General features: G+C 32.0%; 1 protein-coding gene and 1 long non-coding RNA gene across 13 annotated transcripts; both read right to left on the minus strand.

Annotated features, from left to right (window-relative positions):
- Positions 1-6,887: 6,887 nt before the first annotated feature.
- LOC134260087 (uncharacterized) lies at positions 6,888-8,090 on the minus strand. 2 transcript variants are annotated; one of them, XR_009990471.1, is made up of 3 exons: positions 7,987-8,090; positions 7,747-7,836; positions 6,888-7,142 (listed from the first exon to the last, which is right to left on the minus strand). It is a non-coding gene; the product is annotated as an uncharacterized LOC134260087 (long non-coding RNA). The 2 variants fall into 2 exon arrangements; XR_009990472.1 differs by lacking the exon at positions 7,987-8,090 and adding an exon at positions 7,933-7,954.
- An 8,874-nt stretch (positions 8,091-16,964) lies between these two features.
- LOC134260099 (galaxin-like) lies at positions 16,965-47,081 on the minus strand. Of its 11 annotated transcripts, none has more exons than XM_062742679.1 (6): positions 46,789-46,869; positions 46,611-46,687; positions 40,989-41,088; positions 39,524-39,809; positions 34,858-34,956; positions 16,965-17,392 (listed from the first exon to the last, which is right to left on the minus strand). In XM_062742679.1, exons 3-6 carry the CDS (start codon positions 41,065-41,067, stop codon positions 17,329-17,331), a joined length of 528 nt encoding a protein of 175 aa, XP_062598663.1. In that variant the 5' UTR covers positions 41,068-41,088; positions 46,611-46,687; positions 46,789-46,869; the 3' UTR covers positions 16,965-17,328. The 11 variants fall into 11 exon arrangements, 9 of the variants coding, with proteins under 9 accessions (XP_062598663.1, XP_062598662.1, XP_062598661.1 ...); XM_062742678.1 differs by lacking the exons at positions 16,965-17,392; positions 46,789-46,869 and adding exons at positions 31,586-32,265; positions 46,968-47,002; XM_062742677.1 differs by lacking the exons at positions 16,965-17,392; positions 46,789-46,869 and adding exons at positions 31,586-32,265; positions 46,883-46,921.
- Between the last annotated feature and the right edge of the window lie 25,008 nt (positions 47,082-72,089).

Raw genomic sequence — 72,089 nt, forward strand, 5'->3', positions numbered from 1 at the left:
ATTTAACAATAAAACATTTAAATCCAACATCAAAAGCCTTATAAATTGAATAAGTTGTATCTTTTTAAGGACTATTTTAAAAATTGTTTAATGTTTCCAGTACTCGATACAGTATTTTATAAGTATGACATTTTTTTCATATGAAGAAATATTTAGAAGAAAGATAAGTCCCCATCACAGATATATTTTTTCTTACAACCACATACAACATTGTACCCGTTACATTGTGATTTTCTGACTTAGGAAGCATCGCTCCATGATGTTCTCTTACATGATTTAAATAGGTATGATATTAAGTATTGTTTTCATATGCACCTCATATATTAAATTTAATGTTGAAATAATAAATTTTTACTCTGAAAAGCTACAAGATGTGTCACCTGACGCCTTATCTGATGATGAATCCATCAGTCTACCTACTGATTCTAATCCACCCACCTTACCATTCATTCCAAAAGCAATATCCACGATTCCAGCGTCGTATGTCGAGCCACCTGATATACCCGACAATAGCAGAAACGATGACCAAGTAGAACCTCAGAGTGACCAACACATTCCTCATGACCAGCAACAGGACACTGAAGTCACCGGAGTTGAAAAATCGCCTTCATTAGCCAGACCACAACGGCAGCACGTCCTGCCTCAGAAATACTCAGACTTTGTGATTTACTGACATTCGTTTTATGCTATACTGTATATGTATGTGTAGCTTTGTTTCGAACATGGGGCAGAATAATCCCCACACCTGATGGCAGTCTACCCAGTGAAGGTGTTGTTTAATATTACACACAGTTAGTTTAATATCCTTTTGCCAGTTAAAAAAAAAGAATTTAGACAAAAATTGTCAGTAAAAAAAAGGAAAAAGAAAGAAAAATGGTAGCGCCAGGCATTGGCACTCTCCGGAATTATTATTTCCACCCTTGTAATATTGTTATGTGCATTCTTGTTGTTTCCGGTTGCATTATTAAAGTGCGCGCTTTGTACCTCCACATGTGCTGTGATTTCTCACAACTTATACCTTACTCTGACTGGCGCTATCTATTCTCTGTGTTCAATTTCTTCATATCATGATCTGCACATAAAAATCATTTCTGAAAAAGTAATCAGCACTTCATACTTCAAACTATTTTCCATGTGGCTCAAATGTTTTCGTTGTTTATGAAAATCAATTTTACAAATTCAAAATTTTCTGAGGTGAAATTTATAGCAGAGGGTCGATACCCCTTAAAGGAAAACATACCGTATATCACTTTATGAAAAAAAATTATACATTGTAAACGGTTAATATTCAATTCCCTATCATTAGTTAATTGTGTTACAATAAATTTTCACCAAAATACATTTTATCATTGAATGTGTAAAATTCCTATATTTACCATCCTTAATTTTTTTTGTTAGTTATTATAGTTAGTAATCATATACAGTATGACCATATCGTTATATTTTTTCATCAGTATATACTTCGTAATTTTCTATATTTGGGCCAATTGAATTTCATTATATGACCATATCAGCGAATACAATATTAGAAATTGTTGTCAGGCGTTTTTCTAACTAGTTGTAAAGAACAAACGCAAAGTAGTTTGAACTTGATTGGTGTTCTCCCTGGAGATGAAGAGTTCTACTAAGTGAAAAAGGTCCGTGTGAAAAAGGTCCGTGTATATATATATATATATATATATATATATATATATATATATATATATATATATATATATATATATATATATATATATATATATATATGGATTGCACACATATGCTAAAACAAATTTGGATGAAAAGATAATTGGAATTAACGTTTAGTAATTTTTTGCATATTTTTCTTTGAACGATGAAAAACTGTGATATTTAATTAAAACCCTTAGTAACGCATGCTGATTTTTTGGTCAAGATCATGTAAGGGTAATATGTTTTGAAATTAAGAATATGTTGCAAATTTATCAGTAGGTAAGGTACCTTTGCATATGCCCTTATGCCATTATGTACATATGGAAATGTCTAAAAGTTTATCGGTTTACCCGACTACTGCTTCTGATCTCCACAGTTTATATTGATTTTAATTCATTTTCATGTATATCTTAAAAAGTAGCAGCATAGATCTGCTAGATGAGTTCAGGTATTTCAGCCGGAGTTGAAACTACAAACATTATACAAATCGTTGAAGCATATTTTGTGTAAAAACATGAACCACTCCGACATTTCTGGAAATCATTCCGATTCTGTTCAGGATAATGGTGCCATCTTAATTTTGACCGTACAGATACTGCCTGACTATAGGATCCAGATTCCTTTTGGAATGATTATGATGGTTGAGAATGCTGTTTCAATCTTTTTGCTGTATGTCAGTAAACGCATGTGCTTCCAAATTCGAATCATGTCTCTCAATTTAGCTTTGTCTGATCTTTTGACGGGATTTTTCCTTTGCATACCTTACAACTGGGTTAACGAGCTGTATCAATGTAATATTAAGAAGTATCCAACTGTTCTCTGTTACATCGTATCACTGTTCGTCATTACCATGATGAATGTCGACCGTTGCTGTGTCTTCGTTTTGGCAATGCGATATTACTCTTTTATAACGAAGAAAATGATAATAAAAATGTCCGTTGCTTTATGGGTAATAGCAATGTTCATAACTTATGGCATATTGTTCGATTGGGATGAAAAATATGGCCTGTCTTGCTTAATAGTACGCTTAGCTATGTTGAAGAGAAATGCGGTGACATATACTTGCAGATTTTTACTTTTACTCCTTCTGGTTTTTAACCTCGTTATCTTTTTATATCTGATATTTCAGTTTCAAAGGTTGGTGCATTCACACAGAAAACTTTCTGCCCATTCTACAATAGTTGGGAGGACACAAGGGCGTATCTTCAAAAAAATGTCCACCATCATTGGTGTGTTCTTGATGACAACTTCCCCTTTATTGATCTTAATAACTTTTCCGTTCGATTTCGACTTAATAAATTTCAAACGAACATTCAAAATAGTGTCAATTATTGTGGTTTGTAACAGCATTTGTAATCCTGTTTTCTACGTTTGGAGATTCAGTGAGCCTCGTTTTCATTTAATGAGAGTAATGTGTTTCTGTAGTAAAAAACAACGGTGGAAAATGAAACAAAAGTATAATCATAAAAATGCATCTTACGTCATAGATATCAAGAAAAAATCAAATGATGGAAACGTTTCGTTGAAAGTACATTCTTTACCCACTGAGCATGCCCAGTAAAACCACAAATTAACGATGATATTAAATGACTTTTGGACCACTTGTCTATATGCACATAAAAGTTTGTGTTATTGATGTGTTATCATTTCTAAACCTTGACGTTGGGTATAAAAAACCAAGGCATGTGGACGTTAAATAAAGAACAAAGTTGAAATTGTCTGATGAAGTCAAAGGAACATTAAGGGAATTCCAGTTTCCATTTTGTTGAGTACCCTTAGAAAGAGGTGCATAGAGATCCGGGTCAGCGGGACTAAATTTGATCTTATGTGCATGGAATCTTTTAATGTACAGTGAAACCTGTCTAAACTTACTTGCATAGGGTCATGGTGTCGGATTGCACAGTGTATAAACATGGAAAATAGTGAAAATTAGAAAGAATTTTAACGTCTTAATTCATAGTTTGGCGGATTGCAAAGGTCTGGGATTAAACAATACATAGAAAATTATACCATAACCCTTCTCCGAAAAGACACAAAATCAAAGAAATGCCCCCTTCATAAAATAAATGATAACGAAATAACAGAATGGATATTTTGAATTTATGTACAGATAAAGTTATTTATGTAATTTAGAGAAATGATCGTTATTCATAATCTAGACTTTGCAGGATTTCTGTAAATGTCATGTCAGTAAAGGATTTTTTTTAAAGAACACTAAACAAAGAACAGACTTGAAATGGCCTTACATGTAGTCATTGAATTCCTGCACCCGATTTGATGAGAACCCCGAAACAAGGAATAATCGGGTAAAAGATCAAAGAGATCGGCAGGGCTTACCTCAATATTATGTGAATGGAATGTTTTATACATCAAACATTATATTATAACCCCCTCTCCAACACAAGCACAAAACTCCAAAACAGACTGTCCCTACATAAAATAATGATAAAAAGATATATAGAATGAATATTTTGAATTCATGTGCATATGACGTCATTTATGTAATTCTGTATCTTAAACCTTTGATTTTATATCATTTTTAAAAGTGTGTGGTACCTAAATAATTTTTCATGATACCATTTGCAAATATTACCATATTTTTTTCACCATTGAAAATTATATCTAATGAACTTCCTTATAGCTCTATGTACAATAATATTTTATCTTATATGTTTCTTGTTGACTGTTGATCACCTTACATGCGATGAATATTTTTATGAACAAATACTTTGCTCGCCTAGGGGTAATTCCGTTTTAATTTTTTTTCTCTAATGTCAGATCGAGTATGGACAAGATAGGGTAAGACGCCTTTTTGGTCCTTGGTTTTGGTTGTCTTTTAGAATGATGCAACAGTTGAAGGTCAGAAAATAAGTCGATTTAAGATTTTTCTCATTTTCATGCAATTTTTAATCAATTTTACAGAAAATTTTCTCTCCGAAAACATAGAGCACAAGCTTGCCTATCAACCAAATATACATATTTCATACACTAGGATCAGATGCATCTTGTGTGGAAAAATCTCAGGTAGGGAAGCTTGTGCTCTATGTTTTCCAAAGTGAAGGGTACTGAGTATCTCAAATTTGACGAAATTCCACCAGAGTAATTCGGTAAATCGTTCTAGTTCTGCGCCCTCTAGTGGTCTCTGCGTATGCTTTGAATAAAAAATCGATGCTGGTTTTCAAACATCAATTTAACGAACTATCACATTTTTAACTGTGATCAGTTATTTCAACATCAAACAATGGGCCAGATTCAGCGGCTATCATACCTTCTCCTTTCGACACCTAAGATTTACATACAGTCATCAATATGCATGGTGCACGTATTGAAAAAAAATCTGTATTGTTATTCTGTTTTTCTTTTTTGTTGTTTGTATGAAATGTACACATTGATAAAACCTTCCATCGTTTGCTTCAATTGTGATTGTGCGCTTCCAGCTGACATTAAAACGTCTCAAAAAGATACAAGTATATGGAAGCTTGTCTTATGATTAGAATGTGCATAGTGATGTTGTTTAATTAATAAAGATTTAAAAATATGTCATAATTTTGTATGGTTTCGTGGAGATAAGCATGATTAAGATATTAATGATATCCATTGCCACTGAAGACAGAAGAACACATTAAACTTATTTTACACACAATGTTCGCATGTAAATCGCATAAAAGAGAAAGCTTTTCAGAAGATACGTTTTAGAGATTTTGTTAGATCTGTGAGTGATTGAGCCCTCTCAGAGTTAGAAAATAATTTTTTTCACAATTTTTTCTCTACCCTAAATTTAAATCTTAAATTGATTTTGAGATTGAAGTTTTAAAATTAAGAAAACAGAGATATGTTGTATATATTGTTATTTGGTAATTCGTTTTCAAGGATTAGGAGTGACATTAAATGACATAACAACAAAGCAGTGGCATTTGGTTGAACAGTAACGTGCGGATCTTTGGCGAGGTTCTAATTATATATTGAAAGGAAAGAGAAACGCAGGGTAGCATATTATTCGATATTTTTTGACTGCATGATAGAAAAATATGACAATTGGTCAGCAGAGAATGTAATTTAGTATGCACCAAAATCAGTTTCAAATCAAATCTATGTTCAAGTCACATATTAAAAGATTGAGGGGCAATATGAAAACCATCTATCCTTCTGTGTTCAATAAACCAGAAGTGAAAAATAATAAATTAGTGATCACATGATCAGTACGTACCGGTTCGTGCCGACAATGCAGGTAACAACATTGTCTTCGTTTGTAAGGCTCATTATATAAATTGCAGTCTAGAAGAACTTGGATTCAATTCTACAAGTGGTAAACAGACAGGTGATTTTGAAAACTTTCTTCCTTAGAAAGGGAAGTATGGGTATTAGTAAGATTACCACTTAGTTCTTATCAGTCAGGTTTCTGCAATATTTGATTAAAAATAGAGAAAAAATATAAATATGACAGTGGAAATTCGGACTGTAATAATTATCACGTTTATGGCCCAAACTCTACTCATTTCTTTATATGCAGCAACTCTGTTACATTGCAATAATATTTCATTATTTAAGAGTTTTGTTGCTTGTTTTATTTTGATAATCAAGAAAAAAATGGTCATAGTGTGAAAATTTGAGGTATTTCCCTAGAAATACTCAGGGGCCCCTAGCATGAAAACGAGGCCATTGACCTAGTTATTTGAAATTGAAATTTAACACAAGAATCAAAGGTGTACAATGTGAAATAGGTGGTTTTTCGTTTTTATCAGTGGAATTTTTAGTCATCTGAGTAAAGGTATACCTTAAATATCAGAGATGGGATCAGGTACCATAGGGGTAATAATAATCCCCTGTCGAGAGCTTAATCTTTATATGAAAGGTCAAACATAAAAGTCGGTACATTATTAGGTAATGCAGAACAAAAAGTAGGAAAAAATTAAGTTTTGTTTACATCAATTTAAACGCATTTTTGCGTAATTATTATTTATTCACAGACTTTCAATTACTTTGATCAATTAATAGGCACTGTCAGACGGGTAAATAAACCGTTCGATTTCGTTACACCCGATTGCACACTGGCCGACATGTATTACTCCTTGTGTGGTCTTAGATATTTTGTGTTTATTCCTTGTTTTTATGTGCATTTTCTATTTGTAAATTATGTATTAACCTGTATTTTTCCTGATACTTTTCTCCTGTTCTTGAAAAAATACGTTAACTTTGATAATTTCATCGCCAAAATTTTATTTTAAATGGCCATCACATTTAACAGATTTGTCCATTGCAGCACCTATCAAAGTTAGGGTAGTATGATTTAGTTCCACAACACTTGTAACCCCTGCCGTAGGTAGGGGTATTGACAACTCCATTACAGCAGGTGGCCAGATGAGGGTAGAAGGCTTTGGTTCCACAGCAGTCTTTTCCCCTCCCATACTTATTGATGACACCATTGCAGCAAATATCAAAATTGGGGTTAAAAGATTTACTTCCACATTTATCTGTAAAAAAAGTATTGTGCAGAACAAAATTATTAACGAAATAATGAAGCAAAACATTACACAAAATAGCAAACATTCCTAATAATTATTATTATTGAATGAATTCCAATTTCACATGATTTACTCAGTAGAAGAACGTATCATAAATTCAATGTGCAGTAAAATTTAAACGTCACAAGCATAATATTAAATGTAATTTTTTGTTTTCAATATTTTTCTTGACTGTTGCATACTACTATACAGGTTTTGTTTATATATTCTTTGTTATTCATATCAATTAACCACTTTTGATTCAACCTGAATAAGAATAATGATACAGGGATTGGAACCAATATCAAAACACCGAAACTGCTTCATTTCATGTAAAATTATTTACGACACTAAAAGTTTTTTTCCTATAAAACCTTCCACATTTCCTCCGAAATTGCGTTTTGACTTAATTATTAATGTACAAAAAAAATAAAGTTTTAATTTTCTTTTTTTAAGTTTTCATGTTACACAAAGCTTTTCCCCATTTTTCCATGCCCAAAACAATTTTGTACGCCAAGTGCCCTTTTACAAATGATTAAATATATACGTTTTACTATTTATACAAAATACAAACCCCGCATTAAGAAAGTTTCAGCTACTGGTAGGCATAGAAAAGAAACAAATGTCAAATACGAAATCATTCTGCTCGAGTCCAGATCAAATCCTACAGAAAAAAGGAAAATTTGCTTTGTAATTATATAATAGTTGAACTATTTTATCATTTAAAATTGTACAAATTACTTTACATTCAATGCTCTACATGTTTATTATTCTCGTCCTCATCAAAATACAAATACATGTATAAAATCTCTACCTTAGATGTATTGGTTGCTAGTCTAGATCTGACTTCCTCAAACATAGAAGAATGTTAAGCTTTTATAACAACAAATAAATTTAAATCATGAAACCTGTTTGACTGAATGAATCATCACCATTTTTCATAATTAAGGTCTTCCGTCTTCACGGAAGACCTTATAGTGATTCTACTGTTTCTTCTTATTATTATATTTCCGTACATCTAATTTTGTGCACGCGATTTCTCGAAGACTTTTGAATGGATTTTCATGAAATTTGCAGGTATAATGTGTTATTATCTGAAGTTATTTTATCCGAGAGATTTTTTGGAAATTCCTTTCTGGTGCCAAGTTACGGACAATTTCTGATTTTTAAATGATATTTTGTCCAGGGTTAATCTCAAGAACGGTAAAAGATATCACTGTAAAACTTTCAGGGATTATAGATCGTGATAAGTACTATCCAGGACGCGATGTTTTGTTCGTCGTCTCTACTTCCGGTCGTTACCAGATGCAAATTTAAAAAGTCGAATTTTTTTAACTTGTTTTTTTTTCAATATTTTTGAATTATTTTAGTATGGTGAATAGAAACTTTTTCAATTAGGCTGAATATATAATTTGTTTTTAAATTGATAAATCCAAACTCGAGATATTAACAATCAAAAATTTAAAGCGGTACCAAAATGGCGGCGGTCTTTGTCAACTCCGACATTTCGCAATAGGGGTTTACAAAGGCAGCCGAGCGTTTGCTTGAACGAAAGTAACATAAGGAGCAATGAAATTTGAAGGAAAACTTGTATTGTCACGACATAGGTACGTTGCAATTCTGTGTCAAACTACATTTGTAATTCAAGACCTCCTTACACGTCTTCTTTAATTGGTTTTAGTTGTTTCTCAAAGTAGAAATAGAAAAGAATTAATGTGCAAATGAAGTACAATACCTACTTTCTTTTGTTTAGCATCACGGAAACACATAGCTTAAATCGTACATGTAGTTATAAGTAATAGTTTTTCAAGATACAATATGTATAGTAAGTACAAAACGAGACGTTCCATAATAATAGATAAATTTTTCTAAGAGTTTGTCATTGAAATATTGCTACTTAAACATTTTTACTCACAAAAAATTGAGGTACCTTACCAGGCATTTCTGAGAGATACCAGGGGTAGTTTTTCTTATATAATCCTTTGGGGAAGAAAAATAATTTCCGAATTTCAAATTTTTAAGTGTTTGGATGTTTTAAAAACGTTTAGAAACTGCTTTAGAAATCATAATGTTATTAAAATTTTGAACATTTTTCATACATTTCGAAGATGTACAAAACAGATTTTGAGGAACGTCTCGTCTGACCTTCATAGAAAAGACAACTGATACAATAAGAATTTTTTTTTAAAGACAATTCTTTTTAAAAGACCGTTTAATTGACTTCATATAAACAATTTTTTTTTCTCAAGTTATTGAACATAATTGAATCTTATTCCTTGACCCTCGTAGGGCGATCGAGGCATTTTTTCGGTGAAACACGCCACCTTTTTCATGAAACTGTAGGTAATCGGAATCATCCACTTTCGTGATTAACAGGAAAATTATATATAAAAAAAAATTAACCATCTCACCTATTTAATAGAACATTCCAAGTGAAAGGCGCTAAGATTTACTCGTGGCGTCTGGCGCGAAATTATGAATAGTGACCCTCCTTTCATAATTCGAAGACAGATTAACTGTTGCAGAATTACATGTACATATAAGTGAATTTAGAGAATTTGTTCAAATAGCGTAATCGATAAGCGTATCAGATTTTCACGCTAGTGACCCGTTTCAATTATGAGTATGTCCAAAAAATGTTTAATAGATTTTCAGCTCGATTTTAGGGTTATTTTTCGGAATCAGACGGAAGACCTCTCGTTGCTCGCAACGAGATCGTTTCTAGTAACATAGATTTTTGGTTTCTCGGTCAAATTGCGCAATTTGTGTCATTCTTTGTAATACACCACTCATTCTCGGCTGTTACACTGAACGATGAAACATAATATATTATGCAATTTCTCTCATTTCAACTTTCAGAATTGAAAACAAGTTATGATATCCCTGTCATTTTTGCTTCAGGACTAATTCCAGAATTTGGTATATAGATACAAGTCATCAATATTATCACTACACATTCTGGACGGTAACTGTAGCAATGCGAATCTGGCAGGCTATCGTCATCCTAATTTTATGATGACTTTTGTATTTTGAAATATCGAATTTGATTTCAAGTTCTAATGTAACAGTTATGCTATTAAAATTTTAAATCATAATGAATGAAAAATCAGGAGCACTACAAAACAACCCTACAACCCTCGAAAACGCGGACCTGTGTTAAGTTGGTATGAAAAGTAATAGGGATTTTTAAGAGTTTTTTTGTTTTTGTTTTGTATTTGTTTTGTTTGTTTTTATTTTTGGTTGTTGTTGTTGTTTTTTTTTTTTTGCTTTTCAACAAAGAACTTTATTTGGTATTAACCAATATTTGCCCCCCTAATCAAACTTTGACGGAGAAATATTTTATTACGTTCTTAAACAGGGGGAGATATGCTGACTTCAAAACACTGAATATTTTTATAAGCAATGACGTCATATGTTTGAAATGACCTCATGAAAATGGCGTAAATGTTAATTTCCATGATTTTTACAGAAAAATATATATATTACGTCGATATTTTGAGTAAAAGTCACAGAGCGCAGGTCTGATCAGTGTCAATATTTTGATATAATGTGTAGAATGATAATATCAATGAAATATGCAAATATTTTTCTTGAACAAACTTGCTCTCTATAAATTTTAAAGCTAAAATTTTGTCCATTTTTTCCTCATTCTAAAAAAAAATATATAAAATCGGACTGATTGTGACGTTATAAAAACCAAAATTGTCAATAAACTACTTTGAAACTTTAATATGTTCTGTTCATTTATATTTCTTATACAATTTATAGAGTTCAGCACATTTAAAGCAAGAATTTTTCAAAATTTAACTGTTGTGGGGGCAAAGATATACAATATACCAAATATAGTTATTTCTGTCAACCCCCCCCCCCCCCAATACATTTTCACTTTTGTGCAAGTCTAGTTTTTTTTAGCTTTAATTTCTAAGTTGTATTTTTTCAACTGGGGTGGACATCCCTGGAAAAAAATCCTGGATCCGTGCCTGATCAATCGACAGTTCAAAAACTTACTACTTTTCAAAGTTATATACAACCTTTCCGCAAGATGATTTAAAGTTTTTTTTATTTCTGCTTTTTCCATTAAAATGGAACAGGTAAATTTACTTACCTTTTAATTGGTCATTTGCAAAATTATTTTGTTAAAAATTAGTCTGATTGTACACACAAGTACTCTGAAATTGACATCAAAAAGGTGCTTGAGTTTCTGATTGACAATACTTATGTGCTTTTTGAAGAACAGGTCTTCCAACAATGTATTGGAATCCCCATGGGTACCAATTGTGCTTTTTTATTTGTAGACCTATATTGCATTAACATTTGATATGAAGGAGACTTTGTCCAAAATTCTATACTTTAAAAGAAGAAAACAATGGCTGTGGCCTTCAATTCGACATTTAGTTATATCGACGACGTATTGTCAATGTGCAATGGTTATTTCCATTATGTCGATTCGATATGCTTCAGCGAACTTGAAATAAATGATACCACAGAGTTTCACAAATCCGTGTCATATTTGCATATTTTATAAGAGAAAGATGTTAATTATAAATACTTAAACTTTTCATCTTCCCTTACTTATGCAACAATAAACCTTCAACACCTGCATACTGGGTTTCTATCTCTCAGTATATTCGATACGCAAGAGCATGATCTACGTATGTACAATTTCTAAAACGATGTAAATTATTGACAGAAAAGTTATCATTTCTTAAGTTCTTTGGACAATACAACGATCTTGTCAGAAAAAACAATATATCATTAAGTGACATGCTGCTTTCATTCAAATTAAATGACAATTATATACATACTGAATTGTAAACGGATTTCGATCATAACAAGGACCACACGGCGTGAATGGCAGTTCGGCAGGGGATGCTAGCTCCTCCATAGCACCCGATCCCATCTCTGTTTCAGGTGTCTGTGTTTACTTCGCTCTAATGCTCCAAAATGTTAAAATATATACATGAATTCATTTTTTAACTACTCACGCAAACTGCTGAACACATAAAATAAGATTAGTAAGAATGTGTGTTTGTAGTAAAAGTAAAAATTATTGCAAATGAAATATTTTGCTCTTTCCATACATGTAATTTGTGAACTGATGCTTTATAATCCAATGTAAGTTCTTTTGATAGTTAAGTTTTACTTAATATCATTGAAGTTCTTATCAATATAACAATTAAATTTTGCTCTTCGTCAATTCTTATTTAAATTAAAATATGCTTTTATATTTCCCATGTTTTGTAAAGTATTTTTTACTAAATATTCTTTTTTTTTAACCAACATTTTATGCCCATGAAAAGAATATAGGTCATTTGAAACTCTCAAGGATTTGAGAGATCAAACTCCCGCCATTTTAAGAAAAAATAAATGTATCATAACATACACTTATTTCAAGAATATTATGCTTTTCTCCCAATCTTTCAATTTAAATCTCTGATAAGTGTTTGCATTGGAAAATACGGGAACAAGTTATAAATGTCAATTGATGTTGAGATTCCATATAAGAGAGAATCGAAAAGGACTGAAATGATCGTTAATAGAAGAATGAAAAAACAAAATTTAGACGGTAAATGTACCGGTTGTCGGAATGCAAAGGAATCATAGACCAAGAACAATATATGATCAAAGTAAAAAAAGTTGCATCCTGTAAACGTACTAAAATTATTTGGATTCAGAAAACAGTAACAATATTATCACAGATAATTCAATTTATGCCGCTATGAGAAATACATTTTACACCTTAGGATAATTCCGCATATCTCTGCGCAGTCTGCAGGATATGCGCCTTTAACGCAGCGCAATTATCAAATAACCTTTCATTGCGAAATCGCAAACTTTGATTTTCTTGACAGAGTAACCCAATCAAAATCCTTGATTTTGTTGCGCCATATTTGTTAGCCTGGTAGTGCCTTGGAAAAAAAAAATCGACAAAACCGCATATCTGTGTTTGGTTATTTTTCACTGCACTATCAGGATGATATTTCTCATAGGAGGCATAAATATCATTGAGTCAAATACTGACTGACGTTTTTCAAACTGATTGTTGGTCCATTATTTATGTACGGAATCGTGTCACCTGTCAGCAGGGAACACTAACTCCTCCATTGCACCTGGTCCCACCTCTTATGTTAAGGAGGACCGCCGTGTTTGCTCTACTCCTATTTATTGTTGTCTAGACTTTTGATCTTGAATACTTTTCGTCTTCTCCATATGTTTCATCGAAATCAATTTATTTTGTGTACTATATTAAATATTTGCAAAGACATTGGTATGTCAGAAATTAAATCACCCATGCCTTTTCTTTAAGAAGAATAACCAGAATATTTAATATATAAAATCTTAAATTGAGTACAAAATACACCATACATCCTGTTCGATTTTACCATTTTCCACCGCTTGTTTGACTGATGTTATGTTTATTTTTCATATAGATTTGGATTAAACAGCAAAAATTTGATGGAACAAGCATATCAACTACTTGGGTGAAAGTAATCATTTCGTTAGTTCTATGATCGGTACAATGAGCATATTTACAAATGCCAACATTCTTAAGTCATATACTGAATGTCGTTATTCATACTCCTTATTATGCTATTACATACAAAGCAATTTGACTATGAAATTTCCAATTATTTACCGATCATGATAAGATGCACACGGCGAGTGTGACCGGTCTACATGGGATAATCACTCCTCCGTTACACTTGATCAAGCTTCTGATGTTTTAGCGGTTTGTGTTTGTAATGCACCTGTTTTTTTTTATTGTTGAAATGGACGTTTGAGATTGAAAACTTTTTTTTCCTTCATCTGTTTCATCTTCATAATGTCCTTACGACTTTTCAACTTAATACACAACCATCCCCCACGATAAGTCAAAGTCCAGGCTTTTTTATATCATTGAAGGCAGCTTTTTGAATAAAAATTGAACTCGTAAATTTACCGTTTTTATCGGTCATTAGAAAAATTATTTTTGTGAACACAAATACTCTGAATGTTACACCAAACAGATGCTTGAGATTCTGTTGACAATATCTTTGTAGTTGTTGGAGACCAGGTCTTCCTAGAATCATTTGGAATTCCTATGGGTACTAATTTCGCCTCGTTATTAGCAGACCTATTTCTGTATTCATATGAGCAGAATTTGTGCAAAATTTTAAATGTGAAAAGAAAAAAACACTTGTTTTGGCCTTCAACTCGCATTTAGATATATTGACGACGTATTGTCAATTCACAATGGTAATTTCCATTCTTTTAAAGTATATGTCGATACGATATATCCTGGTGAGCTTGAGATAAAAGATAACACAGAGTCTGACACATCTGTTTCATACTTGGATATTTTACTTGAAAACGACGTTAATGGTAACCAAACACCCAAGCTCTATGATAAACTTGTTGACTTTACCTTAACAATCGTCATTTCCCTTAATTATGCAGCAATATACCTTCATCGCCTGCATACGGAGTTTATATATCTTAGTTTATTCGATACGCAAGTGCTTGTGCTGCATATGAACAATTTTTAAATAGATATGAATTGTTGACAAACATGTTGATGAAACAAGAATTTCCTCAGCCTCGTTTAACATCATCATTTCGCTAGTTCTATGGTCGATGCCGTGACCTTGTCTACAAATACAATTTATCATAGAGTCAATTGCTGACTGATGTTATTTAATACTTATTGTTAATCCATTATTTGAGCACGGAATAGACGAAGGCTTTTTTCCGTTAATTTCAGATCAGAACAAGAAGCACACGGCAGGTAGGACCGGTCAGAAGGGAGCTGCTCACTCCTCCATTGGACCTGATCCCACCACTATGGTGTTTGATCTCCTATATTTTGTATTGTTTTGTGGACATTTGATCTTCAATACCGTTTGTTATCTCCATATGTTTCATTTATGTTAATAATTATGATTTAGAGTCTACAGATTCCATTTGGGTCCATGTCCTTATTTTACTCCCTTAGGGCAGTATCGGAATGTGTTTTTTAAAGTATTTAATTACAATGAAGTGTTTATAGCCATGAAAAAATCTTAATATTTAAGACAGTTTTCCTGTTATCACTCACAAGTATTCCTTCCCTACACTCTAAAAAAAGTTTTACTTGTTGTTTTTAAAATAAGATATTAGATTAAGAAAAACTAGTAATAATTAGTAATCCATTTAGTCAGAATAGCAAGTAAATGACTATCATGGTTAGTAATTGAAAACATAATTAGTAATAAGGATGAATTCATTTACTTATAAAATAGAATTACTTAAATTATAGGAATTGTATTACTTTAAGTTAGTAAATGAACTACTCATTTTTGTTAAATTATTATTACTTAATTTAGAGATAATATGCTTTCTATTACTAAATTTTATGAATTATTACTAAGTAAATGTAATTCTGAAATTAATTAAAATCTAGAATGTTTTTTACTAAGTAAATGAAATACTTATCATATTTATTAAAATCGACATTATTTACTAGAAACACTGTTAATTGGGCCTTCTGAATAGTTTAATAGAAGAAATCTACTTATGATGGAAACAATTATACTTTCTATTTCTTTTACCAGTTTCTTTGTAATTGTTTTATTATATATAACAATAAAACACTTCGAAAGCCTTAAAAATTGAATAAGTTGTATCTTTTAAAGGACCATTTTAAAAATGGCACTTAATATCGCATTTTTATTAGTGTGACTTTTTTTTCACGGTCAGCAGGGACTACCAAATTTAAGTTGATAACTCCTCCTCCAATTGGACCTGATCCCACCATCTATGATGTGTTTGATCTCCAAAGGTTATTTTGTATTGTTTTGTGGACATTTGATCTTCAATACCGTTTGTTATCTCCATATGTTTCATTTATGTTAATAATTATGATTTAGAGTCTACAGATTCCATTTGGGTCCATGTTCTTATTTTACTCCCTTAGGGCAGTATCGAACGTCGTTTTTTAAAGTATTTAATTACAATGAAGTGTTTATAGCTGTAATATTATTGTAAAATATCTAACCCCCTACCCCCTAAAAATGAAATGAAAAAATCTTAATATTTAAGACAGTTTTCCTGTTATCACTCACAAGTATTCCTTCCCTAATAGAACCAAATTCAATGAAATTGAAAATATAACAGATGCATAGATGGTGCATATTCTGAAAAATTTGACAAAATCCGTGTTAATTACAATAAGCATGTAAGGACAATATGTGTCCTGGCTTTAAACCTTGAATTTTAGTTAAAGTTATTACTCTGTTTAAAATCTAAACAAAAATTAAAAATTATCTGGTAGATGAAGGACATGGAGATAACAAACAGTATGAAATATCAAAATCCATAAAACAACACAAAATAGGAGCAGAGCAAACACACGGACCTCCGAAACATCAGAGGTGGGATCAGGTGCCATGGAGGAGAGAGCATCCCCTGTCGATCGGTCATTATTCGTTAAAATTGTCATTCTATTTCTAGTGTTTTTATGTCTCTTTCCACCAAAGTATTATTTGAAATTTTATTTAAAAAAAAGCTCCTGTCTCCAATTTTAAGTAATTAATTATTGCTTGGTTAATTATATTTCCTTTTAAAAATATATCCTTTTCTACTTTAAAATACCTAGAATTAGGATTTGAGTATTATATACGACGTGATAGAGAAGTTGGTGCTATTAGGGATTACAAAAAAACTTTAGACACCCTTTACCTACTTTGGAACTGTATACTGAATCTTTTAACCATGAAACGTGATAGTTAAACATGTCATCTTTAATACAATAACAGCAACAACAAATTGATGGTGATATAACTTATTTTGTTTATTTCAGAATTATACAATTATCTAACAGATAACTCCATTGCAGCAGCTGTTGAAAGTTGGGTTGTAATTTTTAGTCCCACAGCAACTTCTGCGCGAACCTTTGCTATTTATTACTCCGTTGCAGCAAATACTGAAAGTTGGGTTGTAATTTCGAGTTCCACAGCAACTTCTGCGCGAACCTTTGCTATTGATTACTCCGTTGCAGCAAATATTGAAAGTTGGGTTGTAATTTCGAGTTCCACAGCAACTTCTGCGCGAACCTTTGCTATTGATTACTCCGTTGCAGCAAATACTGAAAGTTTGGTTGTAATTTCGAGTTCCACAGCAACTTCTGCGCGAACCTTTGCTATTGATTACTCCGTTGCAGCAAATACTGAACGTAGGATTGTATGTCCGAGTTCCACAAACAGCTGTTTGTTTGAAACAAAAAAATGTCAGATGGCATTTGTTTATAATCATGACCGCAAAGCTTGAACGGTAAGCAATGCTGTCTGTATTTCTGATTTCAGGATTTTCTATTCTCCCTTAGTTTTCTTTTTCCCATATTGTACACTAAATATTATAACACAATTCTTTGAAAATCACATATTTTCATAGTATATACATACATAAAATATGCTATAAACAATTAAGTGCTTCTTATCTTTGTTGAGAAACTTAAAACAAAACTCTTCCCAATGTAGACATTTCTTCGACATTTTGAACACTGGGTATTGGTATTATTTTTTTTATCATTATACTGTTTGATAAATTGAATTATGAGACCATGTTATACAGGACATTTTAATATGAAATGAAATTGATATTATAGATCAATCTATTGTTTAACTATTTCATATCCTCTAGAAAAATTAAACCTTTGAATCAGAAGATAAATTTAGGAAAGCTAGTTAAAGGAACATAGACACAGTTTCAACTGAATTTTTAAACCAATTTTAATGCTTACAATTCCTAAACAAGGCATCATGTATTGTACAAATTGTGCTCTATAATTAGCAGACCTATCTTTATATTCATATGAAGCAGAATCTACGCAAAATCGTATGCGTGATAAGAAGAAAACACTTGCTGTGGCGTTCATCTCGACATTTAGATATATCGACAATGTATTGCCAATTGTAAACATATAGGGTTTAGAACGTACACTTTATCTAAACATTTTAAACTTGGACTATAATCATTTCATATCATATTCATTATAGTTATTAATAGTGAACTTATTAGTGACAGTAAAATTGTAAATTGGATTAATAAACTTTTAAACCAACAAAAGTGTCCTCATTGGCTTACACAATTAATAATGGTAATTTCCATTCCTACGTCGATATGATATATCCTGGTGAGCTTGAGATAAAAGATACCACAAAGTCCGATACTTCTGTTTCATACTTGGATATTTTACTTGAAAAAGACACTAATGGTAATCTAACAACCAAGCTATATGATAAATGTACTGACTTCAATTTTGCTATCGACATCTTCTCTTACTTATGCAGCAGCAACATACCTTCATCACCTGCATACGGAGTACATATATCTCAGTTGATTCGATACCCAAGAGCATGCTCTACGTATGAACAATTTCTAAAACGAGGTAAATTATTGACAAGCAAATTGACGAAACAAGAATATCTGCAGTCTTGTTTAAAGTCATCATTTCATAAGTTGTATGGTCGATACAATGACCTTGTCAACAAATACGATTTATCACTGAGTCAAATGCTGACTGACGTTTTTCATACCAATTGTTAGTCCATTATTTATAGACTGAATTGACAACGGATTTATCCTTTATTTCCTGATCATGACAAGGAGCGCACGGCGGATGTGACCGGTCGGCAGGGGATGCTCACTCCTCCATGTTACCTGATCCCACCTCTAATGTTTCGGGGGTCCGTGTTTGCTCTGCTCTTATTTTGTATATTGTTTTATGGACTTTGAGATTGAATACTGTTCGTTATCACCATATCCTTCTAATGATCAGCAAAAATTTGACTTAGGTTTGGAGCTCAAAATCTGTCTTGTATCTCGACAACTGAAGTTCAAATTTTGGATGATCATTAGAAAAGACGTTAGTTAAATATCTTTTAAAATTGAAAATAAATTTAATTTTTTAGCTGATGCTGTGTCTATGTCCCTTTAAATTCATTCTTAAATTCAGTAAACCATTTGCCATTGTTCCTTTACGTTATTCTTTCTTTAAAACATGCTCTTGTACTTGTAATCTGCCTTATTCATAATACACAATATTGTTAAGGATACATGTTTTCAAACCTAAGACACAAACTAAAGACGCATTTATTCAAATCTTTGGCTTTCTGAAAACCCCACATTTTAACTCTTTACATTCATTCAACTCATTTACATATGCATCAAAATCTGCATATATAATTTCAATATTTAGGTATTAACTATTCATTCTTGGGTTAATTCCAGAAATGCTATTACGCCTTTGATCGGCTGCATGCTTTTGAGGGATATTGAATTCCAACTGCAATCAAACAGCATCCCTAAGTAATTATAATATATTAACAATTTTCAGTTTCTTTTATTCAAATGATGATGTGAAACAAATATGGTCTTTAGACCTTTTTAAAATGAATCTTGTAAACGTTAAATCTTCAATAATCTGGTAATTTTCAAACAATAGTGAAAAAATATGAAACCTACTGAATAGTGTCAATAGTTGTTTTTGTTTTTAACGGAAAGAATACTGCATTATGCATGAATTCGTACACCCTATCATAGCAACATTCGACCTATTTTGTGACCTATGTTCTTTTATGTATAAAGATGAATAGGATAGGCAAATCGTAGTTAAATAGAGGTATATGCATGTCCGAGGAATCATCCGTATATGGCTTTTGTGTTTTTTGCCCAAAGTCGCTTACAGAGAACAATTGTCCAATCCGATGACTAAATGACAAACATGCCAGGTCACTATATGTTTATATTCTATCACAGATACGTGATAAAGGTCTATTTATACATTATTTTCACTACATTTCAAACCCGAAGTTGTCAATTAATTTTTATTCATGTCAATATTCAGGGAACTGCAGCGTCTATAGTTTTGTGTCGAGCAATTCACATGAGATATGTTTTACTGATAGTCGAGAACGCATGAAGCCATTCGTCCATTAATCAGATTACAAAGGTATTAAACTATACAATAAGTCAGATGTTTGTAAAATGTAGATTCGCATTTCAACTGTGATCATATAAAATTGTCTTTTGGAAAGCAAGTAAAATAAAGTTTCTTTTCAAGTATTTATTTTTTGAAGCGTTTTTGCAGTACTCCCTTGTTGTGCACATGAGCTGATTGGTCGGTTAGAAAGTCACGCCAGGGCTTCTTTTAGGATAGGATTTTTTTTACGTCAGATAAGATACTATGTGTTCTGTTTATAATAGAAAAGGCTTGTTTTGATTGAGTGCAATTATGTATAATTTCACCTTTGAGATATGGATGTATTATGATAAAATACAGTGATCAGCAAAGGAAGAAAAATGTACCTCCTTTTGCTTAAATATTTAAAAGGGCATCAAAGATTGGGATGGGGCCAAAATTCAATGAGAGTGGGATGTAAATACTAGTATGCTACTCCTACCTGAATTAGAGATCTTGTATCTTTCAAATAACTTTTTTTATTTTAAATATAAATAGTATTAAATTAGGATACACATATCAATGTTAAATTGCATGCCAAAAATTAGAGTACAATTTTGATATTTCATTTCTTGTTGTTTTACAGGGGGTCGTATGTCACCTCATCCTATCTTTACATGTAAAATATTTCCACGATTTCTAGACACATCAATTCTTTTTTTTAAAGTAAAGTTTCAACTTTCATTCTTTAAGGTTGATTAAAAAGAGTCTAACAATTTCTAATGTGTATCAGCAGATTCAGCTTTAAGTACTTAGTACTGTATCATCAGCATGCATAAACAAGGGCACATCTAGTAAATTGAAATCATAAGAAGGACAGTTTTTTCTTCTAAAATTTGATTAATAATCATTAACAAAAAGCGAGATAAGTCCTCACCTTGTAGTAAATCAATTCTACTGGCTAAAAAAATACAGTACACCAATTGACTTTATACATAATTTAGCAATGGTATAAAGTGTTTTTTTAAAAATATTTTTTCCTTCAATGCCTCGTTGTATTAATTTAACAAAAAAGGTTGCCCCTTTCTGCTAAATCAAATGCTAATTTATGATCTTAAAACCAGAAGTATAGTCCATTAGATGTAATACTTAATTGTGATGCTGTTTACTTAAAAGACAAAGAAGTTCCAACCATAATTATGACCAAACACACATTGAACATTTTTGACCCAAGAAAAAACTGATGCTATAACTTTCAAATGATATGCCAAGGGCCCTGGGTTATTTATCAAATACACGATATACGCTATCGATTTTGACGCACCAGATGCTTATTTCAACAAATTATGTCCCTTCAGTGTTTCTCAAGCCGAAGCGTTGGAAATCCTAAAATTATCAATAAACAGAACTTGAAAGGTTTTAAAAGAAGGATGCTGAAGACTGGAGCCAAATACACCAAGAGATCAGAGCTTAGGGAGATAATTTTAAAGAAATTCTAAATTCTACTAAAACAATGAAAAATATCCGAATTTTCAGGCTAAAAGCGAAGTACTTAACTACTAAACTCTAAAAAATCGTGGACTCACAATCAACGAGAACAGGCCTCGACCCAGATTCAAGTGCAAATCGTTATGAAAATTAAAATATACTGAAAGAAAAAAAACGCATAATATGCACAAAAAATTGACTAATTGGCCGACAATTATATGAAATTGGTGAGATGTGTATTTTGGTTACTATGCACTAAAATCGCTTGTCAAAACTATGCAACCATGATATGTATGGTGTCAGGAAGGGGAAGTGATAAAAAACCAAAAACGCATTCATGTCGATCATGACAATTTTGTGATCAGATGTTGTAATGCCAAACGATGCATTAGAGTTACAGACATCTTCTTTGCATATTTGCAGTCAGTATAATTTTGGAATCATGGTATGGCTTACGGAAGTAACATAGGGTCTAGTAATTGAATTGCAGAAGTGAATAAAAAAAGCTAGAACATGTCGCTGTTCAGTTTGTTTTTAACTCTTAAACCTTCAAATTGTTTCTGTTGTCAGAGAGTTACTCAAAAGATTTCCAACCAACCATGACGATGACGCGTAGCAACGTCCCATCAAGATAGGGCTTTTCATCATATCGGTTATTGTCAAGGCATTATCACTGAAACCGATATTTACACAACAGACAATCATACGCACCCTAAAACTGACAGAAAGTCTCAGCTCTAATTTGATGCATGAACTTGGCAACTTTACGTTGATTTTACTCTCACATAAGCGTCGTATGCGTAATGTTTTAGCATGTTCACAGTGGGAAAACGTAGCCAGTGTTTATTTTCGAGACTTTCTTACAAACATTCACCTGTACCAAACCAGCTGGATTCTGTTAATTTTATCCTTAATAAATATTTTGTAGGATTCATTGGGCGGGGGATGGATTGTTTGATTGTATATTGTTTAACGTCCCTCTTGAGAATTTTTCACTCATATGGAGACGTCACCGTATACCGGTGAAGGGCTTCAAATTTAGACCTATACTCGGCACTCAGGGACATTGATCAGTGAGGGTTCTTTATCGTGCCAGCGCCTACCGTTACACGGGACCTACGTTTTTAAGGTCATATCCGAAAGACCCGTGACTTTCATTTCTAATGCCGAGCGCTTGGCGAAGGAACAGTCAATGCCTTTGTTTACGTCTTAGGTATGACGCGGCGCCGCGAACGAGAATCGAACCCGGGCCTCCCGATCACGAAGCAAACGCTGCGGGGGATGGAGATGGGGCTTTGAATAATAAAGCTTCTCTCAACCATTAAGTCTACCGTCGAAAGGCTTGGATAATAAACCTATGAGAAGGATAAGTGATCTGGTGAAATCAATGCACAGGAAAATCAATTAAGGCTGTTACAGATGTGCAAGGAAGAGATTATGAGAATTTTTATTTTAATTGGGGGGATATCGACATAAACATTTCAATAACTCAGGAATTATTATTCAAAGTCAAACAAGATTTTGTTAACTTGTTGATTAAAGTTGAATTACAATGTTTGATGACAATACTGGAAAACATATCCATGGAAATAATAGTTGCTATGCGTTTGTTTTTCCTTTCAGTATATTTAACACTTTAATCGTTTTAAGATTAAACAAACTAAAAAAAACAAGTACATATGATAAAAGATACATATACACATCTTAATATTTTTCAATCGAAGGTTTAGCAAAATGATTATAAAAGTGTTTTTTTTTTTGTTCTAGAATTTTCAAATTAGAACTTTGAAAATGTTGGAAAATGCTGAACATGTACATCTTGTTAGACTCGGAAACGAAGTACCTAGTATGACGATATAATTTTTGTCCAGTATTATTACAGATATACATTTTTTCTTTTATTGTTATATCACTTTACAAGTACATGATATCTAAACACAAGAAAACAGCAGAAAGTATGTATGTACCTGTGTCTTTTACACTGAATCACAAATATTTTGCTTAAGTCTATGTCTGTGTTCCTTTGTAATATAGCATCAACATTTATTTTGAACATTCTTATATCAACTAGCAACAATAAGCTGTTTTAGAAAAAAGATTCAAAGTTCATAAAAAGAAATTTTATTTGAATTCAAAATTACTTTACAAGAATGTCTAGTTTTGATGTTCAAACATAAAAAATGGAGAATTTATTAATGCACATGTATTTAAATTCTTAATATTTTACCTTGTTTTAAATTTCAAATTAATCAAGAAAAAATAAATACCTAATATTAAAATAAAGAAAGTAATGTTAATAAGAAAATCAAAGGTACAAACCTCGTCCAAATGCAGAATTTGCAACATGAATGGAAAGAAGTGAAACGAATGCCAAATACAAAATCATCGTGAGGTATTCTTAATCCTGTACGATGGAGGCTACAATAAAAATATTAATATTTAAGTTCTGATCCTTATCTTCATACTTGACATGATTATTAACTAATTATTGTGCTAGATTTATTCTTAGATAATCAGTTGCATCACGCTTTCAGAATTCCACTTAATTTTGTTTTACAAAACAAGGTATGGCCTGATTATTTTTACCTTAATCTATATCCTGTTCATCTGATAGATGTTTAGTCTGAGCAGTTGTTTTATACACAATATCAAATGAAATCCAACACAAACTGTTTCACATAAATGATTAATCAATTCAGCCTTAGGCACGATATATATGCTCTATATTTTATCCACCTCCCAACCCTTAGTTATCATCAGACTCAAATTTTCTGTTGGATTCCGCGAATTCAAGTCAAGCATTTAAGCATTTAATCGCCTGTAGAGACGACCTGCATGTAGTTTTGGAGTAGGAATTGATGGTAATTTTCACACAAATTATCTGACATTTAGCAGATATTTGTTGGCTGTTTAGCATATTTTAAAATGATAATTATGCTATTTCACAATCCCAAATTTTCTTAATTCAGTTTGGCCTAACTCCTTCCCGGTTGTTTTCTATACTAAAATTTAGATTTTTGTTCATAGGAATACATTACACTAATTCAAACAATCCGTTAATGTTCAAGCAATGTATGGACTAATGTTGTGTTCTAATAAATACTGAGAATATTTATTGCCGAGTTTGCTGTATTTGTATTTGCATGTGCTTGCTTATTTAAAAACAATGTTTGAAATTTTTATTATTTATCCGCGTAAACAGTTCTTTGGTTCAGTGATTTAAAGGACAAGATAGGGTAAGACCAGTATTTGGCCCCGATTTTGGATTTCTTTCAGAATGATCCAACAGTTTATCAAAAAAAAACCTGTTTTCACCGCTGCCACAAAATTAGTATTGGTTTTAAGATTATACAGGGGTCACAGTGAGGTCAGGAAATATGTTAATTTTCGACATTTCTTATTTTTATGCAAAGAAGAAGGTATGGTTTTAGCTATATTGCATTTAAATGTTAGTTAAATAAATGACTCTGATAAATCAGGAAAGAATGTAGAATGAAGGTTTACTACTCTGCAAATATGACATCATTATTGTGAAGCAGTTTTCTGCTTTCAACAGAGAAAGCCTCGCTTTTCTAAAGGATATCACACCTGAACTGTGATATACATTTCAAGTGTAATTTTCCTTTAGAAAACATTGACCGCTGAGTGAGTGAGTGAGTGAGTCGTCGCCTACGTTAATTCTTTTTTTATATTTTGTGCAAAATTCAATAACAATTTACATATCTCAATATCTTTGTGGGCGATGCCTGTGGACAATGTAATCTGAAAAAAAATTCCATTGAAAATTGGTGTCCCTTGCAATTTTTAAGAAAATACGGGAAATGCACATGTTTATGACGTCATAAGAAGCATTTAAAAACACATGTGAGAAAATAACTTGTATGAATTTTCTGCATTGGATTTCAATTATTTAAAAAGCATGAGTTTTCAACTTTTACACCAGTTTCAATTTTTAGAAAATAACAGGGCAAAATTTGTAAAACCATCCCTTCTTCTTTTCATCAATTTTACAGCACATTTTCTTTTGAAAAACATGGAGCACACCGTACAAAAAGTTAATTTTCACGATCCCATGGTCATTACAACTTTCAGCCAGACGTTCGTTTGATGTAAAGTTTCAGTAATTGTCTCATAATGTTTTCAAAGACGCATATAGCAAAAATTCAAACTTTTGAACCTTTCGAAGCATTTCAACATCATTGGTGAAACGTCTTCAAGTTATACGTCATCAATTTGAATTGGCAAAATTGTATGAGATAAATAGAACATCTGTTGGCTTTATCCAACTCGTTGAAATGGTGTAAATTCGTTCGTCAAGCCACGCGTTGGATAAAGCCAATATCACATCACGCAATATAGATATCCTCTATGCATTATGTATCAATGTCGGATTGCAAATTAAAGCTGAAATTTGGCGTTCAACATTTCTACAATAAAAATTATATATGTGTGCTACGCTGTGATGAATTTATAACATTTATGATTTAGCTTATCCCACATTTTATCCTGCTAGTATTTACTTTTTTGGAAGCACATGGTATTAGAGTTTCTTGTCAACTTATTAAACATAAAAGAATTATTTCAACATGTTTTGTTTCGTCAATTTAAGATGATATATGTTCTGAGGAGTCTTTTCCCTGACTATGAATCTACACCCTCTTGTTATTTTTGTCAAAACAGCTGCTGTCCTGCTTAGGTTTTAAATATTTGTAACTGTTAATTTTAAAATTGATTTCAAGTCCTGAAGAGATTTTATTGCAGCATATGTTCTTACCGGAGACATTAAATTGTTTTGTTACAGAAATATTATATCATGCACATAGGATGAGATTCATAGCAGATGTTGCATCTGTCCTGGTTAGTTCTCTATTAAAGTTTCTTGATACTTTCATAAGGGGGGTTACTCTAAATGACACAAATACCTATCAGAATTCCTTAATAAATTTTAAATTTGAAATGTCGTTTTTGATTATTTTTGCCCCAAAAGACTAAGATATAATAGTCTGTTAATGCAAATGTCGCAGATTCTTAAGCGCAGTAGTCATCCCCCCCTCCCCCCTTTTTTATTAATAAAAAAAAAAACAGTTGTCGGCGATGTTAAAATGCTTGGGCTTCAGTTTATCGTAGGGAATGGTTGGGCATAAGATTGAAAATCTTAAGTTTTTAAGCTGTTGAATTTTGTAAAATCCTGTGATTTCAAGTTCTCCAAGAGTTCGGTGGAAAAATTAAGCATCTACATGTGGCGTACACCAATTGGACTCGAGTATATAATTGCACGTTACTAATGAAGTGTCTGCTACGTAAGGAATGTTTTTAGTTTTGTGTGAGTTATTGGTGTGTGAATCACACAGATTTGTCACCTAGGCATATTTGCCTACAAAATATGCCTATGTGCAAGTCTGTGTGATTCACAAACCAATAATTCACACTAAACTGGAAAACATTCCTTATATTTACATTTTACCTGTTTGGAGGCAACCAAAATATACTCAATATTCGAATTTCTCGCTGTCCTATATTATTGCATTTTACTAACGTCGCTGCATTCTCATTTTGACGTCACGTTAACGCACGTTTCTCCGTGTATATTTCTTCGCGTGAGTATACACGAAAATGTTTTTCAAATCAATTTCACGGTAAGCTTACTAGAAAAACACAGCGAATGTAAATATTGTTCGTTGTATCTTAGTTAGGAGTAAAGAAAGATGTTTGATGGCACATTTACTGGAAACCACTGTGTTCCGTGGTCTCGTTGTAGGGATTGTATTAACTTTTGGAATCAAATATAGATATAGTAATTCAAATTTATTTTAGTTGTTTGGAATATTAAGATAATTCAAAACTGGTGTACGAGTTTGAAAAATGTCTTTCTTAGAAAGGAAACTATGAGTATATAGTGTTTTATCACTTGTCCCATAAAATCGTGGACAAAGCGTTTTTCTCGAAAAGTGATGGGCGCACTAAGCTGAAATTTTCAGTAAATGTTTATTCATCATATTTAACAGAATCGTAATGTTTTTTTAATATATATTCTAAAATTAAGATTTTATTCTGCTTGAATATGTTATTCAAGGTATTGTGCTACGGCGAACGGTAAAAATAGCAATAGCAAAGTTACATTAGAGAAGACATAAGAATTAATTCGTAATAAAAGTCTTCAATACATAAGATTAGGATGAAAGTTATCCTTATTCCATTCCTTATTCAATTCTGTCGTCTTTTTAAAAATGTCAAGGCATTTGGTTAATTTTTGGCAGTTTCCCGAGCATTTGAAATGGGAAAGTAATAAACACAATACACGAAAAATGGCGACTTTTTATGACGTTACGGCGCACCGGAGAGCAGTTCAGATAGATTAGGATGTTGTCATGACGCCTTAAGAGACTTTAAATGAATAGAATTAAATGCAAGTTCTTCGAAAATACATTTTATGTAACGAGCCTGACAAAAAGGGTATGGAGATAACTAACAGTATTCAATCTCAAAGACAATGAAACAATACAAAATGGGAGCAGAGCAAACACGGACCTCAGACACATCAGAGGTGGGATCAGGTGCCATGGAGGAGTGAGCAGCCCTTTCCTGACCGGCACACTTGTGATGTGCTTCTAACAAAGATATTGTTGTTACCTGCTTTGGTAGCAAGAACTAGTATGTAGTGATTATGTTATCAATCTAATTCTTTTTATTCACTTCTGGATTATTGAGAACAGAAGGATAGATGGTTTTTATTGACTAAGTACTCCTCAATCTGTTAATGTCCGATTTAACATACATCCCATCCATTTAATCCATTCTTGCAAAGTTTCAAGGTTTTTTTTTTATGTTTGGTCCCTTGCCTTGTATAATTTTCTGCATAATCCATAATATTTATGAAAATCTGACGCCAGTAAAAGGATTGTTAAAATCTTATAATTTAACCTTATAAAACAAGTAAGTGATTTAAGTTCCCAATTTTTTTAAATATATCTAAGTCAACAGTAATGGCATATCCACCAGATATGAACACAAAGGAGGATTACGTTCCAGATATTCGATATGCAGGCCCCGTAAATTTATCTTGTTATTAAAAATTTTGAAGAAAAAAGGTTGATTTATATTTGAGGGAAATACAAAGTGTCCTTTTCAACTTGAAATATTTTGGAAGGTAAGAGTGGACAGTTTAGTGCATGATATGAAGATAACGAACAATATTCAATGTGTTAGTCCATAAAACAATATAATATAGGAGCAGAGCAAACACGGACCCCAGAAACATCAGAGGTGGGATCAGGTGCCATGGAGGAGTGAGCATCCCTTACTGAATAATACTTTATAATAGTATAATAATGCAATGTACCAATGAAATATATAAATATTGTTCTTGAGCACACAGGTACGTTAAGGCATTCCAAAGAATATCACACTATAATCTGTGCATCCACTTCTCTGAACTATAAATGTATGATGTCATACTTGAGCCGTAATGATGGGGAGAGTGTCATAAACTTTGTATCTCATTTCAAACTGAATATAAGGTATCTTAAAACTTGTGTAAAATAATCTTGTCATTTTTTTAACAAAGACGTACATATTTGAATATTTAGATAACTTGTTTTATTCCTCTTGTTAAAAAGTCAGCGTGTATAAAATATAACGAAAATATAATGTGACACTTATCCTTTTTATACCTCGGATGAGAAGTAGAATTCATGATATGTGTATAAAAGAGTTTGGCGCAGGTGATTAACGAGGATTTATCCGAAATCTAAATGAATCTAAATGTGTGATGACTTTGTTTTTTAAAGATAACGATATTAAGTGAAAAACATACACATATTTGACGGTATCTTGAAGTAATTGTAAAATATTTTGTACCAGAGTAATAGTATGGACCTAATTTGCAACAATTTTTTTTGTTAATTTAGATTTCTCATAAAATATATACATGTACAATGTAGCACATTTTTAAAAAAAAATTTCCAAACATTTTTCTGGTGGTAAAAAATGACATTTTTCCGCATATAACCCCACCCCCAATATAATGTAAATAAAAATAATTATATCTTAGACAGTTTTTCCGGTATTCTCAGTACCTTAAGGTATTCTTTCACTAAAAGCAACATATCAAATGAAACTTAAAACATAACAGATATGTAGATGTTGCATACTCAGTAAATTTATACATAATTCGTATTAAGGGGGCCGACTGTGGTTTCTATTGCGCAATACTTCGTGCATCATAGTAAAATGAAGCGTATTTACTGTTTAAAAGCAACTTTTTTTCACTTAATTATTAAAACTGCAAAAAATTAAGAAATTAAGGATAAAAATTATTCTATTGTAATATTAAATAATTAATTTTTTAAAAAAAAATTTTAATCTCACAGGTAAATTGGCGACGTAATACTGGTAATGTGTTTTTGATATTTGATAACGCAACGCTTTTAAACATGGGGTAATAACAAATGTTATAAAAGGAAGTGTAATAAATACATTGTATATTTTCTTGAACTTAAAATTTGACAATCTCTCCGTCATATTTCAATTTTTTTGTACAAAACCTTTGTATGCGTCATATTTTGTAGTACTACATGTAAACAAGGAAATTTGTTATTTTTTTGGCATTTTTAGATGCCCCCTCTCGAATTAAGGCGATGGAATTTTGTGGTTCTTTCACATTATGTACAATATAGTGTTAATTATCATCTATTATAGTTAGGGCAAAAAGTCTAATGTAGTATTTGTATAATTTGCATTATAGTGCAAAAAATTAACACTTTCTCGTATAATCCTATAGTAAGGAAGGATATGGAAATAACGAACAGTATTCAATCTCAACGTCCATTAAACAAATATACAAAATAAGAGCAGAGCAAACACGGACCTCCGAAACATCAGAGGTGGGATCAGGTGCCATGGAGGAGTGTAAATGTACCTGTATATTGAGACGGTCCCTGAAAAATACCTGGGCGGTAGATTTTCCCAAAACTTTGCATGTACACTAAAGTAAATCTAAGTTATATATGGTATAAAAATGAATAGTTTTGCTATTGTAGTTTTCACACAATAAAACCCCAGTCGGCTCCCCTAAGTAAAATAAGTATGTAATGGTGGGAATAGTGAACCTTGAATTTTTGTACGAGTTATATCCCTCTCTTTTAATTAATAAAAAAAATCAATTATAGCGAGCACAGTGAGCGTCGCGAAATAGACTTACGTTTAAAAACCGGAGTCTGTACATACGTCAAGCAAGTTTCTCTGTGAAACATTCCCAGAATTCCTTTACTATCCATTGTCCTTTGCGCAAATAAATAATAACGAAAAGCATGAAATGCTCTCAGTTTGTAGAAATCTTTCAATTAAGCAAAAAAAAAAAAAATAATAATAACTATGTCATCTTTATCAACAAAAATTGCATTAGATCTATTTATATTTAGTGTCAACCAGACATTCGGCGGTCTACGTAAACAGCGCCTTGACATCATGTGACGTCATAGCTGTAGTCGAGATGTCTCGTGCGGCTTGATGTTTGAAGTGGCTGTTCAATTTTTTAAGTGTTTTGATGGTGCAACTGCGCTAGCCCCAACAGTCACACCGTAAAACATATATATATTTTAAAAAATTATACGATAGATTAATCGTTTGAAATTAGCATTCTATTTCTAGTGTTTAAATGTATCTTTCCACGACAGTATTTATAAATATTCTTAGTACATGAATTTTAATTTTAAAAAAATCCTGATTTCAATGCAATTTTTAGCAACTAATTATTGCTTAGTTAATTATATTTTTGAGGCTTTCGTGTGATAAATCCTTTTCCCCTTTTGAATACCTAACATCAATATCACAGTAATATATACGTTGTGTTGGAAAGGTTCGCCCTATTAAGGATAGAAAACTATAAATACCATTTGATCAAATTTGGAAATGTATATGTTTAAGTACTCACGGCATATAAGATTTTTCAACCATGAAACGCGATAGCTTAACTTAATGTTTCAATCAATAATAAAAGCAAAAGCAAATCATTTGTAGTAAAATTACGTATTTACTGATTTTAAAAATCTCCAATTTTCTAACAGATAATTCCATTGCAGCAACTGTTGAAAGTTGGGTTGTAATTCTTAGTTCCACAGCAACTTCTGCTTGTACCTTTGTCATTTATAACTCCGTTGCAGCAAACACTATATGCTGGGTTGTAATTCTTAGTTCCACAGCAACTTCTGCTTGAACCTTTGTCATTTATAACTCCGTTGCAGCAAGCACTATATGCTGGGTTGTAATTCTTAGTTCCACAGCAACTTCTGCTTGAACCTTTGTCATTTATAACTCCGTTGCAGCAAACACTATAAGCTCGGTTGTAATTTTTAGTTCCACAGCAACTTCTGCTTGAACCTTTGTCATTTATAACTCCGTTGCAGCAAACACTATAAGCTGGATTGTAATTCTTAATTCCACAGCAACTTCTGCTTGAACCTTTGTCATTTATAACTCCGTTGCAGCAAACACTATAAGCTGGATTGTAATTCTTAGTTCCACAGCAACTTCTGCTTGAACCTTTGTCATTTATAACTCCGTTGCAGCAAACACTATAAGCTGGATTGTAATTCTTAGTTTCACAGCAACTTCTGCGCGAACCTTTGCTATTTAACACTCCGTTGCAACAAATACTGAACGTTGGGTTGTATGTCAGAGTTCCACAGACAGCTGTTACGAAAAAAGTGTAATATAGCATTCGTTTATAATTATGACCACAAAGCTTGAAAGAAAAGCAGTGTTACACGCATGTAAGATTTCAAATTTTTCTATTCTTTTTTATTTTTCCATTTCCCATATTGAAAACCATACAGAATAACATAGATTTTGAACAGTGATATATGCTCATTTCAGAAGACAGATTTCATTTTATATAAAAAGTTTACAAAACGATTGATTCTTTATTTTGCTATATAAATGAGCAATATATACATTGAAAAAATATTCTACAAATAATTTAGTGATTCTTATCTTTGTTGTGAAGCTCAAAACACACCTTTTTTCGACTTTGATCACTAAACATTTGTATTAATATTTTTTATCATTTCACTGTTTGATAAATTGCATTCTGAAACCATGATATACAGAAGGATATGGAGATAGAGAACAATATTGAATATCAAAGTCCATTAAACAATACAAAATAGGAGCAGAGCAAACAGAGAACTCCGATACATTAGAGATGAAATTTGGTGCCATGGAGGACTGAACATCCCTTGCTGACCGGTCACACCTGCCGGGTGCTTCTTGTCGTGAGAGAAAGATTTCACTTAGTGTACAAAAAGTGGCCCCTGGTAAATTGCGCAAAAATAAAGTATAGAAAGTAGCCTAATGAGATTAATAAAGCAATTCTTTTAGGTCTTAATCACAACTTTGGAAATTTACAGGAGTTAAAAGTAAGTAAAAATAAAGAATGAGGCTGTGTGATGTAAGAGAAGTTAATTCAATTCATGAATCTTCATTGTTATTCAAAGTTATTCCGATCTTTAAATCTGGAATACATGGTGAGCGCATTCTTGCCCAAATTTCTCAATGCAAATTATTAAGATTTGAGTTAATTAGATAAAGTTAGAGGAGTCCGAAAAGGGTCCACGACACTATGCTTAAGTTGAAACATTCTTTTATAATCAATTTGTAACACCTTTGATTGAAATATATAAATATGTTTACATTTATCTTTTATCATATAAATCTTGGGAGTATTTTTTTTTATTTGTTTATTTTTAGTTTATTTTTATCTAAAATCGATTAAAGTGTTAAATATATTGAAGGTAAAAAGAAGCGCATACTAAACTTTCGAGTTAAATTACAACTATTATTTTCAATATGTTCTCCATTATTGTTATCAAAAATTTTCATTGAACTGTAATCAACAAGATGCCAATATCATGTGTCACTTTGACTAATAATTCCAAAGTTAATGAAATTTATATGTCGATATCCTCCCAATCAAAATAAAAATTCTCATAATCTCCCTTGAACATCTATAACAGCCTTGGTTTTCCTGTGCATTTTTCTTCCCCAGAGCACTTATCCTTCTCATATGATTATTATTCAAGTCTTCTGATTTAACTGTTTTAGAAAAAGGATTAAAATGCCATTATAAAAAAGTTGATTTTGCAATTTGAAATTACATGTACATTGCTTGAATTTTTAGTTTTGATGTTGAAACATAAAATATGGAAACTTTTTTATATACTGAAAGGAAAAAGAAATGCAGTGTAAGATAATTTTCGAAAACATTTTGACTGCATGACCGAAAATTACGAAAATTAGTCAGATGAGAAATTTAGTTACTATGCATCAAAATCAGTGTTCAGAATTACTCAACCATAAACTGTATGACGTAACGTAGGTAAAATGCTAAAAAGTCGAAAATACGTGCAATTTGATAATGGCCATTTGATTCCTCCCGAGGTATACACATTGTTTTTCAATATTTAGAGACGATATGAATTTTTGCAATCTTGGTACAGTTTACGGAAGTTCCGTGGGGTCTAGTTTTGGAATTGCCTATTTAATGAAAATGAAAAAAATGGGCCACTAAGCAGTTTCCTGTAAATTTCCCCCCGTAAACTTGATACCCGTTGTCAGAGAAGGCCTGGAATTGTTTTTAATCAACCATGACGATGTCTTTAGCGCTAAACAGACTCATGTTACGGGCGGTTTATTTGTCTAGCCATCTCTTAAATTGCCACATTTCTACAATAAATACCGCCATTTTTACAGTAGACTACGGTAATCATTACATTCACACTAGAAATGAAAGAAAAAGATTTCCGAATTTTTGTTTTTTCGAACCGGTCAACTTACTGTTGTGTTCCTCTCAAAAGCGCATGTGCGTGTCGTTTGACATTTTTTTTTGCGTGGTTACCCATGCCCAATATAGCCAGGAATTGAAAGATAAACACTCTGATAATTTTCATGAAAAGGAGAAATAAGACTCTGACAGATGCGCGGGAGAGACATTGAGGATTATGAGAGTTTTCGATTTTCACTTTTGGAGGGTAGCCTACTATGAGCTTCAATAACTCAAGAATTAATAGAAAAAATCAAATGGGATTTCGGTTATATATCTTTAAAAAAAATTGAAAAACAAATTAATTTAATTCATCTCAAAAGTTTACTCTGCGTTTCTGTATCCTTTCAGTAAATGAAATTTAGGTATTTTAACTTGTCTTAAATTTTAAATTAATCAAAAATATAATTAACTAAAGTTGAATAAAAGAAAGAAATAGTACTACGAAAAACAAAGGTACAAACCTCGTCCATGTGATGACTTTGCAATATGAAGGGAGAGAAGTGAAAGGAATATCAAATACAAAATCATTGTGAGGAATCCTTTGTCCTGAAGAATGAAGACTACAATAAAAAGAAAACATCCATGATTAAGCTCAGATCCTTTTCTCCGCCTTTTAAGTTTTTTTAACATGATCATCAACTAATCATTGTGCTTAATTTATTCTTAGATCATTAATTGCATCACAAGTTTTTAAGTCCAATCAATTTTGTTTTTACAAAACAAGGAATGGCCTGATTAACTTTACCTTAATTTCTATCCTGTTCCTTTTGATAGATTCCGAACCTGAGCAGTTTTCTATATAACGATATCAAATTAAATCCAACACAAACTGTTATATGCTCTTTATATTTTATCCACCTCCCAACCCTAAGTTATCTTCAGACTAAAATTTTCCGTCGGATTCCGGGAATTCAAATCAAAAAAGCTTATCGCCTGTAGAGACGACCTGCATGGAATGTGGGACTAGCAACTGATGGTAATTTTCACACAAATTATATGACAATTAGCAGATATTTGTTGACTGTTTGGCATATTTCAAAATAATAATTATGTTAGTATATCACAAGCCCACATTTTCTAAATTCAATTTGACTGAACATCCCGTTCGTTTTCTGAATTAAGATTATGATTTTAGTTCACACATACATATACACAAATTCAATTAATCTGTTAATGTTCAAGCAATGTACGGGCTGATCTTGTGTTCTAATAATTACTGAGTATATTTATGGCCGAGTTTATTGTATTTGTATTTGCTTATGTTTTCTTATTTAAAAACAATATTTGAAATCTTTATAATTTAATCTGAGTAAAAAGTGCTTTGGTTCAATGATTTTAATTTACTTAGATGTTGCAAGCTAAATTAAACACTCTTTACACTCTGAAGTGTCGACGGATATTTCTGCTATTTCCAGATCATGACAAGGAGAGCACGGCGGATGTGCCAGTTGGCAGGAGATGTTTGCTCCTCTTAGGCACCTGATCCTACCTCTGATGTTTCGTGGGTCCATGTTCTGGAGGTCTGTATTTGCTCTGCTTCTATTTTGTATTGTTTAATGGACGTTAAATCTTGATTACTGTTCTATATCTTCATATATTTCACCTTGTGATTAAAGCAAAAGGAATGTCATGAAGAGATAACCATCTAGAGTGAACATATCACATCAACAGCCTGGGCCTATGGTATATTTTGTTTAATGAAACATATTGAGATAACGATCAGTATTCACGATCAAACGTCCATGAAACAATAAAAGCCGTGTGCTCTTTGTCACGATCGGGAAATAACGGGAAAATTAATCCATCGTCAATTCAGTGTATAAATAATGGACTAACAAATTTTATGAAATTGTCAGTGAACATTTGACTTAATGATAAATTGTATTTTCTGAAAAGGGCATTGTATTGACCCTGTATTAAGTATTACTGTCGAATTGCCAATTAAAGCTGAAATTGGGCTTTCAAAATTTCTACAATAAATAATCATATACATGTATGTTATGACATTATAACATCTATAATTTAACTTATCCTGCATTTTCTCCTGCTAGTACTTTCTAATTTGAAACACATGGTGTAAAAGTTTCTTGCCCACTTATTAAACATAAAATAGTTATTTCAACATGGTTTTGTTTCGTCAATTTAAGATAAGATAATATTTATTTAAAGGCGGGTAAAAAAAAAGGTTCTGAGGATTTTTTTTTCTGACTATAAATGTATATCATGTTTTTCTTTTTCAAAACAGCTGTTGTCCTGCTAAGGTTTTAGAAAATCGATGACCGTTAGTTTTAAAATTAATTTTAAGTCCTAAATAGGGTTTTATTGCAGCATGTCCGTAACGGAAATATAAATTCCTCTGTTACAGCAATATTATGTTATGGGCATAGGATGAGGTTCATAGCAGATGTTGCATCTGTTTTAGTTCTTTTTACATTAAGGTTTATTGTTACTCTCATAAGAAAGATAACTATAAATTATCAATTTTTGTACTTTAGATTTTAAAGTTGAAATGTCTTTTTTTATTATACTTTGCCCGCAATATAAGATATAATTACCTGTAATATTCTTATAAAATGCATTTCCTTAAAGCAACATTTTAGAAAAGTAAACAGACTTCTGTTAAATGAACCTTAAAAAAATCAAAATGATATTTCTTGTATTTTTCAAAAAGGAGATAAAATCTTTTATTCGTTTTTTTTATAATACAGAAGGATTGTCTTAATTAATAATAATCATATAGTCTAACGCATGGCGCAGTGGTTAGAGCGTCTGCCATATAGTCGCGAAGTAAATTGTTGATCCTTACGTCGTGGATTCGAATCCTACTTTGGGATGTGAAGATCATTCCTTTGGATGAGACCGTATACACCGAGGTTCCATGTCGCAGTAGGTGTTGGCACGAAAAAGATTCCTCCCTGCTCAATTGCCCTAAGGGCCGATTATAGGAGAAAATTGAAGCTCTCCACCAGGAAGTGGTGGCGTCTCAATATGAGTGAAACATTCTCTAGAGGGACGTTAAACAATATACAATCAATTGATCCAAATAATCAAATAACGGATTTTAAACTTAATAACAGAAGCTGCAAGAGCTACAACGAAGACATGTGACTTCTGACATTTTTTTTAAAAATTAAGGTAGAGTCGATGTTTCTGAATTGCTGTTGTTAAAAAAATATGCCCTCTTGTAAAAAAAGTTTATTGGTTCGTGTACCTTTGTTCAACCTTTGCCTTGAAAGTTTGGTTTTTTTAGTTATATGAAATATCTTAAAAATGGTTCGTTCCCCAAGTTTACTCAAGTTTCGAGCATAAAGTAAATCGTTTAATATCAAGAACTTAAAATGATGAATTTAAACGAGGATGCTGACAATTTGTTTTGTCTCATTTACTTTGTTTTAGAAATTATACATAAGTAGAGCATGCTCTTGCGTATCAATTCTACAGGGATACATAAACCCTATATGTAGGTGATGAAGGTATATTTCTGCATAAGTAAAGAAAGTTGACGATAGAAAAGTTCAAGTCATCACGTTTATCATAGAGCTTGGTTGTTAGATTACCATAAACGTCTTTTTCAAGTAAAATATCCAAATATGAAACAGATGTGTCTATCCCATTGCCTTGCGTAACTTTCTATAAAATCCGTACTGTTTAAAAATTTTGACGCCAGTTGAAGGATCGGGGTTCTGTATGATTAGGACCTTTTATAATAGGTGATCTAAGGTCCTCATTATCATTTTTTTAAATTTATTAATTAATCAGTATTTAGGTCACCTGTAGTAACATGTCCAGCGTTACTATAGTAATAGGGTAAAGGAAAACATGAACACGTAAACATATATCATCGTAATGTATTTAAAAAATGCATCATGGTTTCTAATCTGGTTTCTAATTTTCTTTAGAAAATAAGAATGGTAAAGATTTTGTATATTGGCTATCAGCAATTTAAATTATTTCTGATAGGTTTATCAAAAGAATCGCCATCATATGGTTTCTTACACAAACGCCTGGTAAGGCACCTCAATTTTTTGTGAGTAAACATATTAAAGAAGCAGTACTTCAATGACAAAATCTAAGAAATAATTTTACATTATTTTTGACATCTATCCTTAAGACCTTTTAAAATAAGTGATCTACGGTTCTCATATTTATATATTTACGTCACCAGTTATAACATGTCCAGCAAGACTATAGTTGTAGGGTAAAAAGACATGAACACGATGGGGGATTATGTTTCATATATTCGATATCCAGGCGCTGTAAATAATACGATTGAAAGCAATATGATATTCATATTCGCAGGAAATACAAAGTGTAATCTTTAACTTGAAATATGTTGGAATACAAGACTGGACCCTTTTGTGATTAATAATATTACTTACATCAACGGCGTCAATTGTTTTGTTAGCTTATTGAAGTTTAAGAAAAAGACGAATTCTTTAGTTGCATTTTTTTTTAGTAAAACTTGAGAGGGGGGGGGGGGGTTGGTAATCCTATGATTTGCAATATCCATAATTACGGATTTGAGCCTATTTTCTTGAGTCTAGTAATCGAAGAAAAAGGTCTTTCCTAATCCATTTTTCAAGAATTTTTTTTTAAAAGTTTACAAGGAACAGAGAAATGATACAGATATGACAAAGACTTAATCTATTTCTATCTCTGCTTTTATTATAATATGCAAACAAGTTTCTGAAGCTAAAATTTGCACGGCTGTAGATCAAGTCAAACATACACAGCAATTGTGAATCTGACACATCTGTTTCGTATTTGTATATATAATTAGAAGAGACATTACTGGTAATTTTGCAACAAAACTTTATGATAAACATAATGACTTAAAATTTTCAATCGTCAACTAACTTTACTAATGCAGCAATATACACTTATCACCTACATACGGGGTTTATGTCTCACGGGATGCTCACTCCTCTAAGGATCCTGTTCCAACTTTTGATGCATGTTTTAAAGGTTTGTGATTGCTCTGCTCCAAAATTTGTATTTCTGTTATGAATTTTGAGCTTGAGTACTGTTAGTCCTCTTAATACATTTCATTACAAGAATCTGACAAGAAAATGTGAGGAATTTTATTTTTAGAAAGCTACTTTCTAACAGATAATGTTATTGCAGCACCTGTGAAAACCAGGGTTGTATGCTGAAATTCCACAGCAACTTGTGCCACTGCTTATGTTATTTACAACTCCGTTGCAGCAACTGGCGAAACCGCGATTGAATGCTGTAGTTCCACAGCAACTTGTGCTACTGCTTATGCTATTTACAACTCCGTTGCAGCAAATAGCGAAACCGCGGTAGAATGCTGAAGTTCCACAGCAACTTGTTCCACTGCTTATGCTATTTACAACTCCATCACAACAAATACCAAAACCAGGATTGTATGTTGTAGTTCTACAAACAGCATCTAGAAAAGTGAGTAATAATTGATACTAACCTAAATTTAATTATCGATAAACCACCAATTTTGTAATTTTGAAATGATGACAGTAAAGCAAATTTGCCGATGAATTGTATTTTTTATCTTTTTGAAAGCAAGAGATAGAGTTACGGTTCTTTTCTGACTAATACATGTATAATACAATATTTCTAAATTAAAAATAAAGACTTCAAGCTTGTTGAATTTAAAAAAAAGCATCCAATTATGAAAAAAAAAATAAACACATGTATGTAAATGTATGCAAATCTGCACGTCCGATATTCACAAAAAAGAAAGAAAGGTGGGTTGATTGCCGTGAGACACAATGACCTTGTTAGCAAATATAATTTATCATTGAGTGGGATGTTGACTGACGTTTTCCATACTTATTATTAATCCATTATTTATAAACTGAATTAACGACACATTTTTTTCGTGCTTTCCCGATCATGACAGGAGCACACGGCGGATGTGACCGGTCAGCAGGGGATGTTCACTCCTCCATGGCACCTGATCCCACCTCTGACGTTTTAGGGTGCGTGTTTGCTCTTCTCCTATTTTGTATTGTTTTATGGAATTTGAGATTGAATACTGTTCATTTTCTCCATATTCTTTATACTGCCGATCGTATGTAAAATGAATTCTTGTATATATATATTCATTGTTTATGGCATCATTTTTAATAAAACTTTTATAATTAATGCTCGTTTCTCGTTTGAAGTCATCAGTTCATAGGTTCTAAGGTCGATACAATGACCTAACCAGCAAATTATATTTATCATTTTATCCTATATTTATCATTATATCAATAGCTGACTGACTTTTTTCCATAATGATTGTGAGGCCATTATTTACAAACTGAGTTCTTATCGTGTATAGTAATAAAAAATCCTTAGTGACTTTAATTTATACCATGAATATGACAATGGAATAACATGGAGTGTGGCTCAGTGACATGTTTTGTTTACTTTTCTATTTCATTTGATTCCATCCCTTATTTTCTGCAAATCGTTTTTGCCCTTCTCATAATTTATTCTCCTAATTTGATTCGAAAATTGCATATTTCCTTGTTTTTCTTTCTTTCTTTTTTTTTTCATTTCAAGTATATAGTTTTTGCTTGTATTTTGTAAAATGTAATATAAGCGAAAAATGAAAAATTTAACAAACCTTGTCCATAATAAAATGAATCAGCAGCCGGCAGGAAAAGAAATGCCCCAAATGAAAGGACTGTCACACACAAACTCATTTTAAAGGAATCTTTTCTTTTCTGGTGTGGGTAGGTTGAAAAGAATAGGGAAAAAACTAGAAACATACCATTTTGAATATTAACGTTTTATTTGAAATAAAGTACTTATTGATTATCTATCGTTTTATCATGGTCATGAAAAAAAGGTGAAGATTAGCAAGTCATGAATTTACTTCACTATCCCATTAAATCCCGAGATCACCTACCTTTCTCAATATGCTACCTTCAAAAAATATATATCAAAACCAGATCAGCTTTTACATAACGAAAGCAAATGAAATCAAGTGCAAGATACTCGAATCCTGTTTGAATAAATGAATTTTCAATATGATATTTTGTTGTCCTGTGACCGTTCAGATGAATAGCCTCTCAAATATATTGCATAATTGGTGTTCAGTTTTTTCCCGATTACTCATCTCTCTTTTTCTCGCTGCAGCTCTGCACACAATGTATTCTGGTTTTTTCCTATCTTGATCTTTGCTTTTATTTTCAAAAATCAAATTCAATAAAATCTAGTTTCAATATCATCCTAATAGTTTTTTGTTTAATATATGACTGTTTAAAATAGATATATTAAAACATTCAGCCCCCCTTTCACTCAAACATACAGTTCAAAAGTAAGCATAATTACAGAATAACTACCGTGGTCATCGAACGATAATTGGCTAATGTGATATGGACTTTATGGATAAAAGTTTCATAGAATGAAAAAAATAAATACAAGACTTTAGAAATGCAGTGAATAAAAATCTCATTCAGTAAAAACAAAAAGATATCCAATATTGAAGTCATCTGTTTCATACAATGACTTCGTCGTAAATACATCTGTATTTCATATAATGACCTCCGTCAGCATATAGTTTATCATACATTTCAACATAAAGTTTAATACTGAGTGGTGGTTTTCATAATAATGAAACATATGAGGGATAAAGAGATAACGAACAGTATGAACATCAAAGTCCACTACACTATACAACATAAAAGCAAAGCAAACATGAACCTCTTAAACATCAGAGATGGGATCATGTGCCATGGTGTAGTGAGCATTCCCTGCTGACCGGTCACACCCGCCGTTTGTTCCTTGTTATGATCTGGAAATAACGGAAAAAATCCGTCGTCAATTCATTTTATAAATACTGGACTAACAATTAGTATGAAAAAAATCAGTCAGCATTTATCTCAATGAGAAATTGTATTTGCTAACAAAATAATTTAATCGACCAAAGAACTTACAAAATGATGATTTTAAATTAGACCGCTGATATTCTTGTTTCATCAAGTTGTTTGTCAGTTATTCACATCGTTTTAAAAATTGTTCATACGCAGCGCATGCTCTTGCGTATCGAATCAACTGAGATATAAAAACTACATATGCAGGTGATGAAGGTATATTGATGCATAAGTAAGGGAAGTTGACGATAGAAAAGTTAAAGGCATCACGTTTATCATAAAGTTTGTTGTTAGATTACCATTAACGCCTCTGATGTTTCGGAGGTCTGTGTTTGCTCTGCTCCTGTTTTGTATTGTTTGATGGACTTTGAGATTGAATACTGTTCGTTATCTCCATATCCTTATTTTAAGTAAAATATCCAATTATGAAACAGATGTTTCAGACTCTGTGGTATTTTTTTTTTATCTCAAGCTCACCAGGATTTATCGTATCGAATTAGGAACGGACTTTACAAATGTAAATTGACAATACGTCGTCGATATATCTAAATGTCTAGTTGAAGGCCACAACAAGCGTTTTCTTCTTTTCATGAATAAGATTATGCACAAATTTTGCTTCATCTGAATACAAAAAAAGATAACAGACAGTATTCAAGATAAAAAAAAATACAAAATAGGAGCAAAGCAAACAGAGACCTTCAAATCATTAGAGATGGGACACTAATTGTTAAATCATTACATGTTTATGCACTCTAAATTGGATTTTCCCGTTATTTCCTGATCATGACAAAGGACACATGACTGGCGGGTTTCACCTGTCGGCAGGGGATGCTCACTCATCCTAGCACCTGATCCCCCCTCTGACGTTTTGGAACTCCATTTTTACTTTGCACAAGTTTAGCCTTACTTTATGAAATTTTATGGAATTTAGAGATTGAATTCTATTCTTCATCTCATTATATTATATTAAAATATTCAATTTTATTAGGAATAAAAATAATGTTTCGCACACCAGCATAACCTCCCAGCACTTTTTAAGATATACATGATATAAGCAAGCTATATTCCATATTGCATTTCAGAGTAGCGTATACCCTTAACCTTTCTAGGTAAATTATGTTTCTTTCAAGGTATATTATTATTTAAACGATTTTCTTTACATTCGCTGTCACTGTGCAGTCTCCTTGCTACTATATATTTATATTACATAAGTTTTTTTTCATATAAAGTGAATACAGATCTATTGCATTCAAAACACCATAACACAGACAGGGTGGCAAGAGGTTTGAGCATGCGTTTTAGTTTGAAGTAATAATCGCTGAGCGCTGAGAAAGCGCAACGTCACAAAGGAAAACAAAAACATCACGCTTAAACTGACCAGAAGCGGTCACGTTGGCTGATCTATTCGCTTACACGAAGGATAATTAATAGGTTTTTAAATAGAAATCTCATTTTAAAATAAATGTAAATATAAGCAATGAATCATTATATTTTGAAAAAAAAATGATCATGCATATAATTGCTCTATGTAAATTATTTCCTTTTCCTTAAATTATTGAATAAGATTGATTGATTGATTGTATACTGTTTAACGTCCTTCTCCAGAATATTTCACTGATATGGAGACGTCATTATTGCCGGTGAAGGGCTGCTCGGCACTTACATCCTTTGAGCAGGGAGAAAACTTTATCATACCACACCTGCTGTGCCACGGGGCCTCGGTTTATACGGTCTCATCCGAAGGACCGCCCCATTTAGTCGCCTTTTATGACAAGCAAGGGGATACTGAGGACCTATTCTCACCCGGATTCCCACGGGGCTATTGAATTTGAAAATAAGCGGTGCTTGCAAATTTATAAAAGCATTTTTTAAAATCATTTTATTCAGTAAGTCTACTTCTATTGTTTACTTGCACAACGTCATATCATGGCTTGTGACGTCATTTGTGACCATAATATTTTTTCTTTACTTGGAATAAATCTTATCAATTGTGTTTTTTTTTACAAGATTTAAAAACATATTTGATGTAAATATTGATTTCAAAATATTATAGCAACACAATTTTGTAAAATGATTTTCATCATTCAATGTTCTGTGTGTTTAATTCTGATGTTTAATTCTTTGTGTTTAATTCTATGGCTACCCATAACGTGGACTTCTAGTATGAACTTGGGCCCTTCTTAACATAGCCGAGATCTAAATACCTCAATGGCACCTGATCTCACATCTGTTTGAAACAGTCCATGTTTGCTCTGCTTATTATCTAATATGCCAAAGAAAATATTTTCCATTTAATTGAAATAAACTTTAGAATAAATTAAACACAAATACATAAAAGTTTAATGGTAAAAAAAATCCCCCGCGGTGAATCGTCTAGATTTTTTACTAACAACTGCCCAGTCGAACTTCTCCATTGCAACACGAGTAATAAGTTGGATCGTATGGTTTAGATCCACAACATTTTTGGCCTTTGCCCAAGTAGACTTCTCCATAGCAACACGAGTAATAGTTAGGGTCGTATGGTTTTGTTCCACAACATTTTTGGCCCTTGCCCAAGTAGACTTCTCCATAGCAACACGAGTAATAGTTAGGGTCGTATGGTTTAGTTCCACAACATTTTTGGCCTTTGCCCAAATAGACTTCTCCATAGCAACACGAGTAATAGTTAGGGTCGTATGGTTTAGTTCCACAACATTTTTGGCCCTTGCCCAAGTAGACTTCTCCATAGCAACACGAGTAATAGTTAGGGTCGTATGGTTTTGTTCCACAAATTTCTATAGAAATAAATTAAAATCTTACATATTCATTGAAATACATGAAAAAATTAATTTTAAACGTACATGTAGTTTACCTTCATAATACTCTAAAAACAAAGATATATTGCTTGTTCCATCAATTGCTAAATGCTAAACGAAGACTTTATCTTGACTTCTAACAAAAATGAAAAAAAAAACTCGTACTTAAGTACAGTCTAATCTTGAAGTCGTGTGAATCTGTTATGGATCATTAAACACTATACAACTTCTGGGAACTATAAAATCACCAAATTTTCAAAAGTCGATCGTTCAAAAACTTAGGATGAATTCACCATGCATCAGACACCCTTGTATGACACACATGGAGGTTATTTACAGTATTCAAGATCAAAAGTTTATAAAACAATACAAAAATGCATTTCGTATGCATGAAAATTCATATAGATATTTGGAAGACCTGGTCTCCAAAAACATAAAAAAAAATATTGCCAATCAGAAAAGCAAGCATCCTTTGATGCATAAAATCATAGCGTTTTCACTATAGACGGCAATTATCACAGTGTAATTAATATAATATTATAAATTTGGGAGACAATTTTATAATAGCCCCGTGGGGATCCGGGTTTGAATAGGTCCTCAGTACCCCCTTGCTTGTCGTAAAAGGCGACTAAATTGGGCGGATGAGACCGTATAAGCTGAGGCCCTGTGTCACACCAGGTGTGGCACGATAAAGATCCCTCCCATCTCAAAGGCTGTTAGTGCCGAGCAAAGGCCTAAATTTGCAGCCCTTCACCGGCAATGGTGACGTCTCCATATTAGTGAAATATTCTGGAGAGGGACGTTAAACAGTATAAAATCAATCAATCAATCAATTCTATAATATTTATTGAAATATATAAAAATCTCGTTTAAAGTCATCCCAATAGCAAAAGAGATTTTTGTGCATGGCTTGGTAAGCTTCTCACTGTTTTATTAAATGTTCAGAACACTCCAATTACAGAACAGATTTTCTAGAATTAATTTCGACCCAACGGAACCTCTTGTATTAATGTTGCATGAAATAATCAACTGCATATCGTGCTTTGTGTCCCAGTTCTCTCGACAGGCAAGAGTTTCTTCTGTGTATGAAAAATTTCAAAGGAGGCCATCCATTAAAAAAAATTTAATTACAAAAACAAAGTTTTATCAGGATCAGAAGTGGATATGAAATCTTATGATAAATTCATCCTGGTTTTCGTTAATTGCAGGTTTTGAACAAAATATATTCAAATCTATCTAGAATATACTGAACATTAATCAGGATTAAAATCCTAATGAAAGAAAACCCCACAAAAGTGAATATATACAATTCCGCGAGAAAAATTTCTGAAATAATAAAGTCACATTAAGTTAGAACAAGTAATACATTACCAATCAATGACGAATCCCTTTAAAGAAATCCAAAATAAATTTACTTGAATTGAATAAAAATTACCTTTCACTGATTCATATCACAAAAAGCGAAAATTTCCTTAATGCATATAATTGCCTCATTCAATTATAATTGTGAAATGTGCTACGAAGCAACGAATCCTTCAAGTCTATAATCACAAAGAAAAAAAGTCGTTAACATACCTGATCTTGCGATTGGAAGAAATGTGATGAGTACCAAAGTCCAAATCATCGTTCTGGTTATTTGTCCTGTGAAGTAGCTGGTTATAAAAGATAGATTATTTACATTTGTTCAAATACTTACCAAATACAATAGGATCTTTATGTATATGAAAACGACAACTAAAATTAAAAAGTGTACCTTAAATCAAAACTCGTCTCTTTTATCTATTAAAAAAATGAAATCTTTCAAAGTCAACTTCTCACAAATTAAAATAAGTTAAAATGTTTGCAACCTTAGCCTTGGCTTGACATCTATCGCAGTGAAAGCCAGATCAGCTTTTATATAATGGTTTTAAATATGATTCAGCCTAACCTTACCCTAACCCTAACCTACATCCTGTTTCAATAAATAAATCAAAGTCAGTATCTTATTTTTGCTATTTCAGAGGATTGTGAAATATATATTTTCAAGTCCGTAAGTCATATAATTTTACATGATTTCAATCAGGTTTTTCGGTTATTACATGTATAAGTTTGATTTCTTTTTTGTGTTTACTCTATTAAAGCATGAATCAGATTTACATTTACATTTATGTGTTTGATTTTTGTTTTCGTTGTAAAACAAATCAATTATACATCTTGTTTATGTTAGTGGGAAATATTTCCTCTTTTTCATCCTGCCTCTCCTATTTTTCATCAAACTTAATAGGTCGTGTTGCTATAATTACTAAACGCATAAATAATACATTCAGTTTAGTTTCCATTGCTAAATTTTTTTTATCAAAATCCCTAAAATTTAAGTAAAGTCAAATTTATATCAGCAATTTGATTTAATATAACTGCAAATTTTTTTGTTCTCATTCCAAGTTTTATTATAATAGGATTTCTGAAAAAAAGTTGAATAAAATTGACCATTTGAAGAAAAGAGAACCTTTTAAACAACCTAGAATGTTAACTTTTTTCATATTATACAAATTGAAAATTGTACCACTTACAAACAAAATTGTTTCAAAAATATTATAATTCAATTCAGACATTTATATCTTTGTATCATACGTCCTTCCTCCTGTTTTAGATAATTCAATCAATAATGTGTTTTTTTTTCAAATTGTACTGAAGAAATTTTATTCAGTGTACTTTGCTTTGCACTGCTAATTTTGAGATAGATTTTATATTCTTTGATGTAATTACAAACACACATCATTGTTATGCATAAAATCTCATTTTAAAATTCTGATTGTGTTTCGTGAGATAAAAAGGCAATTTGATAAAGTTAAATCTACTGCCTCTGCAAAATGATGTTCAACGGCACCAGTTTGTTGAAGATGAATGATTAGCTTGAGTACAATATGTATTAAAACATAATACGCGATTTGAATCAGGATGCATACAACAGCTGATGTACGTGACAATATCAATGAATCATTCAGAAAAAAACAATGGTAAAATATATGTTATCGTGAACTACTAATGCCTCTATATGTAAACAAGGCCAAGAGTTGCAGATAGGAGACGAGTACCCCAAAGCATAACAGACGGACGGACGGATGGACAGACCAATTACTATATAACGTCCCGCTATTCAAGCGGGGGTATGAAAAACCTAGTATCAACAATATTAAAACTATGGTAAGGACTTAAGATTTATTTTAAAATAGAAAAGCCCCAAGTTTAACCTTTCAAAAATCGTTTCAGTGGTAAAGGTTTGTAATTATTTGAAAAAAAATGAGTTCGGATATGTCTGTACACAAAATGAAGTTATGCACAAGAAATTTTACTTTTTTCTTCATAATTTCCTTTACTATTTGATACTTAAATGCAAGCAATGAAAAAACTGAAACAAACTTCCAGACCCAGGGTCATAAAATACTTACCCCTTAGCTAGCATACATCTTTTTTCATAGAGTATAAACGGCCTAGAAGTAACACTGTCCGAAATAAAAGTGCATCACTAAAGTGTTGATAATGTAATCTATTCGTTTGAAAGTATTTCTTTTGTCTTAGATTGTACATATTTTGCCAACTTGCAAAAGTACAAAATTCTAATTTTCTAATTTACCAAATGAACAGAGATTAAGTATATGAATTTTCTTGGGGAAAAAAAACTCAGTTTCAAAAGTCACCAGTATCCTAAAACACACTTTTTACACTAGATGAAGCATTTTTAAAATGATAAACTCTCGTTATCTTGCTGGCAATGAGCATGTAAATGAAGAGCAACTGTAAAGTGTACTTTTTGTTTGTATTCTTATACTGTTATATGTTTGTTTGTTTGTTTTGCTTCTCACTGTGTCGAATTTTTTTTTCACTCATATGAAGACGCCAAAACTTGCCGGTGGAATGATGCAAGTTTATACTAAAACTCGGCATTGATAGGTATTGCACAGTTAGTGATCTTTTTCGGGAAAACGCGAACAACAAACAAAGCCCATTCTCAAAACTCCATTTAAACAGCACAAATTATGAGCAGATAAAACAAAGACCTTTGAAAACAGCCAAGATCGGGTGTCATGAAGGCATAATCATGCCAATTAACAGGTCACACCACCCACCGGGATCTATTGTGTATTGTTTAATCATATATAAAGAATGATGATTTTAAAATAGAATTTAGTTTTTTTGTGACTTTCACAGACTTTTGCACATGAATGATAGAATTCATAATTGTTGATTTAATTTAAATTTTGATACAAACATAAACAACATAAACATTTCACTGCACAAAATAATTGTGTTCTAGCAGCTAAAAGAAAAATAAAGAATCTTAACATAAAACTACTTTAAATACAACAACAGAAAAAATTCTTTTAAAATACTTTCAGCCACGAAATATAGCACCTTACTTAATGCTTATGCTATTTTATAGAAATTATTCATGGGTTTTGAATTGATTACAGTTCATTTGTGTTTGAAGGATAGAAATTAATTTTAAGAACTAAAATATGATGCAGAATTTTAGAATTAAAGTTTCAGATAAAAAATTGGGCAAAACTCATTATCGAACCTCCTGGTCAAGTAGGAAAAGAATAAACTTACAAATTCAAATACAGTAATTGACAAACAAGTTGATGAAACAAGACTCGTTTAATGACATTATTTCATAAGTTCTGTGGTCGATAGATTGACTTTGTCACCAAACACAATATATCATGAAGTCAGATGATGACTGATATTTTTCATACTTATTTTTGAGCCATTATTTAAATACTGAATTATCAACGAATTTTTGTGTTATTTTCATGACGAGGAGCATTGGCGGGTGTGACCGGCCGACAGGAGATGCTCACTCCTCCGTGGCACCTGATCCCACCTTTGATGTTTTAGAGGTCCATGTTACCTCTGCTGTTGAGTTGAATGGTTTAAATGGACTCTTGAGCTTGAATACTGTTCGTTATTTCCATATAATTGTGAGTTGTTTGATTTCATTTGTTATTGCCACTGGATGTTGCAATTAATGTTGTTACAAATGCCATTGAAATAGGATCAATGTTCTATGGTACGTGCATCTCTTATCATAAATCGATTTAAACGGTTCCAACCACATACATATGTACAGTGGAATCCTTCTTTCTCCGGAGTACCTAGCATTCAGAGGTGACATCAAGACATCAGGACATCAAAAACGTAAAACTATTGACGTCTGATCTAGAGCTTTTGGTACGAAAAATAAGAAATGGAATAATATTTAAATAAAAATTGGATTGAAATTCGTGAAAATTTTCAATGTTACACTCAACTACATGCAATATCTATTATATTATACTGAATGTTTTATACAAATACATATTACAGTGAACCGTGCGCGCATAAATTCCGCGCAGTCGCTATTTTTTGTAATACCACCCGTCGTCAAGCAATGTTGACTGTTGCTACGCAGGAGGGCGTGGCTTCATTATTCAGCGGGTAGTAGTGTTTTTTATCAAATGTTTCTCGACGAATCAGATTCAAGTAATTTACATGAAAGTATAATATTATATATTATTATTGCATTTTTCATTATGATATCATTCTACATTATTAGCCTCAAGATTCATAAATATAGTGAAAATTATACTGACATTAGGTACAGAGATTCAATATCAAAATGCTATCAAGTTTTTTTTTAGTCTGCTCCTGATTAAATGGACTTTTAAGCTTGACTACTGTTTGTAATCTCCAGATATATTATATCCAAAATTCAATAGCTTCGCGAGAGATCGTATAAACATCATTCCATCAAGATCACGTCTAGTTGATTACGGAATCACTGTGTAGTTTGTTGGGTAAGCCAGAGCATCAACGATAGGCGGAAACGCGGGATAATTTGCATAACGGGCCACAAACAGCTTCTTGCACAAATAAACACCTGTCGAACAAGGACCACCTATTGAGTTCAATGAAATTGAGAGTATCTCCTATAACTTACTAAAACAAGTCTTTTAACGGTCCCATATTTGTGCGAACCAGTCCCTAAACTGTTTTTTGCAGGACTAAAAGGAAGTTTGAGTGAATCAATGAGTGAAAGAATGGGTGGACTTAACTAGCCAGAAAAAATGCTGCATTTACGTTCCATAAAATGTTAATTTTTTTCCATCATATAAATCCCCGATATCTTAACTGTGTATTTCTGGTACGGATGTGAATTTAAAATGCTCTTTTCGAGGAAAACTAAATAAATATCGAAGGCATGGTGTCTGAAGATTTGTTGAATATCAATAGATAATCAGGGTCACGCATTTTTCATCGTCTGAATACATAGTCAGCGCATGTTTGTCGGCTGTTCTTACGAAAACTGTAGTTGTATATTGAACAAAATAATGTCATATTAAAAGGAGAAGAGCCGACAAACGTGCGCTGACACTTAATTAAAAAAAATGTTCCAAACAAACTTCTCGCTTCCATTGTTGCGACTTCGATTGACCTGTTAAATATTAAAATTCATCACGTGATGTCCACCTGCGAGTGTACTCGTGAAAACAGTTACATTGTATTCTTCAACCTGACCTAGATGTAAATCACTATGTTTGGTGCCCTTTTCAGAATTAAACACATTAAATGTTGTTTTAATTTTGCGTGTCCTCACATTCAAAAAAAATCATAATGAAATATCGCTGTAATATTCCAAACACGTATTCGAATTTCTAGAGAGAGAGAGAGAGAGAAATGTCAACAATGACACCGATCGATAGCCCCGCCTCCTATAAATATTGATAGCGCGACCTAAAAACCACTCCGGGTACATGTCAAATTCCGGAAGACGACACTAATGTATCCTTGTTTCAATTTTGATTCATGGCAACAAGGCATTGCTTTTGTACATATGTTCTAGCTAAAATAACCATGTATACGTCGCTCTTTCTAGTGGTTGTAATATATTTTGGATTCACTTTATTTTCAACTTGTTAGAGTAGTCTCAAAAAGATCCAAAATAGGGCGTTAAGTCCACCCATTCTTTCAGGAAATAAAATGGGTCGTATCCAACTTTCTAAAGAAATTAAGAAACATGACGTTGCATTAGACATTTGACATTTTCATCCGTGCACCGTACGACGATATTACCCATAATTTTAAAATTACATATTTTGTTTATTTGAACATATATCAACTTGAAACTTGCTTGTATTCTGAGGTAAAATGTCCTAAAGAGACGAAAAAAATCTGAAAGGATTGTTAATTATTTTTTTAGCCGGGCTTATTGCTCAAAGAGCAATTGCCGGCTATTGTCATCCTGCTCGAGGCTGGAAGTGCTCGACCTCTTAGTCTCCAAATTATTCAAGTTGCATGTAAAAATGAAGTACGTACTTTCATCCGCTTTTGAGGCATTACAAAAGCTAAATAAAGCAACAAAAATAGAACAGATGTTCTATCTATACAAATAAACATTAGTAGTAATGACTTTGAAAACTTCAGTTCTAGGTCAAACATCATACAGTGTAGTTAATTTGCGTAAGGTTTTGTGATGGTCAATGTCATCGTAGTCTAGTTCTCTACAAAGACGACGAAAATCAGGAGAGGGAACCAGTCTGGCCAGTTTGTTTCCATTCGGCAGTGCCAGGTTAACTCTGAACCTAATAAATTCTGAACCTGGTATTAGGAGCCTTAAGGAAGGATATGGAGATAGAAAACAGTATTCAATCTCAAAGTCCATTAAACAATCTACAAATTAAGAGCAGAGCAAACAAGGACCTCCGAAACATCAGAGGTGGGATCAGTTGCCATGGAGGAGTGAGCATCCCCTGCCGACCGGTCACACCCGCCGTGTGGTGGTTGTCTAATTATTTTATCATCTATATTGATATTTTAAAATAATTTTTAATTAGAATTTTTTTTTCAAATGAGATACATGTCATTGAATCCCATGTTTTTTTCTTAATATCATTATTATGTTTTGAATATTGCTTGTGTTACATATCCATAATTCTTCCAGTGTCTGAAATTCTTGTTATTTATCTGTTAATCATGGTTTATACAATGTACTTGTATGATTCATGTACAAAATTCTTCTCTGTAAATGACCCCGGCTTTCTGAACACCTGAATACTTAAATTCACCCATGACTTCTTTTCCATAACTTAATTGGGCAACATTCGTATTCTAAGCACTTACTTCAATGCATTGTGAGGAGAAGTTTCAGAGAGATGGCGAGCAATGTCATGATGAACAATGCGTGTTTGAAAAACACTCTGCGCCCGGCGGCAACAAAATTAAAAAAAAGCTCTTTTTAGCATATCTGTCACAGTCAAGGTCAAAAGGTCATTGACCTTGATTTCGTTTGAAAGGACTTGATTGGTAAAGTATGGATACCAAATATGAAGTATCTATCTCTTATGGTTCAAACGTTATGGCAAAGGTATGGAAAAAGCTATTTTTTAGCATACAGGTCACGGTTAAGGTCACAAGGTCATTAACCTTGGTGTCATTTAAAAGAACTTAATCAGTGGAGTATGCATACAAAATATGAAGTTTCTATCTTTCATCGTTCAAAAGTTATGGCGAAGGTTAAAGTTTGCATACAAACAAACAAACGAACATACAGACAGGACAAATACAACATACGCCCTGGGTCTATCAATCCTAGCGCATAAAAATAGTGTATGGATTAAACAAGCGATGACTAGGTCATCATGATAGTGATAATTACTATCTTTTCATGATGACAAACTTTGCTTTGATAATAGATATGTCGTAATGACCAACTTTGTTTTTTTCCTGCCAACTATTGATGATCAATTAATCACTCGAACAGGTTTGTACTGAATTTGATTGGATTACATTATATATAACCTGTTCTGGTTTGAATCTTTTCAGAGAGGCAGGATACAGATACAGGTAAAGCCGATGAAGGCATACTTTTCATTTGTAAAATAATTTTGTAAGAATTCAAACACTGAGATTTCAATTTAGTCTTTGATAGTAAGTGATACAATATAGTCTATACATAATTGCATTGCATAATTATTTTCATGGAAAAGAAACTGACTTCAAAATAACATGTTTCCTTTATATTGTAGAGAATCTATTGCACAGGACATAAAGACACTTCACGATGATTTTGTATTTGGCAATGGTTTTACTTTTTTGCTTTCCGGTTTCAAATTCCGCATTTGGAAAAGGTTTGTTCACTTATCTATCGGAAACGAAATCCCCAGACTTTAAAATCATTTCAAACCTTCCGATTTTTTTTTTATAAAGAAATATTTTGCAGTTTTAATGATTGCAAAAGATACATCGATGAAACTAAAATGGTTAAAGTAAGTTTTGATCAATAACCAATATGGCGTAATAATATATTTAAATATGAAAAAATATATATATATTTTAAAAAATGGATCAAATGTGGGATAACACATGTTAAAGACCTTTTTAACAAAAATGGAAAATTTAAAACTCTACAAGAATTGTCCTTTGATCTATGTGAATACAAAATATTAAAAACAGCAATCTATTAAAAAAAAATTACGATTCAATATGACGCGTTGTGCATACATACAGAATATACGGAAGTGTTATTTTAATTTTGTCAATGGTGTATATTGTATTGAAGACAAAAAATGATTTTTTTTAATTTTTATTATACTTAGAAGTTTGGTTCAGTGTGCCATCAATCAATCTAAGAAATCTGTATTATTTTTTTTAATCGTAAATCGTTTATACCATATCTATCTATGACATTCATATAAAGCTATGTGGTTCAGATTAATAACAAATGCCATCAATTGTCTTCTTACAGCTGTTTGTGGAACTCGGACATACGATTCCTCGTTTTATATCTGCTGCGACGGGGTAATAAATAGAAAAGGATTTAGCTCAATGTGCTGTGGAACTAAGGCATACCACCCTTCGTTTTATATTTGCTGCAACGGGGTGATAAATAGAAAAGGATTTAGCTCAATGTGCTGTGGAGCTAAAGCATACGACCCTTCGTTTTATATCTGCTGCAACGGGGTGATAAATAGAAAAGGATTTAGCTCACAGTGCTGCGGAACTAAAGCATACGACCCGAGTTTTTACAATTGCTGCAATGGAGTAATCTGTAGATGATTGGCTATTTCAAAGTAAATCTCATTAATAATTTCACAATAAATATCACATTTCTTGTATTTGATTTAAAAATTAAAAGCTAGCCTCAGAGCTAACTAAAGGCTTATTCTGCTATTGCATTCATAGTTGAAATCATTTAATTATGTTTACAGATTTAATATGACAGCTCTCTAGGGCCTAAAGAAGTCCTCTACTGATCTTGAGATCAAAAGATCAAAGTTCAAGGTCATAAATTTATAAAACTTGTCTATTTTTATTTTTTATTTTCGTTTCTGCACAAAACCTCGAGAAGCATTTGAGCTTTTTGCAGTGACATTTTGCACAACTCCCATTTGCCTGAGGAAAATCCCTATTTATTATGAGGTTAAAAAAATTCAGGTTCGTAAGTTCATATGGACAAAGAGTTTTAGACCAGAGATTAACTCCCAAAAAACCGACTTATGGGCGAGCATATACGGTATCTGTGTATGAAAATTTCATTTCCGGGCGATACCTCAAGAAGTTTTTGTCCTTATATCTCGAGTTTGAATCCCACAGTGGGACGTCGAGATCGGTTTTTCAGATGAGACAGCATAAACCGAGGTCCAGTGTTGCATCAGTAGATGCTGGTACGAAAAAGATTCCGACTCAATGGCCTTGAGTACCAAGTATAGGTCAGAATTTGCAGCTCTCCACCGGCAAGTGGTGGCGTCTCCACCTGAGTGAAAAATTCTCGAGAGGGGAACAACAGATAAACAAAAACAAGAAGCTTAAATTTTGAGCTTTTGTAATGCATTACAATGTTAAAATGATTTTCCTATTATGGATATTAAAGTTACAGTTCAGCATTTATCAATAAATAATTGCATACTCACAGATCTACGTAGAGAGGGTTAACCATTTTACCTATATGTGAATGCCTGTTTGTCTGTGTGTCTACGTGTATGTCTGTCTGTCTCTCTGTCTAGCTGTCCGCCTGTTTTTGTAGCTGTCCAATAGACAATTCAAATTAAAGTCGCAGTTTGCTCAGCATCTACTAATTTCAAATGCTTGAAATGTTAGTACAGTCTTTTTTTAGGCATGCTTTGTGGTTGAATTCATTTCTAAAAGAATCCAAAGTCTATTTCTTGTTTAATTAGAGAAACATCGACATCTTATGAGCGAACGTAACCAAAAACGGGGATCAGTCATTGTAGTCTATTGTATTCATGGTTGCATTATTGAATTTTTCAATTTTATTGGGATATTCGATAGATAATATCTCCACAAGATACCTCAAAGCTACGTCTTGCCGTAGTCGCTACCGTGACGCTACAATACATTCAATGGACATTAAAACGAGCAAAGGGGTTCGAGAAGGGAAATGAAAGGAAAATTTTTTAAAAATGTCATTCTGTGGCATGAAATAAAAAATAATAGTATGTGCGGATCTAGTAGGGGTCGAAGGGGGGTGGGGGGCTTTACTAAGGGCGGTCAAGACAATAGTGTGAATTATATGAAAACGTAGTTGTCTCTTAGTTGTCATGGCATCCTTCAAAAGTATGTGCACACATATGCTTATCACAATTGCTTGTAGACCAGACAACCTCCCTATCCCCACCTCCAATATACATACCGGGTCCCATTTGTCTTCTTTCATAAATTAACCGTCTAGTACATATTTAAAATGTATTTCATATGAACAATCCAAAAAGTACATAGAATTCACTTTTCATTTAAAAAATAAATGTCCGTAGTATCTTAAATCACCTTTAACTTTTTAACTGAAGGTATCAATTTTGTATGTTGTAAATTGTAAATGTTATTAAAGAAAGAAAGCCAAAAAATATCTTTTGACCCGGATTTATGTATATTCCAAGGGTTGGGGAGGGGGGATAGGTCCTATAATGGCATGCTATGGAACTTGCTCTCATTTACCTTAAATTATGTCAAATACACACTTCACTTGACTTCCATTTTTGAGCCGACCCCCCCCCTCTGAAAGTTGGGGATATTAATTTCGGTCTGCCCATTCCTCTTATAATTATGTCCGTCTGTTTTACACTTTTGTTTCAAGCAGCATCTCGAGAAGCCTTTGAGCTTTTACAGTGAAATTAAAAAAATAGCTTTGGGTCTCGGATGTTTAGGGGGAGGGGGTCCTGTCCACTACCACCCGTGAGAAAAATCTTAAGATACACGTTTGTAAGAAGAAGCTTTTCTACTGAACAATTAAGAACTGGCACTCCCCTGGATTTATAATATAAAATAATACCTGTGTATTAAAGTCATATTAATTTTATTTTTCGCATCATATATTATTTTGAACAAGAATTTCCTTGAAGTTTTTTAGTTTTAGACCATAAGTTTTAGACCATAACTCCTTATTGTCTTGACAGCCCTAAGTAAAGCCCCCCTCCCCCTTCGATCCCTGCTTGATCCGCACATACTATCATTTTTTTATTTCATGCCACAGAATGACATTTTTTAAAAAATTTCCTTTCATTTCCCTTCTCGAACCCCTTTGCTCGTTAAAATGTCCATTGAAATGTATTGTAGCGTCACGGTAGCGACTACGACAAGACGTAGCTTTTAGATATCTTGTGGGGATATTATCTATCGAATATCCCAATAAAATTGAATAATACAATAATGCAACCATGAATACAATAGACTACAATGACTGATCCCCGCTTTTGGTTACGTTTCGTAAGATGTCGATGTTTCTCTAATAAGAGTTATGATATAAGGGACACTAACATTATTTTACCAACACAAAAGATGATTTAAGGTAGAATGACATAACTTTAAGTACATTGTTCATGAGAGGTAGAACCTCCTTTTAGTATTATTTTCTGAAGACATCAAATAGAAAAAGAAAAAAAATAACATAATGAAAGAAAAACGTGGCAGAAATTGGACAAGGTGGGAAGGGAGGGGGTTGAGGATAGTCTTGCCGTATCCATCCAAGACAACCTAGTACGGGTCTTGAAATGACTAATTATTTTCGTTTTTCATTGTACATAACAATACCAAATGAAGCATCCTACATGCCATTTCCAGAAACCAAAACTCATAATTCGGGAAGTTTTTCGCGCTTGAGTTGCCTTCTTTAAAATTCAACATCATTCAAACCAATCAATAATAATTTATTTTTTTCTCATTATGGATGTATAGATTATACTCTATTTTGAGGTTTTCACCAACCTATCAATCAATACCGTTGATATGGAAATTTTTACTGTAGATATTTTTTTTTGCAAATTGCATTTGCAAAAATATTTTTCTTAAAAATAAATCTACATGTAAACAAAAATTTTGTTGAAAGCTTGGGTATATTTTTAACTCAGTTAACAGGTGTCCGTAAGGGTTTGTTCCCGTTCTGCACACATTTGAATTTCAGGCATACGAAAAATGTATACAAAACGGGAATTTGGCCAGGTGAAATAATTACTTAATTTGTATAGTCTGTATCCTAGTTGGTATATAGGAGGAGGTGATCATATATAGGGTGAAAATAAGACAATAAAATTAGAGATTAAGCCAACAAAATTATGATGTGCATTAAAGTTTTCATTTATTTCTTTTACTTTTATAACATAGAATTTTATTCTTAATAATTAATTGTGAAAACTAACCGGTAATCGGTGCAAAGTTCTGCATTATAAGTTTTAAAAATTAACTTGTTTTACAAGAAATGGCAAACAACTTTTTTGCAAATATTATAATTAATATTAAAAAAAATTTCAATTTCTCCAAAAATATTCATATATATTAATATTTATTCTTCCTGTTCATGGTACATAGGTAAAATACAGGTAAACCCAGGTAAATCCTAACCAGAAATCAGTACTGATCATTTTAAGAAACCTGTTTATACTACAAACTAATTACCCATGCGTGTAAATCCCCTCATTATATGCATTATCCGATGGTTTGACAGGCACTGAGGCAGAGTGCCCCTTTTTAAGTATTTTGCCGGTATATTAAACGTTTTACCATATGTGAAAATTTAAAAAAATAGTTGAAAGGCCTATTACCCGTAACGCACTACTCAATGGCGGACAAAGTGTTCCCCTTTAACTCGCCTAAAATGGAAAAAGTCAAAAATCTCATTTAACTTTTGCATTATCGTTCAATTTTTTTGCAAGTTCAAGGAAAAGATCTTGCCGAGGGTATTATTATCATGCCTATGGACATCAAGGGTAGTCGAGGGAAAATTAGGGTATAAGACCAGTGATTTGGAAATTGCATAAGGAAATGTTAAACAGGACATTTTCGACATTCATCAAATGTCTTTTCCTGAGATGTAAAAGCTGAAATGTTGGGTAAATAATCTAACCGTCAGCGGAATCGAGGAGTAAAACAACAAGCGCTCAAAAGTAATGGAAAAGGTGAGAAAATTCTTAAAGGTGTGTTCCCCGAATGGCTACTCGGAAAAAACAACAAGTAATTATCACACTCAATTAAGGGGCCCTCTAAGGGGTATAGGTAAACTTACCTGTGTTTTCCTGGATTAACAATATTATATAAATCAGATATATTCATTCAATTTTATTTTAGGAAATATACTGAATAAAAAAATAGATAAATAATTGTAAATAAATAAAATTAAGATTTAAGAAAAATGAAATTTTTATTGTACCTTTTATTCTATTTTTTCCAAACTTATTCAATAGTATTGATTGAGAATTAACAAATAATTATATCCCTTTTTTGTGCTACATTTTCAAGCTCTTTTAAATAAATAAACATATATGATTTTTTTAAAAAAATAAAATATCTATTTATGTATGATAACTAAAGTGTTTCTATAAAGTTTTGTCTAGTTTAATTCATTTATTTATCATTTTTAATTATTTAAACATTCTTTGAAATCATCATAAAATAAGACATTCATGTTGCAATTTTTATAATAAATATAGACACTTCGAGATAAAAACAGATGTGTTTGTTTTATTTGAACCAAAGACATTGCATCTCATAGGTTTGCATATCTCTTTGATTTTTAAGGAATTCCAATGTTAATAAGGTAATTGATGAAGCAATTGATAATTGATGTCAGATGACTTTGAAATTTTTAATAAGCAAAAATACCGTAATAAGTGTCAAAGAAAAAGTATGCAAGTATAAAGAGAAGATTGCAGTAACTGAAAGGAAGGTATCAGAAAGGCATCATTGATCTAATGACCTATACAGTACAATATATTTTACAAGCACAAAACATTACAAAAACTATGAATTATCTAGAAGTTCTATTGTTTATTTAGCAGCACTGATTTTCACATTATATATTAAATAGCACTGTTTCACTTTCAAATCACACATAATATAGTAAGTCTACCTGTACCCCCTTAGAGGGCCCCTTAATTGAGTGTGATAATTACTTGTTATTTTTTCCGAGTAGCCATTCGGGGAATAAACCCTTTTAAAGCATGGGGAGTTGTTTTCCAATGGAGTGTTTTTACAAGCTGTGAATTGCTTGTTGGGTTGGCCAGAACAAAAAAGAAACATTAATTTAAGATTTAAGAGTTTTATTGAACGTGTTTAGATACTTGAGAAGGAAAGAAAAAAAATGGAATGGAGCTTTGGGGGATTTCCTGATCTTCCTCGCGAAATAAGCGACCTCAGGTCGAGAATCCTAAAGGAAAAATGAAAAAGGAAAATTTCCCAATGCCGGCAAAGGTGAAGTTGATCGGGGGTGTTGACTATATATTTACATTTCTAATTGTTTTCTCTCTGATAGCTCTTTGAAAGTAAGTTAATTTGATTTCTCAGAAATTCAACCTGAGTGAAACATCATAAGCCTAATCTCCCTATCTCGTGCTGTGTCTTACGTCAGTGGGCGGAGTCAATTGAAATTAACGTGGATGATAAAAGGCCCTGTGTATTTTAAATCAATTAGACATTTTATTTATATTTATTATAAGTTTGTTACATGTAGGTCCCATATAAATGTGAATATAAGGAATCACTGTCTAGTTTGTTGGGTATGCCAGGGATATTAACGACCGACGGAAATGTAGAACAATTTATACCAAGTTACCCTAGCTCTATTTGCTGGTCAAGAAAATAGATGTCATAATAAAATACTTAAAAAAGGTGGCTAAAAACAATAAGGGTGAAGACAAGATATGTTAAAATGATCAATTTTGAGCGGACGATAATGGCGATAATTAGGTGTGTAATTACTAAGAACTTTAGTTTTTGCTATCAGTTTTCGTTGATCAACTAATCATTTATTTGAACAGTTTTTTAGCTAAATTTGATTCGATAGTATTATATATAAACTGATCTCGTTTACGTCTTTCAGAAAGGTGGGATATAGATTAAGGTAAAATTGATTTAGAATTATATTCTCTTTGTAAAATAAAATTGATGGAATTTTAATAAATGAAATCTTAATTGATTAATAGATCATATAACTGGTACAACACTTCATCAATAAAAAAAACTATTTTTAATTAAAACAAAAAACTGATTTCAAAACTTGTTTTCCTTTTATTTTAGCCCCTATTGCACAGGAAATAAAGACAATACACGATGATTTTGTATTTGGCAATGGTTTCACTTTTTTGCTTTCCGGTTTCAAATTCCGAATTTGGACGAGGTTTGTTCAAATATATCTTTTTTCATTAATTTAATTGGACATTATTTATTTATTTATTTTTTTATTTATTTATTTATTTATTTATTTATTTATTTATTTATTTATATATTTATTCATTTATCTATTTTGTTTTATTTTACATGTTTTATTTATTTAGTTATATACTATTTTATTTTATTTATTTGTTTTGCTATTTAGCTATTTTAATTTGTTATTTATTTATTTTATTTATTTAGCTGGTCCTGATTACAAGCAAATGCTTACAATCCATTGTTTTCTTTACAGCTGTTTGTGGATCTCGGTCATATGATTCTATGTACTATATTTGCTGCAACGGAGTAATAAATAGCAGAAGCGGCTCACGCACACATTGCTGTGGAACTAATGCAATAAACCCTACAGTTTATATTTGCTGCGACGGAGTAATAAATACCAAAGGCTCGAACCTACGTTGCTGTGGAACTAAAGCATACCACCCACTTTTTAACGCTTGCTGCAATGGAAAAATCTGTTAAATAATTGGAAATTTCAAAATAAATATCATCAGTTATTTCAATATAAATATTGTTTTGTTTTGTAAAGGTTAAAATTTTTTAAAGAAGGATATGTGAAATAACGAACTATTTTTCATTCTCAACGTCCTTTAAACAATATACAAAATAAGAGCAGAGCAAATAAGGACCTCCGAAACATCAGAGGTGGGATCAGGTGCCATGGAGGAGTGAGCATCCCCTGCCGACCGGTCACACCCGCCGTGTGCTCGTTGTCATAATCAGGAAATAACGGAAAAAATCCGTCGTCAATTCAGTGTATAAATAATGGTCTAACAATTGGTATGAAAAACGTCAGTCAGCATTTCATTCAATGAAAAATTGTTTTTGCTGACAAGGTCATTGTATCGACCATAGAATTTACGAAATGATGACTTTAAACGAGACTGTTGATATTCTTGTTTCATCAACTTGCTTGTCAATAATTTACCTCGTTTAAGAAATTGTTCATACGTAGAGCATGCAGAGCATCTTGCGTATCAAATTAAGGTAAGTCACTCGTCAGCTTTTTAAAAAAGTTCACGCAGAACCTCTTACTTAAAAAATATTAATTAAAATTCAATTTTTATAAAATATTTATCTTCAACAATGTAAATTTGTTAACATTCATCGAAAAAACTGCTTAAAAATCTACAAAGCAAAAGGTGACCAAGGTAAAGACGACAAACTCTCTTAGTGCAAGATTTATGAGGGACTATTTCTTGTGGTGGAAGGATATTCAGCAGAAATTTCTGCAAATCTGCACATTTATTAAATTCAATGTCTTGAAACTTTAGCCTCACATACTTTTACTCGGAGAATATTTTCCATCATGATATTGCAGGAATAATTAATATAGGTCTTAATTTATATTTTTAGAACAAGTTTTACACTTTCCCTCAACAACCTTTGCCAAGAAATGAAGATATATCAAAGAAGTCCAGATAAAATTTACACCATTTTTTGCCTGAAAATCACATATTTTGACCAATATTTCAAAATTTACATCACTGACCCCAACTTTTTCTTTCATTATTTTAAACTACTCGATACTTGTGACTGATCAGCACTTAACTCCTAAAAAGCTTGATATAAGAAATTATTTTATTGCCTATTTAGTTTTTTAATACCCCCAAATATGTTATTTTTTAGTGCAAAAAGGTCACACAATAATAAACGCGCATTAATTTTCAAGATTTGTTCAATGATAAATATTATTCAAACTATTTTATGTAAAATAAGGTTAAATTTATTAACGTAGTAACATCTGATAAAATAAAATTAGAGATAAAGTAATGAATCAAAGAGTTAAAATTTAAGTGCAAAAAGGTCAACTTAATTGTACCATAGATCAGTAAGATGCACACTGACCCCCTATTTTCTCTGCAATTTTGAGTCATACTAGATGAGTACTTATCCAAAATATACTTCCCAAAAAATCCTTGATATAACAAATTTGACGAGTGACTTACCTTAACTGAGATATATATACTCCGTATGCAGGTGATGAAGGTATATTGCTGCATAAGTAAGGGAAGTTGACGATAGAAAAGTTAAAGTCATCACGTTTATCATATAGCTTGGTTGCTAGATTACCATTATTGTCTTTTTCAAGTAAAATATCCAAGTATGAAGCAGAATACTCTGTGGTATCTTTTATCTCAAGCTCACCAGGATATATCGTGTCGACGTAGGAATGGAAATTATCATTATTAATTGACAATACGTCGTCGATTAGCTTTTCCAGATAAGATATAAAAGATAAGCTTTTCCAGTCATGGAATAAATAAATTTCATCAGTTATTTTAACATAAATACTGTTTTGTTGTATAGGTTTAAAATATTTAAAGATAAGCTTTTCCAGCCATGGGTAAAAAAAAATACATGTTTACAGATCCACATTTGAGCAAAAGGTGACCAAGGTAATGAGGAGAAATAGACGACAAACTCTCTTAGTGCAATGGATTTTTTAATTTGTTTGTTTGATTTTGTTTTTTATTTTTTTTTTTCAACTTATCATTAAGATATTTGTCAAAAAAACATGTATAATTTTACAAAAGTATTAGTTGGACTTTTTAGAATTGATTCAGTCATTCCCTAGAAGAGTAAATAAAATGTATTTACTTCAGAAATGAACAACATTATTTTAGTGAACATTGTTTCATAAACAACTTATATTAGATCTGCTGATATATTCCATTTCGCACGTTATTTATCTTAAACGTTGTTAATTATCTTTATTTGCATTCTTTGATGTCTCGAATAGCTCTGCTGAGAGTTCCATTCAATAAATATAATATGATTGTAATTCACTATTCACTGGGACTTCTCTAAAATTCAATTGGAATTCGTATACAATGGACAGAAATCAAGTTCAGATCCATTACAACAAGCAAAAATGAGATGGACTATTTTTAATGCAGACATTTCTGCGAGTTTATATAGACTGGTACGAGTTTATATTGAATATCACAGGAGAGTAAATTGGTTGACACAAAGGCACCACGGCGGCCAATATATACTAGTAATTCATTATAAAATTACTGCACTAGAAACCGCGAAACGACCTAGGAAGATTGAACATAGTTCAACTCCCAAACACTGTTAAATAAAAAAGAAATGGATTTTCGCGACTTTTTGTTCTAAGATAGTTTGATCATTGATATTTTAATTATTATTGTTCGGTTGACAGCACTTCTATTTAATTTTTATTTATTAACAAATTAATTAGCGTATACTATGAAACCTATTTTTTAAATTTGCCTAATTAGAATATAGGATAGGTGCAACAGCTGCTGTAATCAAAACATCGAATGACAATAATACGTCATTTTCGCTTGATATATTCAGCAATCTCTTTGGGCATATATTGCTTTTGACTCTAATCAGCTAAACACTATTTGAAATTTACTGTGATAGTCTAATTAGAAGTATGGGCAGGGCAATAACCGATGTTTAACTATAGCACACTACCCTTAGCATTACCATGTTCAGTGACATTAAAGAAACAATATCATTATAATTCATATAAAAATAAAAATTAACCTTAAATGATGCAAAATATAAATTCACGGATCTAAGTTTGAAAAAATGAGAAAAATGATACGTCAAAAATTTTGAAATTCGCGATAGGATTGATACTGAATAAATTGATAATACTGAATAAAGTGGTGTGTGTGTCTTATGTTTAAGCCAATTTTATTTAGTAATTTATCGGTCCAATTTGAATTCATAATTTCGTAAGTTATGGTCGATATAATGATTTTGTCAGCAAATACAATTGATCATTTAGTCAAATACTGACTGACGTTCTTCATACTAATTGTTAGGCTATTATTTACACACTGAATTGTCGACGGGTTTTTTTCGTTATTCCTACTCATGACAAGGAGCACATGGCGGGTGTGACCGTTCGGTAGGGATGTTCACTCCTCCATGGCACCTAATCCCACTTCTGATGATTAAGAGGTCTTTGTTTGCTCTGCTCCTATTCTGTATTGTTTAATGAGCTTGAATACTGTTCGTTATCTTTATATATTCCATACATGATATTTAAAGTTATGATAAGATAACGATTAATGTGTTCGAAAGGAATTATATCACTTAGATAGTTTTCATCGCTCCAAGTCCTGAATGGGGCCGTTTTACAAAAATTGTAAATCTATCTTTTGTTCAATATTGATCAAAATATTCCCCCTTTTTGAGATATAAAGCGTCAAAATTTGACATTCTGGCCCCTTGTGACCCCTAATTACGTAACATATGATCAAAATTTTATAATATGTTGAGCAAATCGTTAAGATAAATATCTTTGCTTCTGTAATGTATAACAGAATATTGACCTAGAGAGATATAGATAGTTTTCATTGTAAATCCACGATTTCATATAACCCATAAGAAATCAGGACCTGAGAACTTGTGAGTTAAGATTAAGTCACGAGTTTTGAGCCGAATTGATTTGATATACACCTCAAACTGCCCGAAGATTTTATCAGCAATGTGTTATTCTGTAATAAGCATTTAAAAATGCATCAAGTTTTGACTTCAGACTGCTTAATGACTTCGTTCTCAGATATATTAGATAACCAAAACAGACAAATGACAAAAAAATAATAATAATAAGCTTTCTGAGGAAAAAAGGAGCTATACTAGTTACATGTAATTTAACAATACAAATCAAGAGCAGAGGAAGAATGGACCTCTGTAACATCAGAGAAAGGATGAGGTGTCAGGTGGAGGGAGCATCACCTGTCGACTAGTGACAAGCGCCATGTGTTCCTTGATCGTAAAATAACGGAAAAATTACCGTTAACCTATTTTTATTAAACTTTCATTTTATCATTGAAGACCAGGTGCTCTATTTTTTTTTTTTATAAAAATCCTTAAGATACCAACTGAAGTCAAATTAATATCAGTATTATGATTTAAGATATCTGCAATGGTTTTTTAAAAAAAATATTATTAAATGATTTAAAAGCACAAAAACTCCAAAAAAAATTGGTTGCAGACAAGAAAACGTTTCGGAGAATCTGTTCGGAAAACTAATTGAGAAACATGTTTCTAATTAAGAATTTAAATTCTTTAAGTCGTGACACCAGAAAAAAAAACAATGTATGTTTGAGATGTAATTCTTCAGTACACATTAACATACGAAAAACACAACTCTATATATATATATGTAAGAGTTTACGTGAAAAGTGAAGAAACTAAGTAGGAATGTCTGACTGATGGGTTGGTAGACGGACTCTTCATAGTCTGAGAAAAGATATATTTTATTGATGTGTTGAACTGTAAAGGGCATAATGATGATAAAGTACTATACAGGATTTAAAGTCAGGGTATCTCCACTTTTGAAAACGCTGAATATTTTGTTTCTTAATGCTTCAAACTGGTCCAACTATTTTCATTTGCATAAATCTCAAGGACTTTATTTTTTCGATGGCCTTCTTAGAATTAGTTTTAGCAGAAAACAAGAAACAGATGGTTAACAATGGAAACTTAAGCCCACTTATTGACAAAACTTGCAATCCATTTTTAATATTTTAACGTCAAGTATGCTCATTACAGAAAGTATAATACAAAATGTTACAAAGACGAAAAAATAATAACTACTTCACTCCATCACGGTTCGATATATTACAAGCTTTCTTATGGTATAAAACAAGCCATACTTCTATCCTTTCGAATTCCAAAGTGCAAACTTGTTCCCCTATTAAATAAAATAAGCGGGTGTTTTGGGGAAATATTGGGAAAACATGTTTTCAATTAAGAATTTAAATAAGTCGTAACACCAGAAAAAAAACAATGTATGTTTGATATGTTATTATTCAGTGTACATTCATGGACCAAAACACAACTCTATATACTTCGCATTAAAGAGTTTACGTGTAAAAATGAACAAACTAAGTAGGACTGTCTGACTGATGGACAGTTAGACGGACACGTCATATTCTGGGAAAATATATTTTATTATTGTGTTGAGCTGTACAGGGAATAGTGTAGATAAGTTACTATACAGGATTAAAAGTTAGTAGTAAATGTTCTCTTTTGAAAGCACTGATTTTTCTGGTTCTTTGTGCTTCAAGCTGGACGGATTTTGTTGAGTTGCATTTGTCTCAATGACTTCATTTTTTCGATCGCTTTCATAGAAATATTATAAGCAGAAAACAAGAAACAGATGGTTTACAATAGAAACTAAAGACCACTTATTGAAAAAAATAACAACATGCAATCCATTTTTAACCATTTAAAGTCAAGTATGTTTGTTCCAGAATTTCTAAATAAAAATGTTGCAAACATCGTGCTGTTGTATCATTGACTTTTTAGAGCTTTGGAAAATACAAGTAGGTATTCTGAGGTGTGCATTTAATCAACTGTTCTAAAGCTGAAAGACATGATGCAATACCTTTGTATTTACTTGATTGTAAGTAATAACTTTGATTATTTGTTTCCTTCAAGTCTTGTCTTTTTCTCTACGTCTATCGTATGGATGTATAGCTGTCAAAGGATTAGATTTTTTAAAAAGATAACCTATGCGTATAAGTTAAAATGTCTCTGTTAAACATAAGTTATTTCCGACTTATTATTGTCTAATTTTTGATTAAAGATATGAGCCTTAAATGTATCTAATGACATTCTGAAGAACTGCTACTTTGGAGTTTCACGGTTGACATTTCGCGTATGAATTATGCAGGCACATTTATGAGGCCCTAAGAATGCTGTTTTGGAAAATAATTCCTTTAAACCCAACTGTTGATGTACTTCTTTTTTTGTCAAAATGTTTGTCGGTAGTTTGTCTCGTTTTAGAACGTGTTTAGACAAGAAGTATGCTTTTTGTATCTAATCAGCTTTTAAACAAATCCAGATAATTAAAAACCAGCTTGAATAAGCTGTACGGATTCATATTACGGGACAGATTCGTTTGAAACTCAGATTTTCTCCCTAATATAAAGATGGGGAAAAAGGTATTATCGAATCTTGTACACAAGAAAAAATGAAACAAATGTGATTGAACGAAAATTGAGACGTGGCCATCAAAATATTCAACTGAATTCTATGGCCCTGTTGAAATTAAATAATATTGACCTAAAACAAAGCGATGGTTAGGAACACTTGTACAACCCTTACAAATCTCAGAAGTTTAACAATTTACATTATTGTATATCACTATAGAATATTAGGTTTTAAACGTTTGTAACTATAAAACCTATACTTTTGAAAAGTGCTGTTGATTTTTCCGATATTTAAAAGCATTTCAACATGTATCAGAAGATACACTTAACATAACTTCACAGCATAAAAAATGTTGCTCCCAGCACTTTTATTTCAAGGAATTTGACTGAAAGAAAAACAAATCAATTTCACCTTATATATGCATATCGATATCCTTGATCTGTAAGAAACAGCGAGTGTAAGTGATATTAGTTTGGTAGAACTCAGGAGATACCCGAGATATACATCTGCAAATAACAGAATATCAAATTAACAAAATTTGTATTAATGAATAAAAAATTTGTATTCATTTTCTAGAGAAAATTAAAGAACTCGGTTGCTGGCTACTAAGCGTATGAATTATGTTAAAATGTTTGATAATGGAAAGAAGTCATAATAATAATTATTACCTAATCTAATGGAATTTTTTTATTATAAATTTAATATTTTCATATTTTCTCTATAGTTGTCAGTTTTTATTATCTTTTGAAAGCGATCTATTGACTACCGGTCAATAGAATCAAAAGTCCGGTTCTTAAGTCATTAAAATTTCCCCGCACGACATGCGTCTGTATGCCCCATTGTTTAAGGGTCTAAATTTCATGTAAATTATTTTTTCGTACTGTGTATTTTCTAATAAGTGAAATTTGTATTATTTTAAAAGACACAAACAATAATAATAACAAAAGCATTTTTAATACATGTATGTAAAATATAAATATTGGCGTCTATGGTTGATTGTTAAAACAGATTCTTAAAATTTTAACTCCTATGTGAATGTGTATATCTTTAGATAGATGTATTTTTTTTAATATCTTTAGATCTATATACAACTGTACGAGGGTTGTTAGAAAAGTTCGCGGACATATTGAATTACGGAAAATCTATTGTGTTCGGTGAAGTATGACCTATGTCAGAATAAATTCCTACATTTTGTTTTTTAGTATGTAAAAAATCAGATCCATGTAATAAAATCTTGGAAAATTACAACGATTTTTACTATGAGGTCATAGGATTCACGGAGCAATCTCTTGACGTAAGGCGACGTGACAACCAGATTTCCGTTATGCTTTGTCACAGTTCTATAAATCTTTCCTTTCTTCAGATTTTTCTTATTTTTTTTTTTACTTTAAAACTGAATATCTATATCAAGATATGTTACCTTTCTACTTTAACGTCTTTTGTACTAATTCGGATTGTATTGATTCGGATAATTTTTAGATCTTTAAAAACGTCAATGCAGTAAATTGATCTCTCTCTCTCTCTCGATGGAGTTAATCATTCAAAATGTTAATCCTTCCATTTATATGAAGTCATAACCATTTGAAAACTCTCTTGAATATTTTAATCTCTTTTATCTACACACATCTCGTAATCTCTCCATACGCTCAATGACGTTCCGATTTTTGGCTGTGTTTTTACGTGATGATCATTTATAAATGGCTATAAAACAGTGATATACCCTCCAATTTAATTCAAAATTTCTCCAAGTGACATTTCATGAATACTTTAGCGATAGGTAAAATATCATAAATCTCTTTGCGATACAATTGTGCAATTTTTAGTTTTAATAAAGAGTCTTTGTAATGTAAACATGCCAAAATGGAGCATGCTCCGTGAAGCAAGATTTATCAAAATAAGCCGTATATTTTTCAATGATCACCGGAGAGCACAATTTTTGTTTATTTATTGGAAAATAGGTTAAGATTTTATTGGAAAGTTTGACCGGTTTCGTGGAAATAGCGCGCTCACTATATACAACTGTATTTTTCCCTGTCAGCGGCAAGGGGAGCATTTTCAATGAACTCTATATACGAATGTGCGAAACGGTCTGGTAAATATCATTTGAAAGCATCTCTCTCTCTCTCTCTCTCTCTCTCTCTCTCTCTCTCTCTCTCCCCCTCTCTCTCTCTCTCTCTCTAAAAATAAGTGAAATTTTGAAAGTTTATTTCAACACGACGTGTTGTGCTGTCAGTAGAGTTATTTAATCTATACAAATAAATTAATCTATACAAATGAAATAAAATTCCACTACAATTAGTAGATCAAAATTTCACTTTCATTATTGAAGAATAACTTTTTATAGTAACACAATATGACAGTCATACTTGAAGAGGTCACGTATGTATATTAAGATAGGGAAAAAATATATAAATGAGGTAAAATTCATTTAAATTTCACATTCCGTATTGAAGTATAATTTTACTGTTTTTTTTAATAATAGCACAATTAGACATTTTATATTTGGAGAGTTCTCGTATATATACGTACTGAATAGAAAAATAGATAAAATTCCACTACAATTAGCAGATTTCACTTATACATGTATTACTGAAGTAGAAATATATTTATAAACAACAATAAGACAATCTACGAAACTGTCTCCGGTAGATATTTTGATAAAATTTAATTTAGTCTAAATAGTGTAATTTATTTGTACTAGACAGTCACATGACTATTTTTTAAATAGTATAAAGAATGTAGGTATAGAGCCATGCCCTCTTGCATGTCTTGGCAACAGTGAGACGGAAATACTTTTTTTACCATAACTTCCTGCTTACATTAGAGTTTGTAGTAAAAACTTTAAAAAAATAAATATTTTTTTAAAGAAATTCTTTTAATTTTTTTGGTGCCATCGTATAGTAAATTACACAATTAATATGTAAATAAATAGTCAAGGCACTAATAAGATGGAACTATATGAGTTGTGATTTGCTGTCGTCTGCACAATGGCAGATTTTGACATGCTGGGGGTTTGAGAAAATGTTGAAATTAAAGAAATTGATTGGGAAACCCTTCATCAAATATTTGATGGGGAACTTGATGTATCAACATCTATAAAGGAGACTGAAGAAGAGATCGAAATGGTTTTAAATCCTACAAAAATAGAGGAAACCATGCCTAGAGACCCAGACGCAGACTGAAGGAAAAAAAGATTCAAAACTGTTAATGAAACAGAGCTGCAGGAATTAAAAGAAAGAAGGCAGTCAAAAGCTACAAAGTTTAATACAAAGTGGGGAGTAAATTTGTCAAAAGGTAATTGCATGTTTTAACTTTTATAAATGTTAATTATATCAAGTCTTCAACATTTTTAATATCCAGATTTGACTTGAACCCAAATTGCCCACACAAATTGCACGGTTGCTTCACGATTAAGCTATCTGGATTGATATG

Source organism: Saccostrea cucullata, unplaced genomic scaffold (genome assembly GCF_032062105.1).
Source record: "Saccostrea cucullata isolate Sc308-1 unplaced genomic scaffold, CSIRO_AGI_Scuc_v1 ctg1923, whole genome shotgun sequence".
NCBI lineage: Eukaryota > Metazoa > Mollusca > Bivalvia > Ostreida > Ostreidae > Saccostrea > Saccostrea cuccullata.

What these genes read in the sequence shown, in the direction of transcription:
- LOC134260099 (XM_062742679.1), bottom strand. Translation starts at nt 41,067, where the DNA reads ATGAGTTTGTGTGTGACAGTCCTTTCATTTGGGGCATTTCTTTTCCTG. An exon ending in TTCATTTTATTATGGACAAG is followed by an intron (nt 39,810 to 40,988) that starts GTTTGTTAAATT and finishes TCACTTTTCTAG; the next exon opens with ATGCTGTTTGTAGAACTACA. An exon ending in AAAGTCATCACATGGACGAG is followed by an intron (nt 17,393 to 34,857) that starts GTTTGTACCTTT and finishes TCAAACAAACAG; the next exon opens with CTGTTTGTGGAACTCGGACA.